Source organism: Camellia sinensis, chromosome 4, assembly GCF_055761805.1.
Source record: "Camellia sinensis isolate YWXY chromosome 4, ASM5576180v1, whole genome shotgun sequence".
NCBI lineage: Eukaryota > Viridiplantae > Streptophyta > Magnoliopsida > Ericales > Theaceae > Camellia > Camellia sinensis.
Window position 1 is genome coordinate 55,156,516 of NC_138964.1, and position 72,089 is coordinate 55,228,604.

Here is a 72,089-nt window from a genome sequence, read left to right on the forward strand (position 1 = left end):
CTCGCATTTATCGAATTGTTCTAATTCAGGCAACAAAGCCTTCACCCACAGGCATTCATGTAGTTTTTAGCAAATAAGCAACTAGCCTCATGGCAGGCATGCAAAACATGGCAACACTCACACTCATGCAAGTATGCTAAAGCGTAAAACTCACAGTGTACTCTACGCCAAAACAAAAACTAGTTAGAAATATGCATGATCCTAACTATGCTAGATGCCTAATGCAACACATGCAATAATGCAACTAATAAGCTCGACTATCTAAGATGGTATATGAATGCAACAATTTGATACATATATTCAAAGAAGTATTGAAATACAATGCAGTTTGAATGATGCACTCAGCTTGGTGCATGCAAGACAAATGAATGATGCAAACATGCAAGCATAAGGTATGCTAATCAAAACGTGTCCCTAATCTAACCATTGAAAGCGGGTAAATAAAAGGGAGAAAGATGTGGGGTTGGAAGACATGCACACATACACACGCACACTTATTACAACATTGTGCCCTCACGAAGGAGGGTCCGAATAAATAAGCTAAGCTACACTAAGCTAAGCTAATTATTACAAAAAAAAACTAATCAACTATTCTAGCTAATTAATTATTACAACACAATTGAATAACTAGCTATGCTAAGCTAATTAAGATATTACAAAACAGATTAAGCTAATTAATTACAACCCATATATTAACTAGTTACACCTAGCTAATTAAAGCGATAAAGTGGCCTCGCGGGGAAGAGAGGCATGCATGCTCGGTTACGTCCTCCCGAAAATCCGTCGCCTTAATCTCTGTTGCCTCTGTGTTATACTTGCCTTGATCTCTAAACATCATACTAATTTCCAGACTGCTTTTTCTCCAAAACAGGAACATTTCTGCACAAGAATACAAGAATGGACTGGTGGCTAGTCGGCCACAAAAAGTGGTTGTTGGCCACTTTAATTGGCCGGTCGGCTAGTCTAAGTGGCCGGTTGGCTACTTCAAGTGGCCAGTCGGCCACTGATTTTCCAAACTCCTGTTTTTGCTGCAACAAAGAACAACAGAGGCATAGCAAGGTATTTTTCAAGGAAATGTGTGTACTGCCACTCTCCTTATCATGTCTCAAGCTCAAAAGAGTATGACACTTAGCTCTCAAGCCACCAATCAAGCATTCTCATGCATGATGGCCAAAGAATCAAGTTTGTTCAAGCTTAATGAATCCACACATAAGACTCAAATGGCCATCATCCTATCATGCATGATCAAGGGTGATGATGACCAAGAAATGTGACACGTTTCATCACTTTGAGTATGAAACGTCCCACATTTCTTGTGTTTGGATTAACGTCCGATCCAAATACATGCATTGCAACAGAAATGCTTATCTTGCGCAAGTTTTACTTTGCTCAATTTTATTTACACATTTTAGCATTACTAAGCCATTCTTTAACCGGTTAAGTCCAAAGTGATTGTCCTCTAATAAGAGAGGGGTCAACCAAAGGACGGTTTAAGACATGAGAGAGATCATGCCTCTGGCTAGTAGAAGCTCTCAAAAGAGAGTTAAAGCCATTGAGCACAAGGTCTATCTCAAGCTTAAACACAATCATAAGATTAACCAACCCTCAAAACAAATAGAAAAATAAAGAAATGAGGGAGGTTGCAAATTTTCAGTACTGAAATGGCATGCTAAAGATCTTAAAATCATGCAAGCAACACATGCACAACATGTTAATAGTCAAAAGCATTAAAGCTAGAGAAGAGCACCACACTAGAGCCATACAATATCAAACACAAATGACCAAACCAGCTCTGGACAGAGCTTAAATATGCCAAAACAGAGGTTAAAACATGCTGAGATGGTAACATAAGAAGCAAGAAAAACATGCTCATATGTAGCTCACAAACAAGGCTCAAAGCACAACTCTCAAAAGCAATGAAAGAGTGAAATATGTGAGAGTGTGACAGAGATATATGCACTAAAATCATATGTAAAATGATGCTATAACATGCAATCAATACATGCAACACATGCTAGAGGCCTTGAAACACTAAGCTAGTGAATGTAATTTGCACTATAGCTATACCAAGCATGAGTCATATGACCAAGACAGCTCAAAACAAAGCCAAAACATGGCAAATCAGTAGCCAAAACATGCTGAGATCAAGTCACAAAAGAGTAGAAAACATGCTCACATGCTAGGCCATCTACACATGCAAACATGACACAAGGAGGGGAGGCCACCCCTTTCTATTTTGGACCTCAAAACCAACTTTTTACCACTGAAAAACCTTTGAGTTTTAGTGGTTAAAAGGCTAAGAAAAGGGGGTTTGAAAAGCTTTACAAAGAAGACACAATACTTAGCAAACAAGCTACAAAAGAGGGTGAACCACCACTAACCCCAAAAAGGCCTTAAACCACCATTTTTAAACCTTAAAAACAGAGGTATTTGTAGTTGAAAACTAGGCCAAAAAAACATGCAAAGATGGCCAAGTAATGGATCAAAACAAAGCTTAAAGAAGGTAAACTTATACCTTTGAAGCACAGCAGCAAAACAGACACTTTTCTGAGCCAAAAACCAACTTTAGGAGCTCCAAACAAGCCTTAAGGAACCTCAGCTCCAAGATAGGGATATTTGATCAAGGGTCTCTTTGCAAGTATGTAGAGAAAACTCACTTTCAAGCACAAAATCTAGAGAGAGAGGCAGAATTTTTGCTCACAAAATTTATGAACCCCTCAAATGGGGGAGAGGCCTCTCCTTATATAGAAAAACAAGCCAAAAGCTTGGCTTCATCCCTCCAAACACGTGTATGGTGGAGGCATTCAGTGATCAACAGCTGGCACAGTTGGCAAATAAATATCTAAAAAAGGAGAAAAATGGCCATCAACCATCATTAGTGGCCGACCGGCCACACATGTAGCCGATTGGCCACCACTGATGGCCGACAGGCACAAGCCATGGCCGATGGACATTGGGGATGGCCGACAAGCCACCCTCTCCTCCAGATTCAAAGAAACAAACTCTTGGTCCACAACCAAGCACAGAACAGACAAGTTAAAAGGCAAGGCGCTCAGCCGAGACCTTCAGGGACTCAAAACGAACACGAACATGCAAAATCATCGAGTGTTCAAACGATGATGTCCAAATCTTAAGGACGATCAAAAATGGGGTGTCTACACCTGTCGGTAAGGCAAAAAACACCAAGAGCTTAACCTATAACTCTGGTACTATGTTACAATATCTGAGAGAGAGGGAGAGAGAGAGAGAGAGAGAGAGAGAGAGAGAAAATATTTTAAATTATGTATATATTTAATATTGCGTATCTTATAATACAATGAAGAGGCCTATATATAGGCAAGGTAAGAGTGGGTAACAAGAAAATTATAGAAATATTCTAATATAATAAAACCTAATTACAACATCTAATATATAGTGAATATGAAATATATGTATATACCATGTTCACTAACATGATCTATGAGTGCATCCCAACAATTCCACTTAGAATTCTAATCTTAACAAATTTGTTTGTAATTTTTTAAGAGAATGGACACTACTTGATTAATTCTCATAAAATATAATTGGAATAGTCATCAAATCAAATTAATTATTTTTAATTCAAATTAACTTATTATTTATGTTAATTTTAATTATACTATTTTCTTATAGTGTTGTCCAATCAAGCACCGTTTTTGATTAACTTATCAAATTTTGTTTGCTGTTGTGCACAATATTATGAAGAAGATGAAAAAATTTAATGATCTTGGTACACTTTGACGGATAATGGATGAGGCTCCATTCCGTTAGTAAGAATTTAATTCGACAAAAAGGTATTTGAGTTGATTAATTTGTCAAGATCTTGACTATTAAATGTATTTAGTGTCCACGTGCCACTTTGTCATGAAAGATTGTAAGATCCTCTAATTCCCCCTAGAAAATGGAGAGGAGCTAGACTCTATTGGATGGAATTGAATAAGGAAATTATTAGTGTGGTAATATTATATTAGAAATATAAGATAAAATGTATTTGTTTATATACTAGTGTGGTGATATTAGTTAGTTATGATTAAATGTATGAAATTATCTAAAAATCTTCCTCACATATAATATAATTTTGTTAGTTTTGTAAAGTCGAGGGCAAAATGGTATTTTAGTCATCAATTTGTATGAGGGAATTAGCTATCTCAATACTCTTAGGCCATGTTTGTTTGGCTCTTTGGAGAGGGAGAATTGAATTAATAGTCTATGTGACTCATCTAAGAATGTTTAGTTAGAAACAAGAGTGAGGGAATTAACTATCTTATTAGACTAGCAGTCCTCTCATTAGTTGGGCTAACAAAGCCATGGGAGCATTGGGATTAGAAATGGAGAAATTGCACTAACATGTGTTAGTAAAAAACTATTTACAAGCAAATAAAAAATATTATAAATATATAAACTTTTTCATTAATTTGTAATTTTTTTCCTTTGACCCCGTCAAGTAGTTTCCCCATTAGAAATTGAGTGAGAAAATTAATAGTTGAAAAATTATCATATCTCTTGCCTTACATCAAATAAAAGGGTATTATTAGAATTTCATATAGGATTTTTTTTTCCCCTCTTCAAAAGTTGCATTAGTTAGTTTATTAAATAAGATGAATTAAAATATATTTAATATTATTCTTTTAAAATAATTTATTATCATAATTTTTTTTTCAAAAATACATATTTTGTGAAAAAATATATTTTAATAAATACAAAAAAATATTGTACCCTCACTTTACAAAAATATGTATAAGGGCTTTTACGTAACTTAAGGTCATGTTTGTTTGGGTTTTTGGAGAGGAAAATTGGACTAATAGTCCGTGGGACCCACCTACAGAATGTTTGATTGGAAACATGAATGAAGAGATTAACTATCTCCTTGGATTAGTAATCCCCTCCATTGGTAGGACTACCAATCTCATGGGGAGTTGGGATAAGAAATTAAGTGAGGGGATTAGTAAATTTAAATGATTTTTAAGCAAAATTAAAAAAAAATAATTATAATATAAAAAATACTAAAAATTTAAAAATATTAATTTTATATATTAATACTATCTATAATATTACTAATTTGGTGGTGTTTAAATAAACACTCTTTATTTTATATCTCTAACCTAATACCACTATACTAATAATCTTCTCATTTAGTCCCACTGTGGGCATGTTTGATTGGATAGATTAGAGCATGAGATTGAGATTATTAACCCGTTGGCTTAATTATCCTATGTTTGTTTAAACATTTTGGTTTAGGATTATTAATCCAATGGATAATTAATCCAACAAATTTGTAGGATTATTAGTAATGGGGTAGGGATGTGATTATTAATCCAATGGATAATTTATCCTATTAATCCAATTGGATAGTGAATACCACACTAATTTAATAGGATTATTAATACCTCACTATTAGTCTTATGAATCAAACATGACCTTAATCCCTTGTATTCTATGGAGCCAAACAAACGTGACCTAAAAGATCTAATCTCAATCGATTGATACTACCACACTAGTACACAAATAAACACTCTTTATCCTCCATTTCTAACCTAATACTATCATATTAATAATCTCCTTACTCAATTCTGCCGTACTCTTAATCCACTCCATTTTATAGAACCAAACAAATATAACTTCATGAGAATGCTGATCCCACCATGGGAGAGAATTCATACTCCTATGGGATTGGTAATCCCATGATATTTTGTTGCACACAAATATGGGTTGGTATGTCCTATGGGTTAGTAATCTAATCCTCCCTTCCAAACTCCCAATCAAACATTGCTTAAGGATAAGTTTGGAATGTTCCTATTTTAGTTATAAAATCAAAAAATCATTATAAAAAAATAACCATTTCTTTTATTTTTTTACACGTTTTTTTATAAAAAGTAAATAAAAACCGATTAAACTCAAAACAATCCTAAGTAATAACTAAATATATTTTTATGATTTTTTTTTTCTAAAAATTTTACATAAAAACATCAATTTATGACTCAAATTTATATACTTCGACGCACACGTCATCAATACAACTCTATCAAACAAATATATTACCCAAAAATATCTCAAAAGATTTTCTATAGAATTTATGTTTACCAAATTGTTATTAGTTTTCTCAACTAGATTTGATTCCTATCATGTCTTGATCTAAAAGATTTGTTGAAGGAAACATCAAAGAATTTTTTTTTTTTTTTTTACTTCCACTTAATTATTTTTAAGAAAAGGTAAATGTTAATAAGTGTCTCTATACATTGTTTAATGTTTAGAAGTGGGTATAAAATATCTTGAAAATATATAAAAAAAAGTTAAAAAGTGTATTGATTTCAATAAAAATGTATTAAATTTAATGAAAAATATCTTATGTTCTTTAATTTTTGTTGTCATTTACGTGTGCTGGAGAGACACTTGTTAATAAAATCCTTAAAAAAATGTTATACAAATCTATTTTTTAGATTTTTTTTAAATTTAATGACGTGTAAAAGAGATAATTAATTGATAATTAGTGAAATTATAAGAGAAAATCATCTTAAATATTCCAACAAACTACCGAATCATTTATGTTTGAAAAAAGAGTCTAACCCACCCAAACCTTAAAAAAAAGGGGGAAAATGGTAGTTTGGGCTCTATGTAAAAACAGTAGTTGGGTTGGGTGGGTTTCAGATATGGGCCCGGAATCTGGATCCCATGTTAGGGTCGGGTGGGTTTCAGAGATCCATTGATCCAAATAAATACCCCTCTGAATCAAAATTGCCCCATTATTTCTCTCTCCACACACACTGCGGTGCGGAGTTCGGAGCTCTCAAGCCAGAAGAAAGCCCTAGAACTACAGAGAGATCGCGCTCTCTCCAACGGCATTCTTTCCCTCCCTCCGGCAACCACCGCCGCCGCCACCGCCACCAACGTCCGCCGCCCGAAACTCGTCTGTAACCACCGCTGTTCCTGGTAAACCTCCAACCTCTCTCCTCCCTTGGCATCGCGAATATATATGTATATGTATATGTATGTGTATTTCACATATATATATATATATATATAGAGCATAAGGTTCATTTAATTTTCTTTTTTACTTGTTTCTTTATTTGATTTCTTATGCCTTGAATGAGTTGGTGCTGGTGATTCATTTGAAAATGGTTTGAGCGTTATCCTGCTAGCATTTCCAACTTTGAGTGGTTGCCTTCATGAAGTCATATGCTTAGATAATGCTAATCCATATCGTCCATTTTCCTAGTCTATTCCCTGTATATAGTCTTGATGGATGACAGGTTCAAACCTCACTTATGCCCCATTTGTTTGGCCGGAAAACATTTCAAAAGGAAAACATTTTCTATGTTTGGTAGTGGTGGTGGTGAAATGAAGGTGGAGGTGGAGGTGGTGGGGCGGCGGCGGCGGCAGTGATAGTGACAATGATGGTGGTAGTGGCCGTGGTGATGGTGGTGTGGCATTGGAGGTGAGAGGGGCGGTGGTAGTTTGGTGACATTGGTAAGATTTTAGTCCGGAAAATGTTTTCCGTCTTCTAAAAGTGGAAAACATTTTCTGTCCATATAGGCTTATTTTTTGTTGACCAAGAAAAATATTTTCTGTTGACTTTTGTTTTTCATTATATCAAACACTAGAAAATGCAAAAAATGTTTTCCACAAAATGTTTTCTACCAAATGGAGCGTTATATATATATATACTAGCCGTTGGCACATGCATTGCGTGTGCAATTCAAATAAGTAAAATTTGAAGCAAAATATTTATTATATATTGTGTGCTGCTTAAGTGGTAAGAATTTTTTTCATTAGACCTAAGGTCCAAGGTACAATTCCTACTCCCATCTATCTATATTTATTTTATTATTATTATTTTTGTTTTAAATAGAAAAAGGAGGGACACATGGCATAAAGAGAAGCATCTAAGGCTTGGACACCAAGTCAGTTGTTCACTTTATATAACAGTATAGATAGTATAGATATATAAAGGATTGAGTAATACCTAATCTACATTAGATGTTAAAAAGATAGTAAAAAAGCTATAGGTAATCATTTTGGAAACATCATCATTGCAAAATTTTCTGTCAAAATTTCATGATGAGAAAAACTTGACCAGATTTTGTTCAGTGAAAGGGTTCAAAAGTCACAGACAAATATGAACTTGTGAATCATATTCATATTCATTTGACATATCGAAAGGCTAATGGGGGAAATTTTAGAGTCAAGAGTGGCTTTTTATTTTTATTTCTCTTTTTTTTTATTATTATTATTTATTTTTCCCTTGATTAGAATTCAAGGACATAGTAATTGGGGAGAAGGGAAAAAATGTAAATACATTTATATTAGGTTTCGGTCCTTTTGGATGTCCAACTAAATAATGTCATGGTAGCACCGAGGGAGTAATTGAAACCCATTATTCAATAGCTTTTAGCAAGAAAATCAGAAGCACTACAAATTTTTTATCTTTTGATTGTAAGTTAACACGTTAACTTTTAGTTAGTGGTACTTTGAATAGATTTTTTTAAGTGCACTACTATCTCTTTCTTGGTGAATTACCTATATCTTGTGTCGTTTTTTGATAAATTCTTAATTGTTTGTTTCTTTGTATTGCTAGTCATTTTCTACTTTATGCTATTTTACATATGAATAAAAGTTTTATACCTTTGAAACCATACAAATCCAAGTATTTTACAATTGCCAACTGATTGAGATACATGGCTATATTTACTTTTCTAATAGAGTCTTTTTCTTTGTCTTCTTAGTCATTTTTAGAGTGATTTAACTTGATTCATTTATTGAGAAGTATGGTTCAGCAGCTAGGACTGATAGAGATGGTGTGTTATTGCAATAGAAGGAGCTAAACCAAGATGTTAGTTTGGTTCCAGATCTCCAAGCGTGGGTGGGTACCCTCTGGTAGTTCAATTCATCTCAAACACTCTTTGGAACCCTCTCGTACCAGAAAAATGAATGAGAGAGAGTTAAAATTTCTATTAGAACCCTACTTGCCTCTCCCTTCTCTTCATTTACAACCTTGCTCGTATATCTAAACTCTCCCACACATGCTGCGCACACTGCCACGCTTCCGCATACATTCATAGATGTGTGTGTGTGTGTGTCAAACCTTTTTGTTCATGAAGTTGATTTTCGATGATTTGCACTATTGTAAGTAAGGAATTGGCACATGTTCCATTGGACTGGTATCCTACGTTACACAGACTCGAGTATGGTTATCGGGTGCGGATGCATATCTAAGGGTTGGACACTTCAAAGTTAAAAATTGAGGATACGTGTATATGGATCTAAATTTGGATACGGGCACGGAGATACGTTAAATAGTTATTTTTAAAATATATTTATTATATGAAGATGAGTTAAAAAAAGTTAAGAATAACAGATTTTGTTGAAATAAATAACAAATAAAATATTTTAAAATTATTTTAGGCATAAAATAAATTATATTATATATGATAAAAAAATTATTTTTATTTTAGACATAAAAATTATATTATTTATGATATATTATATTATACAATATCTTTTTGAATAAATAATATTATATAATATGAATAATATGTAGCAACTTTTGGAGGATATAGCATCGGGAAAGGGAAAATATTATATTATTATAATATGAATAATATTATATATTGTTATATTATTGTAATTTATATTATATAATATAAATCTAATAAAAAAGAAGAGAAAGAGAATAGAGAGATGAGAAAGAGAATAGAGAGAAGTCCAGAAATAGAACAGAGAGAAGTCCACAGAGAGAGAGAGTAGAAGAAGAGGGAGATTGAGAGGAGAGGAAGAGGGAGATCGAGAGACGAGAGAAAAGACAGATTGAGAGAGAGAAGACAGAGAAGGAGATCGAGCATCGAGCGAAAGTCGAAGCTAGTGACCAAGTCAGTGACCAGATCGATGTCTTCACCCGTTCGAATGGTGACCAGGTTCTCTATTGCTCTCCCCTCTATGATTTCTTCTACAGTATCCGTTTGTAAAGAGTCATATCTCGGCCGTATCCTGTACCTGTACCCGTGTCGTGTCGTGTCGTGTCGACACGGGTACCTTCGAAAATCCAAAGAGTCCGTGTAACGTAGCTGGTGCCTCATATGCTTTGTTGGTGAATTATTGGGTTCTGTATTCAAAATGTTTTAACTTTAGAGCAACTAATTATTTCACATTAAATTTGTTGAATTTTAGATGCGTACTAAGAAAAGTTGAGTTGTGGTTGTGGTCCTAAGGGTTGGATAAGAAATGCAAGTTATGAAGTAGGGTGGTCAAGTATTATTTTGGAATGGGGATTTTGGCGACATCTATGTTTACATTGTGTAAGCATGTTGAAGTTTTCTTTTGGTCATGGTTTTGGGTCAATCTGTTATCAACAGTAAACAATATAGTATTTTGGGTCTTTCATCTGTTGCCAATTTTGTGCTAGCCTTTTCAAAATTAACTCTTGGGGATCTGGAACTTCTTTGATTGAAGTTGTGTGTTGACCTTTGTGCTCAATTCCATATTTTTCTTAGTTAAAAATCCCTGAAATGATTCAATGAACTATAGGAATTTCTTGTTGGATGGAATAAACATTTAAAAATCCATATTTTATCTTTTGTCTGCATGTCTGTTTTGTCACTTGCGTTGATATTTCTTTTTCCCATAAATTGATGTGTTTCTTTCTGTGCATATATTCCAATTTATGCATAAGAAATTCAGTGGTCTGTTTATTGCATGGATGGCATTTCAGATGAGTCTTGTGACCGATTCTCCAGTACATTCGTCAAGCAGCGATGACTTTGCTGCTTTTCTTGATGGAGAGCTAGGTTCTAATTCTGACACATCACCAAACCAAGAAGACGAGGACGAGGACGAGGTTGAGGTTGAGGTTGAGGTTGAGGTTGAGGATGATATTGAGAGGTACCAATTGTTCCAACTTCCACTTTTTAGGTCTAAAGTGAACTCACATATAAATCACGTTTCTTGAACTATATATATATATATTTCTATGTTGAAGTTTTAGGTTTGATATTTGTACCATGTAAAACTGTTTTTATTTATATCTTTGTTGGTCAATTGCTTTGTGGCTATAGTCATGTCTCAAGGTCTTGCTCTTATTCACGAGTCTTATTCATGAGTCTTATTCATTGTCATCACTTGCCTTACCATTGTTTCCATTTTCCTCTTATCTTCACCATTTGCTTCCATGATCAAAATTGTTTTGCTGGTCCTGTGATTACATTTCCTCATTTTGTATTTGCTCATTAGGCTGCTCTATATGATCTTGATCCAAAGCTAATCTGATCCAAAATGGGTTGATTTGGTTCATTCTTGATTTTAGTCAATGGGGGTTTTGGAGTGAAAAATTTTAGAATCAAGGGTGATTTTGTCTTTGTCTCTTTCCGTTTGATAACATTTTAGTTTCCTATTTTTCTGATTGTTGTTTTAAAATTTTTGATAACAGGAAATAAAACACGTTTGTTTTGTTGTTTTTGTTGCCACCGGTTGCCAAAAAACTAAAAACTTTTGAACACACAACAGTGTGTTCGCTTGTTTCGAAAACACACATAAACGCTAATGAAGAGTGGACCCTCTCTTGATATCCAGTTCAAACCTCGCCCACAACAATTTCTTCCCTCTTTATCTTCTTCAGATGGTGTCAAAAGCAACTATGAAAGATTCAAATAAGCTAAAAGTGAAACTTTCAATATTGTCTACATGGTAGTTAAAAATAATAATAATGAAAAAGCTTATTTTTGGCTTGTCAAACAAATTTTTTTTTTAATATTAGTTTTTTCATTTCTTTTCAAAACATTATTATGTACTAAACACACATTAATGTGTACTAATTGGGTGTTTTTTTTTTTTTAAATAATTTTTTTTATTGTGCACCAAACACGTTTCTTGTTTTTGTTTTTTGCAAAAATAACAAAGACATGCTACTTTCTTTTGTTGTCAAGACAATGAAAATTGACAACGGTACCAAACACATTGCTTTTTGTTTTTGTTTCCTTATCTGCTTTTTTTATTTTATAATTTTTTTGAAATGGTTTGAGCATGGGTTAATAGGTCAGGTAAATGGAACAAAAAAGTTTTCATTCTTAAATGTAATATCAGTTATTACAAATACTAAATGTGGAAGTTAGACCATCTCCCATAGACAAGGTTTTAAAAAGCGGCCGCAACCGTTATGTAACACCGTTACGTAACGGTTGTGGTAGTTACCGCCACCCGTTACGGCCGTTTTTGCAGTGTGATTGAGATTCACAGGTGTATCGGCTGTAGCGGCTGCTATAGCGGTCGTAACAGTGCTGTAACGGCCGTAACGGCCGTAACAGCCTGTTACGCACCGTTATGTAACGGTTCCGAATTGATTCTTTCGAAAAAACACAACAAAAAAAAAAGTTGAAAATGGGGGAAGAGAGATAGAGAGAGAAGAGGGAAGATGAAGAGGGAAAATAGAGGAACAAGAGATAGAGAGAGAGAGAAGAGGAAAGATGAAGAACATGTTATTGATTTGTTGAAGCCGTAAGACCTATACTATTCTATTCAGTTGCTATCACTCAACCATTTTGTTTGTGTGTGTTTATCTATATATTGTTTAATAATAATAATAATAATAATAATAATAATAATAAGTGTGGTCATTATTTATTTGGCTTGATTAATATATATATATATATATATATATATATTTAGGCTTTTATTTATTCTCTTACTTTTGTCATTGTTTATCTTATATATAATAGTTAGTGATTGATTTTTTGTATAATATATAGTCATTAATTATTAAAATAAAATGTAAAAAACTCAGTTTATAGTGATTTAAAAATATGAAATATATTGGATCAAACTTAAAAATTTATAAAAATTGATCAATATTTATTTTAAAACCTAATAAATATGATCATGAAAAAAAAATGTGCGTATCGGTAAGTTTTTTTCAAATTGTGTGAAAAATAAAAAAATTCACGGTTCCAGTTACCGCAACCGTTACGCTACGGCCTTTACACCCAGCAACCGCAACCGCGCCACCGCCACCGTTACAACGACCGCAACCGCTTTTCAGAACCTTGCCCATAGATCATGCTATTTAAATCGTGCTAATGCCATAATTTAGCACGCTTCCATATTTTGAAAGACCTGTTCCAGCAGTGTAGATGGTACTTTTAGCGCACGATTCAATTTCCACCATACGATGCAATCTTCTGTACCTACTTATTATATTGGTAGTGTCTTTAATTTAAACTTCACTTTAAGAATTTACTATCCAATAATTAATATTTTTAAAAACTTCAATTCTTTAGGTTTCTTCAAACTTATGTTATATAAATTAAATCAAATTTGATGGTTAGAATTTTCTAAAGGAAAGCCTTTAAATCGTATTTTGAATTAGAATTATTTTAATTTGATGGTTATGACGGTTAGTACTTTTCCATTTTTTTTTTTTTTTAAATTTCACCTTGTTTGGTTTCAGAAAATTGAGCCTATTTTTCGGAAAATTGAGGGTGTGTTTGGTTTGGTTTTAGGAGATAAATTTTCAAAAAAATTTTGGGGAGAGAGTTTAGAATTTTTTTCGGTTTGTTTGGTTGTATATTTTGAAAATAGTTTTGGAGTATGGGAGTTTGGAATGATTTGATATTTTGTTGTAGTTGAGTAGATGTGTTTGAGAAAAAAGTGATTGAAAAGGAGAGAAGAGAGAGAAAAAGTGATTGATTGATGTGTAGGAGAGAGACAGTGATTTTAGAAATTTTTTTCCAAAATCACTAAACCAAACAAAATTTAAAATTTTTTCTCTAAAATTACTCTCCCAAAATCAAACCAAACAAGGCCTGAGTTTTTGTTTTGTTTTGTTTTTGTTTGTTTTTAGTCAAAAATTTTAATATTTTAAGAATATTTTATAGTTTTTAGATGCACCTAACCTAAATTCACTTAAAAAATATAATATTTATAGAAAAAATCTTTAAAAAATTCATGAAATACAAAAATTCAGTACATTTTCATATTCTTGTGTATTTATTGAATTTTTAAATATTTTTTCACAAATATTTTACTTTTTAGGTGCATTTAGAAAGTAAAAAAGTTTACTTCAAATACTAAAAAAATTCGTTAAAAAAAAAACACGAAAAACAAAAAACACAATTTTCAGAAAATCAATAAAAACCAAACATGGTGATTAATTTTATTTTCATATTAATTTATTAATTAAAAAGTAAATGACGTGGCATTTTTTGGGACAATATAGTAAATTTAAAGAAGTTAATGGTCAAACATTCACTGTGCTAAAATTTGACATGATGCTTTTATCATGCCAAATATGGCACGATGGATAGCATGCATCATGCTAAATTTGGCATGATAGATGGCACACTGCTGGAGTGTGTTTTTTGTGTCGATTGTGCTAAATTTTAGCAATGAAATTATGAATAGAACACTGTGCTTATAAGGTCCTCTTTAGCTTATAAATGCTGGTATGGCAATTGTGTACAGCTGCCATGTGCTCATGGATATACATTCATCCTTTGGTTCTTGTTTGTTGTATGCTAGATTGTTGTATCAATTAAACTAGAGTATATAACTTTGGTGTTGCAAGTTCAATTCTCTGTAAAAATTATATTTATTTTCTGCTAATTGAAAATTATGGATGTTTTTTGTTTGCTATCTTGGAACAGTACTTATTTTTCGATGAATGATGCACCAAGTACCTGTACTTTGTATATAAACTTTTGAGCGTAGTTCGCATATCAAATCAATAGATACTATCATCCAAATCCTGGCACACATCTACAGTCATCAATGTACTTGGTCATGACCTAGTTTTGAACATTTTAATGTAATAAGGGAGAGAATGATAAAGTTGATACTCATATTGTTGTTTTTTGAAATTTAAATGTTGCAGGATTAAAAGGCGAAAGGTGGCTTCAAACCTGGATGCAGAACTACATTTAGGTGATGTTTTCTAAGTTTAGTTTGATATATTATTGCCTGTAACTGTCATGCATGTTTAATGAGTACTTTTGTCCTTCCTCAGCTACTACCTTGTAAACTTAAAAAGATATGAATGTATATAACTTACTTGATCTGCATAATGCCTTGAGTGTGTTGATAGAGTCCTTGTTTTGGTGGTTGACTAGGTTGTTCTTGGTTAATATTATTAGGATTATTATTTTTTTGGCGAAGAACATTAGTAGTAGTGTTATTTCAGTCACTTGAATTCTTAATGCTTTGTACCTGTATGTGCATGCCAAAGTCAACCAACATGATAGCTTACAAGTGTTATTGTGTAATATTCAAATTGGTTGATGGATTTGTCATTATTTGCACGAAACACTTCAGTTTTCGTTGTTCAACTTTTATAGTGGTTTACAGTGGAGGAAGGAACTTATTCATTATGCAACCTGTATTGTTGATTGCAAGGATCCACCACATGCACTTAACAATAAAATAAGAAAAGCCTCAATTCCAACTTAGGGCTAGGGTTGATTGTGCAGTTTTTTTGCACATTTAAGGATCAAGTTATTCCTTGGATGCTGACCTGTGCTTATGTGGTAAAGTGGTGGGTGAGTTTCGTGTTGAGAGCATTTTTAGTATGTATATCTTTTGTACAAAGGTTGCCCCCGTTGTTGGCACTTTATAATGCAGTTTACTTATCAAAAAGAAGAAAAAAGTGGAGGGTTAAGTTTTGGGTAAGGTTTTAAGCTCAAATCTTATGAAATCAAAAATAAAAATAAAGTGTTTACATCTGTAAAATATATATATATATTTTTATTTTATAGTTTTGTGTTAAATTGGTCCTAATAGCTTCAAGGGGGAAATTCTAAAGAAGAGAGAGACAAATGGCTCAATTGATTATAGCAACATGCAACCATACAACATTTTTCAGCAACATATAACAATATTTTTTTCAGCAATATGATATAAGAATGCAAAGCAATATGAGAGCAACACATCACAGCAGTAACAAAGGTTGAACAAAAATTACCCACAGAAGCAGACGCCTTCATGCAACAATCACTGAATTTCAATGGTCCTTTGAACTAGTTCTTCTGTAAATATTGAAATATAGTAAGTGCAAAGAGGGGGGAAGAAAAGCAAGGAATATAGGGGGGAAAAAAGAAATAAAAGCCAAAACCACAAATAGAAATAGCTGGGTAACGTAGGATTTGGAAAATAAAAATTGAAATTAGAAAGAACGAAAAAACAATAAAGCGAGACCCACAAAAAATAAATTTATAACACAAATAAATTAATTAAGCAAGAGGGAGAGAGAGAGAGAGAGATGAGAGAGAAGATGATATGAACAGAGAGAGGAGTTGTCTAATCAAACACAATTACTCACAATCACCGATGAGGTATTGATTGAACTTGAATAAGAGACGGAGAGTCAGAAACCGCACCTTAGAAAGAGTGAGAGATTGACTCCTGAACCTAGGAGTGTTCATGGGTCACTTTGGCTCAGTTTGATACTAAATTTATAACCAACCCAATCATGATTAGTTCCATGTTCTTGGACCTAGAACCAAACTAGTCATGCACTATAACCAACTTAATCTAATCCAACCCAATTTAGATTGGGTTGGTTTGGGTTGAAACCACAGTTTCACTATATTAAAATAAGTGAATCATCAATAATAAATAATTAAAATAAACAAGTTTTGCTCAAAACCTACAAAGAATGGACACGGATATGGATACGGATACGGACACGGACTCGAATGCAAGCACGAGACGCGGCGACTTAAAAAAAATGGAGACACGGACATGGCGGGGACACGATCCAGATTAATATTACATTTACAAATAATCAATATTAACAAAAACTAACTTTAATTCTATATTTTATTTTTTTTAAATAAATAAATTAACACTTAAAATTTGTATATTTTTTTATGGATGATCTATTAAGTATTTAAATTTAATAAAAAAAATAATAAACATTCAACTTTTATCAAAAACACTAAATAAAATGGGGGAAAAGACAAGTTGACATGTCCCAATTGTGTTCCCAATGTGTCTCTTGAAAATAAATTAATTAAATAAGAAAACATGCCATGTGGCGGGTTCCATACGTGTTCCCGCTGTGTTTGTGTATTCCCGAAGTGTCAAGACACGGATGCAACACTTGTTTTGAAGTGTCGGTGCTTCATAGCTTGAAACAGTTTCAAGTAGAAAATTGCCTTATTTTTGCTAAACCGTCAGGAAACACAGTTGAACCAGCTAACCATTCAACCCGGTGGCCGGTTCAACAAACAACTCAAGGTCATGAGCCACATGTTTGCTTTGTTATAAATGTTGGATGAAGGTTTGAAAACAGGATTTATTATATAACTGGCCAAGCATTAACCACTATGCTATAGTTCTACTTTGTTTTGTATTAGTCAACATATTATATTTATAGTATTTTTTTTTCTTTCCAAAACACAAAGTTTAATTATTATTTTCTTTAAACAATCAATATAAATGTGTTGTAAAATATAATAATAATTTAAATGAATGTAACTTAGTACTTTGCTTTTATTTATATAATTTTTAATATATTTATGAGGCAATTATGACATCATAGTTTGATTTTGTGTCAATTTTATTTGACTCTGTTAGATAGTTTGATATACATTGTTGGACTCATTTTCTAACAGTTTAGGCTTTTGGGAAAAATGGTAGCTTAACATAGTATCAGAGCTTTGGTTGAGAGAAGTCTTGAGTTCAAGTCTCTCCGTTAGCATTTAGTATTATGTACCCATTGGGTTTCTTCCTCTCTATTTGGTTGTTCGCTTCACCTTCTGTTTAGTTCTCTGTTTGTCTCTCCACGTGCAAGACAGGGTTGGACGTGAGGAAGGGTGTTGGATAGCTTGATATACAGCGTTGGCCCATTTCCTAACGGCTTAGGCTTTTAGGAAAATTGGTAACTTGACTTGTTATCAAAGCTCTGGTTGAGAGAAGAAGTCTTGCGTTCAAGTCTCAACGTTAGTATTTGGTATTATGTAACCATTTGGTTTCTTCCTCTCTATTTGGTTGTTTGCTTCTCCTTCTGTTTGGTTCATTGTTTGTCTCTCCACATATGAAACAGGGTTGCACGTGAGGTACGATGTTAGATAGCGGAATATACATTGTTGGGCCATTTCCTTTTTAGAAAATTGGTAACTTAACAGACCCAAATGTTGAATCAGTGATGCTTGATCCGGTCTCTTTTCTGGTTTGACCAATGGTTTGAGTTTTAGAACATTACTATGGAGAGTTCTAAAGAATTCGTGTGAACCTTTTGAAGTTTTTTATTGTGCATCATGCAACCTCATTCCTAATGAATTTTAGTTTTTTTTTTTTTTTTTTGGAACATCCTAGTAGCCCACAAGTAATTATGTAAATTTTCTATTCTATGGAGTTGAGTTTTAAAGAATTTGTTTGAACCTTTTGAAGTTTTGTATTATGCATCATAAAAGCTCATTCCTATTGAATTTTAGTTTTTTTTGAACATCCTAATGAATTTTAGTTGAGATTCCTAGGTTCTTCTTCTTATCTCTTCTACAGATTTACTGTTCTCAAATTACTCTTACTGTTCGTAGCCCTAGAACAATCCTCTTTTCAACCCCACCCTTTTCCCCTACCCTACCCTTTTGCAATTAATTGCACACCTAATATATCACCTTTTTTTGTCTAGAAACCCTAGAAACCACCTCCTAACTTTTAAAACCATACACTAGAAGCTTTTTTAGGCTTAAGCCCACCACAAAATTTAATTGTGTGTAGCATTTGGCCAAGTTTCCTAATCTGTCCTACACCCTTGTTCAAATTTTGTTTGTTCCCTTGCCGTGGACAATGTCCCAGTAAATGTCCCTTTTTGATTGGTATAAAGAACAAAAGTGGTCACCATTGGACATTCCTTTGAAATTTAGTGTTGCTAATCCATCAAGCTATTGTAATATATGTTTGGAGAAGTATTTGAGTTCCTTGATAAACAATCGCATGTTCTCATCTGTTTTTGTCTAGTAACTGCATAAGGGAAAAGGAATTCAAATAATTTATTCCATCCCTTATGTTATTTTTCTATTCGTTTTATGATTTCCTCCAATCTTCCATAATGAACTTTTTAATGTAGGAAATTGGTCATGTTTGGCCAGACCAATGTTAAGTTTGGATGGCAGTGGTGTTTAACATCATTATATCTTGATGTGTAACACATCTTATACGAGTACTCTAGGCTTCTATCCTAGGTACATGGTGAATATCTCGTTTCTGATTAATTATGTGGGGGTTATCTCCTTCAAGGTAGACTAGATCTTCTTTTAAGCTAACATAATGATTATGTAATGTGATGTGTTTTTGGCCTTGATAGTTTGGAGGTTAGAACTCTACTTGTGCTGGATGCTTTACTGGTTTGGAGATCTTTCACATTTTATTGCCTTCCTGACCCTAGATGCAGCAGTGTGATTTTGGATTTTTGAGTATGTTTTTGTGTCCCTGCATTGAATCAGAGACGCTAGATTTATATAATTATGGAAGAAACAATTGGTTTAGTGGATTCTATATATGTGTGTGTGGCATGCTTCTCTCTGTCTCTCTCTCATACACATACATTGGCTTCCAATTCTTGGATCTCCTTTCACTTGGTGTTTCATTCATGCTGCTGGCTGCTAAGCATCATTTGCTAGTCAATGATTACGCCCATGTCTTTTAATAACTTATCTGTTTTGAACAGTTAGATTTCTATGCTGCATTTGCATCTATCCACCATTTGGCCCCACTTTCATATAGAGTTTTAGTATTTTGTTGGACGGTCTTTGCTAACTTGTTATATTTGTGCAGAAGCATCTGTTAAGAAGGATATATGTGCACATCCTGGTTTTATTAGAGGACTGTGTATGATATGTGGGGCAAAGGTGGATGATGATACTGCTACACTCAACTATGAGAATGCTGTGCCATTGAAATATATACACAAGGTTACCCTCTTTGAATCCACTAGATATAATTATTGAAGTTATAATTTTGTATAGAAATGTATGTATATATATATATATTTTCGTTTTGACTGGATTCTTTCCCTTCAATTTGCTATGTTGAGGAATCATGTATTTGTTATCAGCTATGCTCTTGTATCTAGAAAGCATTAAAATGGTATTATAAATGAAATTTACTAGTAAACGGAGATAAGAAACATAGCTTAGACATTATGTGAATCCATCTATAAATTTACAAAGTATGTGCGAGAACTTGACCAAACTAGATATTCATAAAAATTTGTGCTTGCAGGATTTATGGCTGGGTTTTGATGAAAGTGCTCGATTACGGAACAGAGACTTGAAGAATTTGTTTCGGCATAAGAAGCTGTACTTGGTTCTTGATTTAGATCACACACTGCTCAATTCAACTCGGCTTGTAGATCTAACACCAGATGAGGAATATTTGAAGAGCCAAACAGATTCTCTACAAGGTATGATGTGTTACCAGTTTCTGTACCTTTCATGTGGTTGTCCAAGTTGGTTTCCCATTGATTTGTATTTCTTGTAGGATAGTTTTTTTTTTCTCTTTTTTACACATTATCCACTCAATATTATGCAGCTGAATGTTATGGTATCCTCACCATCTTCTATTTAGATTAAATCAAAATTTTCTTTGAATGACATAACACTAACCAACAATGGCATTGTTTCATGTGGGAAACTTTAGTCTTTGTGAATCGAAATTTCTGTGGATATTCCTAGTTTTTGTCTGTTAGTATGCTGGAGGCATGTGTTTAGTCTTGACTAGTAATATATTGTCATTAGAATCCTGTTTTGTAAGGCATGTGGCAACCATAGATTTGAGTATATTGAATTGTTGACTATTCATCTGGAAGTTTTAGCTATTAGAGAGAGGGGGAAAGCTTAATTATTTATATTTTTAACACGCCACCTCATGTGGCGATGCTCTTAACCCATGCAAATATTATAAAATTATCACGTAGGCAATGATAGTTGAACACAAAATATATTGCCTACTCTAATATCATGTTTAATTTGTCACTGGCATCTCCATTTAAAAGCTTAAGCTGCTTGGGAGAGGGATAACTTAATTATTTATAGTCCCAACCCAACAAAGTCCCTGAGTTCAGAGTGGCAAATATGGTAAGAAGGCTATGACCATTTAGTTGGGCATGTCATGTAGAACATTCATGCATCAGACATTTAGTATATTGTAAACAATGTTGGCTGCTCATAATCTCAAAATGGGATTACATTACATATGGATTGAAATACTTGTAATAATTTATTTTGAATTAATTTATTAAATCTATTGATTTATAGATAAGCTGTTAAAATTGATGTATAAAAAGAAATAGAGAATTGTATTATTGATTGATATAATGTTATTCTATTTATTACAATGATTCATGATTCCTATATATAGAAGAGGGTGAGTGTGTAGTAGGTAAGGAGTAGGTGAAGTGGAGGTGGTAGTGGTGTAGTGGGTTAGGTTTAGTGGAGTAGGTGAGGTGGTAGTGGTGTAGTGGGTTAGGTTTAGTGGAGTAGGTTTAAGTGGGTGAAGTAGGTGATAGGTTTTAACAGCCCCCCGCAAACTCAAGGGGGATAGGAACTAGCCAACTTGAGTTTGGAGAGAGTAACAAAATAGAAAATAGACGAATACATAAAAGAAAAGAGGATAGGAGACACTGTATGGTCGTGTCAGACCATTGGTGAAGACACTGTATGGTAGTGTCATAACGTTGTAGAGGACACTGTATGGTGGTGTCATAACGTGGTAGAGGACACTGTATGGTGGTGTCATAACGTTGTAGAGGACACTGTATGGGGGTGTCAGAACATTGTAGAGGACACTGTATGGTGGTGTCATAACGGTGTAGAGGACACTGGATGGCGGTGTCAGACCGATGTAGAAGACAGTTTATGGGGTCATGTCGGACCGTTGTAGCAGACAATGTTGTGACAGTTTACAGAGTCTTGCTGGACCCTTGTAGAAACTAACCGGAATCAATGTCGGGACAGTTTACAGAGTCTTGTCGGACCCATGAAGGAGCTAACCGGAATCAATGTCGGGACAGTTTACAGAGTCTTGTCGGACCCTTGAAGGAGCTAACCGGAATCAATGTCGGCACAGTTTACAGAGTCTTGTTGGACCCTTAAAAAATACACTGTATGATGGTGTATATAGGCTGCCCAAATATATATATATATATGGATATATATAGTGAGCCCTCAAAAGTCGCGCCCACTTCATCAAAAGGCGTGCCTGACAGAAAGCGTCGAGCCATCAAAAGGTGAGCCGGAGACGCGGCGAGACACGTGAGCGACAGAGTGGCGTGTCGGCCTCGGCTATTTAACCAAGGTTGAGGCTGAGGCTGAGGCAGAAGCTGAGACAGAAAAATTGAGAGAAACCTCTGAAAAATTCTTCGTGTTCTGAGAGAGATACTCTGGAAATACTCTGGATCCAACCCTTCTCTGAAAAAACTCAGCAACCCGTAACATGGCCTCGTCTTCCCGTTCAGCTACCCAGAATATGGCCTCATCTTCCCGTGGTCTGCTCACTCTCTTTCCCGACCTCAACGAGTCAACAAGAGAGATAACTGGTGCGGTGGCACTGGAACCTCAACCAAGCGCCCCGGAGTTTGCTCCGTTGAACTTTCCTATGCGGTCTATGGAGCAAAGAATGGCAGTGCAGTCGGATGTGGAGGCCAATCAGTATACATTGAAGTCATGTGTGGAAACCATGACTGCGGTTACAAATTTGTCGAACCGGCTGCAGAGTAGGACAAATGAGGTGCAGCAGTTAAACGCCCAACTGGCTCTGCTCCAACGCATGTATAAGGATGCGCGAGCAGAGATAAGTGTGCTAAAGGCGGAAAACAAGGAGCTGAAGCGGAAGGCCACCGTTATGTTCCGATTTGGAGGGCCGCCATATGCTGTAGTGGAGGAGCAGGGAGGAGTGAACTTGCTTGGTGGTCTAGGAAGCACGGAGGCAACACTGTCAAGGGCCGCTCAGGACGGAGGCAAGAAGAAGAGACTGGCGGCAGAGTAGAAAAATCCCGCCTGTGGATGTGTGTTGTTGTAATTTTTTTTTTTTTTTTTTGTAAAAATGTGATCGGGGTTGATCCCTGAGAGGAATAAAAGATGGTTTGTTGTGCAAATTGTTTTTGGTTTTTTTTTTTTTTTTTTTTAATAAAAAGATATATATATATATATATATATATATATATAAAATAAAGAAAGTTGGGAACAACATGATGTCTTCGGGGAATTGGAAAGTGAAAAAAGGAGAGAGAGAAAGGGGGGAACATGATGAGGAGGATGATAAAAAGAAGAAAACGAATAAAAAAATGGGTTTGGGGTAAGGTGGTGGCTTTATGTGAAAGAAAAAAGGTAGTGGAGGTAAATATTAAAAGAAAAAGAAAGGAAAAGAGAGGGTTTAGAGGGGGAGAGAGAGATGTCGTGCATGTGTATGCCGTGTGTGTGAATGGTGTAGCAGTGTAGTGTGGGTCTCTTGAGTGTGTGTCTCCTCTCTCTCTAAAAAAACATTATGTGTCCTTCCAATTTTGTTTTCTCCAACTTCAATCACAAACCCACATACAAAGAAGAAATCTAAGTTTACTTCACTAGGTTCTCCAAAGCCACCTTCACCCTCATCGTGATCATCATCATCACTGTCATCTTCCTCGGCATCTAATGGCTTGGAATAGGATCGGCCATGATAGTCTCCTTTGAGTCCATGGCTGACGTTCCTTAGTGATCCGAGGAAATCCTGAGTTTGACCTGAAAGCTGGTTGGTTTTGACTAGGACAGCCGAGACTAGTATAGCAGCTAAAGCTTCTCCGGCGCACGTTAGCAGGTACTGGTTAAGTGCAGTAGCGACACTAACTAAACCACAGTTAGTCTCCATTTGTACGGCGCATGACACAACCAGAGATGTAGATCTGAGATCGGATGAAGCAGATCTGGGGATTTGAGGAGCTAAAACGTGAGGAAACTGAGATCAGAGGCTGCGTTCATTGTGGACCGTTGGATCGAGATCGTAGAGACAGAACAGAGACGGAGAGTTAAGTCAACTTGGAGAATCGATTTGCAGAGCCAGCAGAGATCGATTACCGATGAATACATGGGTTCGAGCCCATCGCTCGGCGTTGTATCAGTCTCTGCAAAGGAGAGATATTGAGCTTCGATCTTGGTGGGACTTCAAAAGAGAGAAAACTCCTTCGAGACCTTCGTCTGGAAATGGCGAAAACGAGTCGACTCGGACGAGTCCGTCAACCTCTCTGATCCATGTCAGCTCCAAGCTCTTCAACTCAAAGAGAGGCAGAGAGAGAAAGAGATAATGGAGATGCATGTGTATGGCCCTTCCCTCAAAACCGTGTGTGTCATGCCCATCATTGTTGCAGACATGGTGTTCGACGAAATGTCCCAGAGGGATTTTGGGTTTGCTTCGGCGAGGTGGTGAAGAAGAGTGAAGGTATGTGTAGAAAATTCTAGCGGACTAGGTTGAGGTCCGGCGGGCGGCCAAGGTGAGGTTGCCGCCCGCCGGGGAAGCGAAAATAGTAGGTTCTAAACCTGCTCTGATACCATGTTAAAATTGATGTATAAAAAGAAATAGAGAATTGTATTATTGATTGATATAATGTTATTCTATTTATTACAATGATTCATGATTCCTATATATAGAAGAGGGTGAGTGTGTAGTAGGTAAGGAGTAGGTGAAGTGGAGGTGGTAGTGGTGTAGTGGGTTAGGTTTAGTGGAGTAGGTGAGGTGGTAGTGGTGTAGTGGGTTAGGTTTAGTGGAGTAGGTTTAAGTGGGTGAAGTAGGTGATAGGTTTTAACATAAGCCAATTCAAGTTATTTAGGAGTTGAACTGGACATATTTTGCAATTATGAATTTAATATTAGATAATCCTATGTTTTAAAAGAAATGACCAATTATAGATTTTCATTAAAAAGCAAATATTTTAGATGCTTTATTTGTTTCATTTTACTACTAAACTAGGGATGGCCCAGCCTAACCGTAGCAACTTGAGTCCAACTTGCAAAATTTTAGGGATTGGACAATATAATAAAAAGGATTAGAAGTACATTGTTTGAAAATATTATTATTGTTGGTTCTTGGTATCTTAAGAATACAAGTTCTTCAAACATTATATAGCCTTGCCATGTGTTACCCAGAAAATAGGACAAGCGGGTGTCTATTTGAGGACATCTCAGCCATTGGCTACAACCTAGTGTGCCACGGCCAACAACATTGTGGTTGTGCATTGGTCATAAACTCATCATGAAACATAAGGAGACACTTTTTGATAGTTGCTTGGAAGCCAAAAGGTTAAGGTGTGCCTTGTGTCTTTGAACCTAGGCACTGCAGGATTCCAGCCTTTTGTGGCTTGGTGGCTAAAGGCAAATTATCTGCTGAGGCACTTTCACTACTTGTGGATCTAGGTGCATTAACTAGTCTTAGAGAGAGAGAGAGAGAGAGGTTTTAGTTTCTTGGGATGCATCTGTTGATGCATGTTTCCCACTGAGGGAGCACATGGGCTCCGATGAATGTGTAGAGGCTGCTGCATGAAATTCCCTGGTATGTGCTGGACTCTAAATAGTAGTCTTTTTGTTCCTTCAAATACAGTAGAGTCCAAAATTTTGGAATACCTTGCAAACTTGGGGCTCCCTGTGTACTATCTCCTTAAGCTGCTCCCTCTCACTTCCTATCGTCTTGTCTCTCATCCAGTCCTCCCCAGAACTTTTGCAAGTATGATCACTTTGGCCAAACCACTTCAACAAACCCACAAATATAACAGAGGCTATGACGGACACATGATACTAAAAATGCTGTGAAAACATGGACTCGTTTCAAATGTGAGGTAGAAGACTCCGGTTGATTTCTTGTCAGTTAAATGCTTTAGGGCTTCTATATGTTATATGTATGCACTGCCTCTCCTGCATGTTATAAAATTTCTTTGACATCCGGTGAACTAGTGTTTAGGATACTTTTTTTTTGTCCCACAGGACTTTGGAAAGTTATTATAGGTTTTTGTCAAATTGTTTTCCTATCTATTTATTCAAAATTTTGTTTTCATGTTGTGATTCTTGATATGGGAAGGGTGTAAAGATTCTGCTTCCTCATTATACCTTGTCATATTTCTTGCTGTTACTTATAGTCATAATTGAGATCTTATACTAGGTTTTTTATGGGACTGAAAAATGGAATGTGTAGATTTCCTATTTATTTATTCAAAATTTTGTTTTCATGTTGTGATTCTTGATATGTGAAGGTGTAAAGATTCTGCTTCCTCATTATACCTTGTCATATTTCTTGCTGTTACTTATAGTCATAATTGAGATCTTATACTAGGTTTTTTATGGGACTGAAAAATGGAATGTGTAGATGTTCCAAGAGGCAGCTTATTCAGGTTGGATTCCATACACATGATGACCAAGTTGAGGCCCTTTGTTCATTCATTTTTGAAAGAAGCAAGCAACTTGTTTGAGATGTACATATACACAATGGGCGAACGCCCTTACGCATTGGAAATGGCAAATTTGCTAGACCCTGGAAAAGTGTATTTCAGTTCTAGAGTCATTGCAAAAGATGATGGCACTCAAAGACATCAAAAGGGTCTTGATGTGCTACTGGGGCAAGAAAGTGCTGTTCTGATCCTTGATGATACAGAACCAGTAAGTAAATCTACAATCTGTTAGTATTTATGGATGCTTAAATTCTTAATTGTTGGCTCCTTTCTCCTTCGCTTGTGGTTCATGTTTAGGTAGTATTAACTGTTGATGAAGAAATTTCTGCTGGGATCTGGTTTTTCACTAGTGACTGTTTTTACGTTTTATAAATGTGTTAATATTTTAAGAATTGATTGTAACTGCGATGTAGGATGTAGATTGCTCACTTTGAGAGTGATAAAGAGATACTGATCTTATGTTCATTGATTTGTCATTATTATTGTTTTTTTCTTTTGAGGTTTGGCAACTGTCGACTCTTGCTTAACTGATTTCTAATATTGTATCTTCCTGGCAACTTTTATTTTTTCAAATATGGCATTTGATTGCTCATATATCTAAGTATAATATCATGAACATTGTGTTTTTTAACCTTTTCTTTTTTTCCAGCATAAAGCTAATATGCTTGTTGCTTTTTATTATTTTAGGTGTGGGGAGTGCACAAGGAGAATCTGATACTGATGGAAAGATATCATTTCTTTGCTTCGAGCTGTCGACAATTTGGCTTTAATTGTAAATCTCTTTCTGAGCAAAGAAGTGATGAAAGTGAGCCCGATGGAGCACTTGCTTCCATTATGAAAGTCTTGAAGCAGATACATAGTATCTTCTTTGACACGGTATGCCCTCTTCTGTTGTTTTCCTTTAATTTTCCATATTATGTTGGTAAGCTCAATCATTGATTCAGCACCTTTCTTCAGGAACCCGGAACTGATCTGGCAGATAGAGATGTGAGGCAGGTAATGTTTACTTATGATAACTGAGTTTTATCTCTTGCAGACTTTTCCTGGTCTTGTCTTGTTTTGCCAGCTTTGCTCAAGTATTGTGTTATTTTGTTTTCTATTGCTGCATTTGTTCACAAGGGATTGTAGTGTGGCACCTAAATGTTTTGTTTGCTCAGACTACCCCCTATAAGGCTGATCTGATATGAGGTAGGTATGAGTTTCAGATTGCCCATTATGATGGGTTGGGATATCCTTTCGATGTGTTAGTGTGTGATCCTGCTTCATAGAATATATATATATAGCATAATGCTTTATATGCATAAATATATTTGTTCTATGTTTGCAGACTAAATGGAATGTAAGATATCTATTCTAGAAGAGTGATCCTGTAAATCGGGTCCATAAAACTACTTTGCCTTGCCCTGATTGTTAATATATCTGTATATGGTATTGGAATGTAAAAGTAAAAACTGGCCACCTGTTGGGGCCTGTAATGCAATGATTTTTTCTTCAACTGGTTTGGTAGGTGCTGTTCCTTAAACCTCCTATGCAAAGCATCCCCACCCTATCCTTTGTGGCTCCTAAATTGAGTAGCTGTCCAGACAGTTCCAGTTGGTGCAATGTTGGATCCAGTAGTCCAACTCAGCTCAACTCAACTCAACTAGCCTTTATCCCTACTACTTGGGTTGATGACATGGATTCATTTCCTCCAATTAGTTGTATGAGCTGGGGAAGGCCCAGATGAAGCATTCTTAGAATCAATGTTTGTAGACTTGTGTGACTAAGTTTTACATTTGCTGTCGACCTACAACAAACTTTCTTGTTTTTTTATTTTATTTTTTTTGTGGTTTTTTTTAAACTGCTGGAGTTGGACTTGTTGAAGTTAGTTTATAAGGGTACGGGGAGGGTTTCTTTTTTTATTGCATTTTCTGCCTTGATTGTGGCAGTTAAGAATCTTTGAAGTAAATTCTACTGCTGTTTGCAAAAATTCAACTTGATTAGCCAACTATCTTTTCCTCTTGTAAAAATCCTGGTGTACGAACTTGGGCGTAGTACTGCTTTTGATTTTTCATTACCTTTGTCTTTTGACATGCGAGATCTCCACTCATTTATTGGCTGATCTCCAAACATGAAGGTTTTCCATACTTAGATCAGACAAGTATCAAATACATTTGTCTGATCATTCTGGCAGGTTCTGAAAGCAGTTCGGAAGGAAGTTTTGAAGGGGTGTAAGGTTGTCTTCAGCCGGGTTATTCCAACAAAATTCCAGGCTGAAAATCATTATCTATGGAAGATGGCAGAACAGTTGGGGGCTGAATGCTTGACAGAAGTCGATCCATCGGTTACGCATGTGGTCTCCAATGACACTGGAACAGAGAAGTCTCGTTGGGCAGTTAAAGAGAAGAAGTTTCTGGTCCATCCACGGTGGATAGAAGCAGCCAACTATCTTTGGCAAAAGCAGCCAGAAGAGAACTTTCCCGTTGACCAAACGAAGAAACAATGATATCAATTTAGAGCTAACCTGTTCGTTGAAATAGGGCCTGTTTTATGTATAGGTTCGGCAAGCACTTGTAATTTTGCACATCAGTCCTACTAGTAGACCTACAAAATATTTCTGGATTGATGATCAGAGACACACAGAAAGAGGGAGAGGGAGAGAGATAGAGGCCCTTTAGGAAGAAAACTTCATCATGCTAGAGTGGAGCCAATTCTTGAAAATTGTCTTCCCCTACCCTTTGCCTTTTTTGTCTATCGATTTTGTTAACATGTTAAATACTAAGGTCAGCAGAATTATACTGATACAGATATGAAAATGTAAATATCAGTCTTTTTCTCCTGACTCTGTTCCTCATGTATGGTTTGGATGCTTCTCTTTCAGTTGAATCGTGGTTTATGAGAGCAGAATTTTGTATCTGTTTAAAAGATGGTCGCTAAGTTATTTTATATCTCTTTGTTAGTTGATTTTATGCTATTTTGATGTTTGCAATGCTATATGCTTATATACATATATACACATTTATGGTTTGACTCTACAATTAAGAACTTTGTGCTATGTAACTGAGGTTGTCACTAGCGTTTTTATTTACAATCCACATCAGTCTCTGGCTATACTTGTGTTTAAGATTGTTGGAAACTATACTTTTTTGGAGCATTGTCAGTTTAAGTAGCTTTTGTGATCGTCATAATTTGGGAGCTGCCAAGGTGTTTTATTGACAGTTCTGAGTGTTATGAACTTAAGCATTTGAGTTTATGACATGTAGCTGCATCTGCAGTGTTTGCCTCGTGTATATATATATATATATTACTGTATATCTCTGGCGGCTGCTGGTTTTTGCCGTGATAATTTGGTATATTTTGTCAGGGAATGTTAAAGAGCAGCCTATTTAAACCGAGAGTCGGTTTAAAACTGATTGATGCGTTCTCCACGGGTTGGTCTGGGTCTATAGCACTGAACAATCCGGCCTCGATGCTGGTTGGTTTCAAGTTAATTGTCGATTGGTATCATGTTTTTTGATAATAATTTTCTGGCATTTAATCAGAAACAAGAAAAGTTGGATTGCTGCTCAAATTTGAAAGGGAAAAATAGAAAACAACTTCGCCATTTGGGGCCGAGGGATTGATCCTAACTAGCTCCATATTTGAACCAGGCATTTCAAACCCAAAACTAGATTGGGTTGGGCTTTTGGCTGTGAAGGAAGCTGGACCAAACCAGCTTCTTGTTGTACATGGAAAATGGTCCCGTTACAATGCCTGTGATTCTATTAGCATCTAAATAATAACTCAGTACGCTTAACTAAAATTTTGAAATTTTAGTTCCTATTACATTTTAGTGTAAATTTACTAAGAATGATAATATATATTAAACTCTAAAATAAAATATACATGTATATTTTTTTTATGGTATACTTAAATCAATTATACGTTACTTTTCATCATCTTCTTCAAATTTCAATTATTTTCTTTTCATCTTTTTCTTCAATCCAAAATTCTAACTTACCTTACTAAAATTTACCATTATTATCAATATCACTGTTTCTAATTTATTATTTGCAAATACACGAAAATTTGAATAAAATTAAACATAAATACTAAGAATGTTATGTTTATAAATACTATCAGTATCGAGAATTATTTTTCTTCCATTGGTTGCTTGGTGACAGCTTATTGGGAAAAACTACAAATGGTGTATATTTGAATAATATTGTAATGGGGTATGTTGCAAACATTGCTGCCAAGCTTGAGGTCATGGAGTCATGTTGCGGTGTCGTCCTCCATGAAACAATGTTTTTTTTTCATTGGTTGCTTTGTCCGCTTCGTTCGTCCGGTGTCATCATTTTCTGTATGTGAATAAAAATAATAATTATAATGACAAATCTGTTTAAAGGTTTTTGAAAGAATTTTTGAAAGTATTGTAATTTGGAATTTTTGATTTATTTATTATTTAGGTGTACCTTGAAGAATAATTTCTCAAGAAAACATAAATGTATTGAAAATAAATTGTAACCTTAAATAATTTAATAGGTAGTTTTGGATGCAAATAGAATTCGCCATATGATATATCTCAACTCAAAACTAGTTTATTGATATCATAAACCGTGCATTCTTTTTTTTATATTTAATTGTACTCATTACCAATTAACAACTGGATGTTTTTTATTTATTATTATTTGCATATAACGGTTGGAAGTAGTTTTTGGGGGTAAGATACCCAAAAACAACTTTTGTGTCATAAAACATCGAACCTTGCTTCAGACTCCCAGTGCGGGTCCGACCCCAGTGACGTGGCAGCACGCCATTCGCTAAAAACAAAAAAATAAAAAATAAAAAAAATAGTTTTTTTTTTTTGGCCAATCCCGACTCGACAAGCACGACCCCAGCACCCCCACTGGGGATCGGAAGCTTTATTCTAAAAAATCCTACGTAAAGCAATCTTCTGATTTTGGCCTTTGAAGTTTTTTTTTTTTCAATTTACTCTTAAAATTAATTTTTATTATTAGACGTAAAATATAACATTAGCTGTCAAATGACAAAACATATATTATTATATTAGAGTTTGGATTTGTGTCAAATGTGTGAGTTTCACATAATAAAATATGGAAAATGTTTGAGGGCCATAATTTTTGTTGTCACAATGGCTTAAAACTGTCAAAACGACGTCGTTTTAGCATGTTTTGCACCCAAAACGACGTCGTTTTGGTAGTTTTGAGCTATTATGGCCACAAAAATTGTGGCCCTCTAGCATTGTTGATAAAATATTTTTACAACAATGATTCATCCCCCCTTTTCCTCCCACCCCTTTGACCCCCTCTCTCTCTCATTGGTTACATTTTCTTTTTCTTTTTCTTTTTTTTCCTGCTCCTCCAATCACCACCCGCCACGTGACAAAGGGGGGTGAGGGAGTGACCCCCAAAAGGGGGTCCCAAGTATTATTCATATTTTTATGTTAAGTGGTTGCCAATGTGTCTTTTTTTTTTTGTGTCTATTTTTGGACATATGTTAGTTTTTAAAGTAAATTAGAAAAAATTTAAAACATGATGCGTCAAAATAGAATTTTTTTTTTAAAAAAAAAAATCAAAATAAAAAAATACTAAACATAAAAAAAAATAAAGTGTAATTTACTCAAATTTCATATATCATGATAGCCCATCCATAGTCACTTCCTCAACCTTAAATCAACATATGGAGGTACGTGTACGCGCGTGTGTGTCATGATTACGCCCCATCTATAGTCACTTCCGCAACCTTAAATCAACATATAAGGTACGTGTACGCGTGTGTGTATGGTGTTTTCGCAGGATAATGAATCCTGGTCCTACAGTTAGACATCAATGGTGACATTCACTTCTGTCAATGAATCCTAGTGTGGCTTAATTATTTGAAATTCGTCTTCTATTTTCTGTGTTACTTTTTTATTTTAAATAATTTATTAATGATGATCTGGATATTGAGTAAATTTTTTTTTTATAATTATGCAAATATTCTTGGTCAATTATATAACAGGTTTTTCTGTAATTACACAAAAATTCTTGGTTAATTATGAAATAAGTTTTTTTATAATTACACAAACATTCTTGATCAATTATGAAATATAAATTTTTTATTTTTAACAAATTACAAATACACCCGTAAGGTTTGTTTAAAATATAAATCGGTTCTATAATATTAGAAATTATAAGGAAAAAATTAGTCTAGGGTCCCTCTCCCACTTTTCGTAATGGAAGAGATCCACAAAATTATTTTTTGATGTCTAAGGTCTCTAAACATATATCAGAGAAATTTGACTTTTGCCTCTCTCTTTTTTTCTCTCTCTATCTACCTCATTTTGATCACCACCACCAGACGCCCTTCTTTATTCGACTTTCTCTCTCTCTCTCTAATGGCCAATTTCAAACTCTAATCTCTCTCTTCTGTATCCCTTCGATCATGAGACTCGTTGGCCCCATCGCCATCACCTCCGCTATGGTCGCCATCGCACTCTTAGGGATCGTCATCGGTCAACTAATCTTCGGATACCTCGGTGATCGTATAGGCAGACGGCGTGTCTACGGCCTCGCAACCAGATCGGCCATGCTCGGTTCCGCCACGGACCGCCTTGTCCTCCGTCGTCTTCCTCCTCGTCTCTTCACAATCAGACTCCGACGTCACCCTCTGTGGCTCTGGCGAGCTATCATCCATACTCTGTTGATTGGTGTGAAATGGCTGGGTCTCCATGTGATAGAGAGAGAGAGTGTGTGTGTTGAATATTGAGTCCCTCCGTCTGTGTGTGCTGTGGTGTGTGTGTGCCGTGTATGTGTGTGACTGTGTGCATGGGTTGTGTATGTGCATGGGTTGAAGCTCTCTGTGTGTGCGGTGTGAAGCTCAAAAAATGAAGCTGCCGTGGTGAAGCTAATATGTGTGTGTATCAGTGTCTTGTTTTTCAGTCGAGAGGGAATTTTCTCTGGGAATGAGTAAATTTCTCTAGAGTGGAGAGGGAAATTTCTTTGGGTTGAATCTAGAGAAATTCTCTGGTGAGATTTTCTCTGTAATGTGTCCAGAGAAATTTGAAATTTTCTCTGTGATTTGTCCAGAGAAATTCTCTGGATCGAATTTTCTCTGGATTGATGTTGAGGGACCTTAGACATTATGTAAAAATTGAGTGTCCTTTATGTTATAAAATCATAATACTAGGGACCTTAAAAAAAAACTCCAAATTATAACTATCGTTTGTTATAAATTTTAATTTAACACAATATTTAGGAAAAAAATATTTTCTTATGCAATAATAAATTGTTAAAATTATTTATTGAAAAATATTTTTCATATCATTAAAACCATCAATTGCCTTAATAATTTATTTATTAACAAAATGGTTAACTGAAAAATATTTTTTTACATCATTAAAAATTATTAATTTACTTAATTATTTACTTATTAATAAAATTGGTCATTTGTTATGCAAGTATGATTTATGTATTAATAAAATTAATCATTTGTATATATATGTATTTTCTTCTTATTTTTTGTTAATTTAATGATTTTTTTTTTTTTTTTTTTTTTTTTTTTTTTTTTATGAATGTGAGAATTATCTTAGTATTTGTTTTATATTTATTTGTTAAGAAAAGTTACACAACATAATTTTTTTATTTTATTTATTTTATATATTTGGAAGGAATATATCATTAAGTGTATAATAAATTAAAAATTAATACATATCATACCATATAATTCTATCATATATTTAATAATTTATTCTATTTAATTTCATAAATAATATTTTAATTTTTAAAAAATTATCAAAATATAAAACTTAAACATATTATAATAATAACTCGTGTCTTGTATTGATATTTTAAAACTTATATATATATATATATATATATATATATATCACTCTCTCTCTCTTTCTTGCCATCAAGTAGCCATAAGAAGTTGGTTACAAAAGCCCTGTTTGGTAGAGCTGTGGAAAAGTACTTATAGTTTATGCCTAAACAACTTATAACTTATAACTTTCAGCTTAAGCTGATTTCTAACTTATTCTTAAAGCATCTCCTGTCCCACTCAAAGAATAAGCTGATTTCTGACTTCCACAAAGCTATAGGCTATAAGCTATAAGTTATAAGCTAAACCAAACACATCAAAATAGTTTAAATTAAGCTGAAAACTGAAATAAACTGTAAATAATTTTTGCCAAACAAACACAAAGACTTGTGCAATGAAACCCTCTTTAGACCAAACATTTGTTGCCTTGTCATTTGTCCACCTATATTCCAAATTTTGACATACTTGGTTATCAAGCATTTCTGACATGTGGCCTGGCGATTAAAATTGAAAATATAGCCTCGTTTATAAACAGGTTAATTTAGTAATTTTTTAATTATTTAGTTAAAATATTTTGGGATGTTTTTTTAATTTTTTATGAAAAGATGTGTAAAAAATAAAGAAAAAAAAGAATATTTGACTTTTTAATATGAAGTATTGACTTTTTTAATAACTTTTTAACTAAACCGACCTGGATTGAAATCTGTCTCTGCATGATTGGTCTGAATGGTACAACCAAAGTCTACCCCAAAGATGATTTATTTATGTATTTTCTTAGAAAAAAAATAAAATGAATTGATTGAATTGTTAGATAGCGCAACTAGTTAGCACCTCCCAACAAATTTGTGCGATAAAAAAAGAGATTTGAAATTAATACGATTTTGTTTATTCTACATTTGTATTGAGTGATTTTAACAGAAAAATAAAATAAAATTATGTACGGGGAAGAAATAATTCTCCTCGTATAATCCTGTTGACCAAGTCTACGCTCCTCCGTACGATGTTGCTTTGTCACCTGAAAACACAAACGTGAGCTAGCCAGGGGGTGTGTGCCGGAAACCTCTCCGATGCCTAAGTCAGAAAACTTGACAAATAGACAAAGCTCAATGTGTTCAGAAAGCAAAATTGTATGTAGTCTTATGTTACCTCCTTCCAAGGTAATGCTTGTGAGCTTTTATAGGTTTCGAGTGGCCCAATCCTAGTAGGACATTTATTTCTCCATGCAGAGTCCTCCTAGGATTCATACTCCTAAAGGATAATGCTTATCCTTTTACACCCCCCACTGCTTAAACCAAGTGGGATAGTTTTCACCATGGCCGAACTACCATCCGACCGAGATAAACCTGGCTATGCTGAGCCACAAAGTAAGCCGAACTATCCTTAGTTCGGCCCTTCCGCTTATATTTCCTTATCTCGGTTTGTTCAACTCATGGTGTGCTTGGACCGAACCAACGACTTCGACCGGTATAACTCCAAAACCGGTATACCTCTAAAGCCGGTATAAATTCAAGAACGATGTACCTTCAAGACCGATCTAACTTCAAGTTGCTCCCGGACCGAAGTAGCTTAACAATTCACGAGCCGAAGTAACTTCATTTCTTTTGGCCGGAGTAACTTTATCTCCCTTGGGCCTGAGTAACTTTTCGGCCCTTTTTACTCAGTCCGTCACACTTTGGGCCATAAAGTCCGTCTCATAGCTCGGCCCAATTTTCACTCAAAATCACCCTCTCAATTGCCCCTTAATTCCATCTGCACAGCATGATTGGGATTACCAAGTGTCCAGCCGAGCTAAACGTTTTCAAGCCTTTCCAGCCGATCTAAAACATCGTTTTAGCCTATCCAGCCGAGCTAATTTTACTCCGGGCTGCGTTTTGTTCGGTCAAAAACGTCTCTTCAATCACGACTGTAATGCTTCCCTTTTCCAATGACACGTGGCGGGCTCTGATGGGCTAGGGGCAGCTGTCACGCCGCCCTCGTACTGCGAAATTTTTGAACAGTCCCGCCCTTTTTTGCCTCTCTCTCTTTTCACAAAACAACCTTTCCATTCCTGAGTCATTCATTGTTGAATCACTTTCTCTTCTATTCTTCGCCTTCTCTCTCTGTGCCTCTACTTCTTCAATCCTGAGTTCGTGCTCTTCATCTGCTGTCACTGTTCACGTCTCCAGTCCTCTTTTCTTCAATCTGGTAAGCAAATCCTTTACCCTCCCCTGTTTTTGCTTTCGTATTTGGTCTATGCACTTTGTTTACTGTGTTTCCACAAAACATGTTCTTTCTTTTCTGCTTTGCTTCTTGTATTCTTATGAAAAAATTAGTAAAAACTCATGCGTATATGAACTATTCTGTAGAAAACTGGTCTTGAATCCAAAATCAAGTAGCAACCGAACTAGGACACTGTTTGTCCTATATAGGTAGATCACTTTAGATTATAACCGAGCTACAACTTGTAGAAATAGCAGCAGTTTCAGTAGGTTATCAACTCTTAAGTCACTCTAGCCGAGATAAATCCACCGAACGAAGTTTGAACTCCTTTGTTTAGGAACCTCGGTCTCAACCGAGCTAAGCCTTTGGGGCTAAGCCAGCTTTCCTAGTTTCTAAACCAAACTCAGAAAGCTGCCCCTAGAGGTTCAACCGAAATAACAAAACTCCTAGTTCAACCGACTTAGGCCTTTGGGGCTGAACCAGCTTTCTTAGTTTTTTAGACCGAACTCAGAAAGCTGCCCCTAGACGATGAACCGGTCTAAAAATTGTTTCCAATGCCAGTATGCCAAGATGTCTTCCAAGATTTGGTCAATAAGCACTTTGCTCAAACCGAGCTCCCAAACATTTTTGCTGAACCGAGGTAGAACCTGTCTTTAAAACCGAAGTAGGGCTCTTTTACCATGCTTTTAATTTGTAGCACGGTCCAGTGATCTGTGCTTAACCCTTTTGTTTTCTACTTTGCAGACTTAGGTTGCCCAGGCACTCCTGCGTGCGCTCGACCGAGCTACTGGGCACAATATTTGCACCGAAATAACTTATTCTTAATTTATACGATAGATGGGGAAGTATAGATACCTAGTAGATACTCCGGGCGGCCTAGCCGAATTCAGGAAAGACTACCAAATCCTTGATGACGTCCAACTGGTTTTGGCCGAAAAAGACGTCATTCCCTGGGATAATGAGGGCATCGTCCCCTTCACCCTTTTATCCATCATAGAAACCGGACTACGGTTTCCGGTTCAACCGTTGATTTGTGAATTTCTTAGGCAGACCAGACTATGCCCTACCCAACTCTCCACCAACTCCTACCGCATCATCATGGGAATAGCCGAACTAAACCGAAGAGCCGGACTAAATCTTGGCCTGGCCGAAATTTTCCATCAATACTCCATCGGCTCAAAAGAGGATGGATGGGTCTATTACCTTAGGATTCGCCGTCGCCGAGAGAAGATAGTTAAATATACACCGGACAAAGACCTTAATGACGACGATCTTTTCTGGGTCTCTGGGAACTTTGAGGATTTTCAAGCCCAAATTCCTGGCCGACCTATAAATTGGAAAAAAGGAGAGCCTGGTAATTTAACTTCGGTCTTCTTCCTTGCATTTTTTACTTCGGTGTTTTAATGTTTCAGCCGGACTAACAGTTGTCTTTTCTCGCAGATTTTGCCCACCTTTACTCTCTATACAGTTATCCAAACCTTGCAACTTTGCGAGCCGCACTAAGATATCCTGAACGTAGCTGGGCCAAATTGCTGCAATTCGAGCCGACCTACCGATATAGTGGTCGCCGGAAAGCCAGAGTGACCGACTTTCTTCTTGAAGACGCCCCAGAATCGGACCCCACCTTACCTGAGATCAGACTGATCCCACTGACAGCCGAAGAAGAGATGGCGAAAAAGAACAGAGTCAGGGCACTTTTAACCGAGACAACAAGGCCCGAAGTAACGCCACCCAGCCAATCGCAACCTGCTGTTGTGGCCCTCCCTTCTTAACAGCCGTCCTCTTCTCGCCGAACCAAGCGCGCCCGGACTGCTGAGACCGAACAAATTTTGGTTGATGAAGCAGAACCCGTACTTCCGCCGAGCTTGCCACCGAGCCCTCAACCGGTACCTTCTGACCGAACTACCGGCAGCTGGGCCCCAAAACTTACCTTCAACGACCGAGACATTCGAGATACAGATTCGGTTGTTGCTGAAAAAGACCACTTGTTGGCCCTCAATCTGGCCAAGGGTGTGTGCCTCCCCAAAGACATGGAGCACCACCAAAAACAACTGAATACCGAACTAAAGGCTATCCGGTCAACGACAAAATCCATGATTCTGGTAAGCAACTTCGGTCGTTTTGCTGTCTACTTTCTTTTTTCAACTTCTACTTCGGTTTAAAGGGAAATCTTTGCTTTGTCAGGCCCTTCAGAAAAACCAAATCACTCATAGGAAAGTACTGGAGCTTAGGAAAGTAACTAGGCAAGCAGCGGCAGAGGCTGAGGCAAAAGCGGCCGAGCTGGAGGAGGCCAGAAAGGAAATGGCCGAACTACGGGGTGAGGTCGGCAGACTGACCGGAATGGTTAGTTCGGCCGAAGCCGAAAAGCAGAAGGCTGCCATTGCCTTGAAAGACAAGTATCTACGCTAGCTGGTGAAGCTGGAAAGGAGGAAAGATGCCGAAATATCAGAGGCGAAGGAGAGTGCAAAAGATGCCAAAAAGAGAGGCTTCAAGAAGGCGGAAGATGTATACACCCAACAATGTGAGGCTGCCAAGGAGCTGTTCTTTAAGTGCGGCTGGAGGGGAGCCGTTGAGAAGCTCGGTCATGATCCTCAGACCGAGGTTTTCAACCCTCCAGCCTACTTCATACCGAACTCCCTGATGGAATACGCCAATGCCATGCAACAGCAGTTTCTTGAGGGCTCAGACTCTGATGAAGACTCTGCCCCTGAGGATACTCCGGTTGCGAATGTAGATCAGGTAGTTCGGTCGGAGCCCACGGTGGAAGATCTAACTATCGATCAACCAAGTGAAACCGTGGTTCCGACCGAAACCACTCTTGTGATTGAAAACGTCCTTTCGCCTGAAACCGGTCTTCAAGTTGATGCCGATGCTGCCTTTGACGCCGAAATTGAAGATCTTTTTTCTTGATTTTTTCTCTTTGTTGTTATCTTGTCTTTGTAACCGGGCTATGCCCTTCTGTAATGATTTTTCAATGAATGAAAAATTTGCTTGAACTTTTATTCCGGTTTTGATGTGTGCTTGCACTTGTAATGTCTTAATATTCCAACTGCTATTCCGGTTTTAAATGGTTTAACCTAACCATGCTTACCAGCCAACCACTCCTTAGCCGATGTAATTACTTCGGCTGAGGAGTACAAAGAGTAGATTTAATCCAGTCAACCATTCTTCAGCCATACCCATACTTCGGCTGAAGAGTAAAGAGTTGGTTTAATCCAGCCAACCACTCTTCAGCCATACCCATACTTCGGCCGAAGAGTACAAAGAGTTGGTGTAATCCAGCCAACTACTCTCCAGCCATACCCATATTTCGGCTGAAGAGTACAAAGAGTTGGTTTATTCCAGCCAACCATTCTTTAGCCATACCCATACTTCGGCTGAAGAGTAAAGAGTTGGTTTAATCCAGCCAACCACTCTTCAGCCATACCCATACTTCAGCTGAAGAGTACAAAGAGTTGGTTTAATCCAGCCAACCACTCTTCAGCCATACCCATACTTCGGCTGAAGAGTAAAGAGTTGGTTTAATCCAGCCAACCACTCTTCAGCCATACCCATACTTCGGCTGAAGAGTACAAAGAGTTGGTTTAATCCAGCCAACCACTCTTCAGCCATACCCATACTTCGGCTGAAGAGTACAAAGAGTTGGTTTAATCCAGCCAACCACTCTTCAGCCATACCCATATTTCGGCTGAAGAGTAAAGAGTTGGTTTAATCCAGCCAACCACTCTTCAGCCATACCCATACTTCGGCTGAAGAGTACAAAGAGTTGGTTTAATCCAGCCAACCACTCTTCAGCCATACCCATACTTCGGCTGAAGAGTACAAAGAGTTGGTTTATTCCAGCCAACCTCTAAGTTAGTTTTTTCCAGCTAACTTAGAACAATGTTTGGTTATTTCGACCAAACGTCCTGCAGCCTGGATCCTTATCCTGGGCTTAGGAAGGGTGTTGGTTTATTCCAGCCAACCACTCTTCAGCCATACCCATACTTCGGCTGAAGAGTATAAAGGGTTGGTTTAATCCAACCAACCTCTAAAGAACAGTGTTTACATTGTTCCTATCTTTACTAAAGCTAACTTTTACAATGAACAATTCATGCTGAAAAAGAATCGCTTGTTTTATTGAAGGAAGAAAAAATTACATATTTTTGAAAAGGAAAAGCTAAAAGTAAAATAACTTGAGATTGGATGTGTTCCATGGCCTAGGGATTGCTTTGTCGTCCTTGTCTTCTAGGTGGTATGCCCCTTTGCCTGCTAACCCAACCACTTTGTAAGGACCTTCCCAGTTTGGCCCTAACTTGCCATCTCCTGGTACCAAGGTGTTTCCCATTACCTTGCGCAGTACCCAATCGCCGATCTTGAATTGTCTTGGATGTACCTTTTTGTTGTATTTTCTGATTAACTCTCGTTGGTATGAAGCAATGTGAACCAGTGCTTTTTCTCTTCTTTCTTCCGCAAGGTCAAGTTCTAATGTTATAGCTTCTCCATTTAAATCTGGATCAAAATTTTTGCTTCGAATTGTGGGGAGGCCAACTTCCAGTGGGATTACTGCTTCTATTCCATAGGCTAAGGAGAATGGTGTTTCTCCTGTTGATCGTTGAGGTGTGGTGCGGTAAGCCCATAAAACATGAGGAAGTTCATCCGTCCACTTGCCTTTTGCCTTTTCTAGTCTTTTCTTTAGTCCATCCAAGACGACTTTATTTGATGCTTCTGCTTGGCCATTCGCTTGAGGATATGCCGGGGTAGAATTGTAGAACTCTATCTTGTATTCTTCACAAAAGCTTCTGAAGATTCTGCCGTTGAACTGAGTGCCATTGTCTGAGATTAGGGCTTTTGGTATGCCAAACCGAGTGATGATATTCCGCCAAACGAACTTCTTCACATCCTTTTCTTTGATTGATGCCAATGCTTCTGCTTCCACCCACTTTGTGAAGTAGTCTGTTGCTGCGAGAAAGAATTTTCTGTTGCTGGGTGCTGTTGGAAGCGGTCCTACTATGTCCAAGCCCCACATTGCGAAAGGCCATAGACTAGTCAATGGTAGGAGTTCTCTAGCTGGTTGATGTATTTGATGTGCGAATTTCTAACATTTTTCACACTTCTTTACATATTTTTCTGAGTCTGCTTGCATGTATGGCCACCAGTAACCTTGTGAAATGGCCCTGTAAGCTAGCGATCTTCCGCCTTGATGGCTTCCGCAAACTCCCTCGTGTATTTCAAACAAGAATGCTTCTACTTTGCTGGGATGAACACACTTTAGGTAAGGCCCTGAGAATGACTTCTTGTATAATGCTAAAGATGGAGATAGCCAAAATCGCTGCGACTTTGCTCTTATTCTGTTGGCTTCTTTTTTCTCTTCTGGTAGGATGCCGTCTTTTAGGAACAGGATGATGGGATCCATCCAGGAGGGGCCTAATTCTGCGCAACATACCTCTTCTGTTTTGGGGTCTTCTATGCTTGGTCTTGGTAAGAAGTCGATGAGTAATGGATAAGGGATGGATGTATCTGCTATTGAGGCGAGGCCTGCTAGTTCGTCCGCTTGGTTGTTTTCCTCTCTGCCAATTTGTTCTATCCTTACTACATCGAACTTCTTGATCTCTGTTCTTACCAGCTCTTGGTACTTGGCCATTCTGTCATCCTTTGCTTCGTATTCGCCAGAAATTTGGTTTACTACCAGCAGAGAGTCACTGTATACCATTAATTCGGTGGCCTTCATGTAGTATGCTGACTTGAGCCCTGCGAGAAGCGCCTCATACTCTGCTTTATTGTTGGATGCTGGGAAGCCAAGGTTGATTGCTTGCTCTACAACCAGGCCGTCTGGAGAGATGAGGACTATGCCAAGTCCTGCACCATGCCGGTTGGATGCTCCATCCACAAAGAATTTCCACATCTCTCCAACGAATAACTTCCAGCAAGTGGAGGTGTCAGATGATGTCGTGGGGTCAAGAATGGTGTTTTCTTCAAGGTCCATGCCTGTTGTCTGTTCCTCGCCATCTAGTTGGGCTGTTGGTGAGTCTTGGTTTGCTTCTTCCTTGCTGTCTTTAGTCTAGTCTGCCTTGGAGTCTGACTGAGTGCTAACTGCTAGGGGTTGCGCTATTCCGGCGTTAACTTCCATCCCTAGTTCGGTCGTGTCAGTTAGGTCGACTGGGCAGATATGATGACTACCAGGAGTGAATTCTGCGACGAAGTCTGCCAAAGACTGGGCCTTTACTGCGGTTCTGGGTTGGAACTTGATGTCGAATTGTCCCAACTCTACTGCCCACTTTAAGATTCGCCCAGAAAAGTTCGCCCTCTCAAACAAAGCTTTTAGTGGAAAAGCTATGAGGACGACTATGGTGTGGGCATGAAAGTAGTGTGCCAATTTTCTGGATGCCATCATTAATGCTAATGCTAGTTTCTCCAAGGGCAAGTACCTTGTTTCGGCTCCCAACAATGTCTTGCTGACATAAAAGATGGGCAAGTGTTGTATTCCTTCTGCACGAACCAACACTGCGCTAACTGCGTGCTAAGAGACTGCCAGGTACAAAAAGAGTTCTTCACCAGGTACTGGAGTAACAAGCAGTGGTGGGGAAGACATGTACTCTTTCAAGCTTTCCAGAGCTCGGTCGCATTCTTCATCCCACTCAAACTTGGCTTTTAAAGCTTGAAAGAATGGTCGTAATCTGTCTGATGACCTGCTTATGAACCGATTGAGCGCAGCTGCCATGCCGGTAAGATGCTGCACTTCTTTGACTGAGTTTGGTCTCTCCAACTCCTGGTTTGCTTTGATCTGGGAGGGGTTTGCTTCTATACCCCGGTTGGTCACAAGGAAGCCCAAGAATTTGCCAAATCCTACTCCGAATGCACACTTGGACGCATTGAGGCGCAACTTGTGTTTCTTCAGGATCTGGAACATCTCGCCTAGGTCCTTAAGATGGTCATTCTCATCCTTGCTTTTGACCACCATGTCGTCGATGTAAGCCTCCATTGTTTTGCCTAACAATGGTTCAAACATCTTGGTGACCATCCGTTGGAATGTCGCCCCTGCGTTCTTTAGGCCAAAGGGCATGACCTTGTAGCAGTACAATCCCCTTGGTGTTGTAAAGGATGTGACCTCCTGGTCTGGTTCATGCATGGCGATTTGGTGGTAGCCTCTGTATGCGTCCAGAAAGCTAAGTCGATTGTGCCCCGCCGTTAGGTTTACCAGTTGATCTATCCTTGGTAGAGGAAAGCTATCTTTTGGGCACGCCTTGTTGACAGTTTTGTAGTCGACGCAGACACGCCATTTACCATTCTTTTTTGGCACTACGACTGTGTTGGAGATCCATCTTGGGTAGTGCACCTCTCTAATTGCTCCTGCCTCTAGCAGGTTACCTACTTCTTCTGCCACTATTTCGGCATGGTGAAGTGCCGATCTGCGAGTGCGCTGAATGACTGGCCTGGCGGATGGGTGGACATTGAGTTGATGACAGATGAAGTTTGGATCAATGCCTGGCATGTCGTAGGGTGTCCAGGCGAACACTTCGATGTTAGAGGTTAAGAATTCCAAGACCTCTAATCTCTCAGTGCTGGACAACGATGATCCGAGCAAAAAGAACTTATCCGGGTTCTTTTCATCTATTTTTACTTCTACCAAGTCCTCCACTGCTTTCTGATCCGCCGCTTTGTCGACATCTGCGAATAGTTCATTACTTTCCGGTTCTTCCACCGAATGAACGTATCCTTTGGCAGCGCGGCTGCCATTCACCGTAGCGAAACATTGCTTTGACATGATCTGATCTCCATAGACTTCTTCAATTATACCAGTGTCGTTGTGGAACCGCATTACTTGGTGGTAAGATGACGCCACCTATCGCATGGAATGCAGCCATGTTCTGCCCAGGATGATGTTGTAAGTGGAGGGGACTTTCAACACCCAGAACTCCACTTGTTTTGTCACGCTTCCTGCTCTGACTGGAAGAATTATCTTGCCGACGGGCCATTCTGGCATGGAGTTGAATCCAATCAGGGGAGACACGGCTGGCGCCAAGTCTTTGTCTTGTAGCTTCAGCTGTTTGAATGTTTCGTAGTAGATGATCTCACATGAACTACCCTGGTCAATCAGAATCCGCTTGATGTCAAAATCCTTGACTCGGAGAGTGACGACCAAGGCATCATTGTGGGGGCAATATATTCGATCTAAGTCTTTGTCCGAAAAGGACATGACGTTTTTTGTCTCTGTCTTCCCCTTCTTAACGGCAGGTTGGGCACTTTGTACTTCTCTAAAGTGCTCTGCCTTTTTGATTGATCCCTTGAGCTCGCATACACGCTCAGGTTCAAAGATTCCATGTATTACATTGATGATGCCTTGTGGTGGGGCGTCGATCGGCATCCCATTGGGGTTATTATGATCCTGGGGGGCTGGTTGTGTCCCTCCTTCAATGTATTTGTCCAAGTGGCCTGCTGCCACCAGTTCTTCCAAGTGCTGTCTCAGTGGCGTGCAATTCTCAGTTCGGTGCCCCTTTTCTTTGTGGAAGGTGCACCGTGATCTGTCGTCATAGTCTTTCTGAGCTTCTCCTAGCTTGGCTGGCCACTTGACGAAAGGCTCGTCTCTTATTTCGCTCAGAATCCGATATATTGGTTTTTTGAACACCGTTGTTATGGCAGTGCGGATTCTTAACCATCTTTTGTCTGGGTCTTCTCCGTTATCTCGTCTGCCACGTCCGTTTTTGCTCTGTCGATCTACTGTATTGACCTTTGCTGAGGTCTTCTTTTCTGGTACTGCGGTCGCACTAGATTTTGCTTTGGCTCGTGCGCCATCCTCTTCTACCCTGATGTGCTGATGCACTCTTTCCATCAGGGCTTCCATAGTGAGGGGTGGCGTCATGGTGATTGAGTCCCTCAGTCTGTTCCTAACTGGAAGGCCTCTTTTATACTGTGCAATGGCGAGATTGGTGGGGCAGTCCCCAATCTGATTGAATGTCTCCCAGTAGCGACTGTTGTAGGATCTTAGGGTCTCTTTATCACCCATGTCGATGGAGAGTAGCTGATCGATCTCCACCGGGGTTTTAGTGTTTGTTCGGAACCTTGTCACAAAGGCTTATGCTAATTGTGCCTAAGAGGCTATGCTGCCTTCTGGGAGCTTCTCAAACCAAGTCAAGCCTAGGTCGCGAAGACTTGATGGGAAGAGTATGCACATTAAGGCCTCGTTTCGTCTGTATACAGCCATGACTTGGCGGAAGTGGCTCAAGTGTGAGTACGGGCCCGTCTTCCCTTCATATGTGGTGAATTTCGGCTGAAGGAAGCCTGATGGTAGGGGCGCGTTTTTGATCGCTGGAACAAACGGTGAAGTCTGCAGTCTTGCTAATGCCTTGTCCGTCGGTTCATAGGCAGGGCGCGGTATTGGCATTCCCACCTCGACGCTTCCATGCGTCCGAGGAGCCAACCGCTGCAGGGCTGAAACTCTATGTGGATCGCTTGCCCTCGCATCCTCCTTGCATCGTGCTTTCTCTTCGAGCACGGTTCGTAAGTCGGATGATCTGGGTAATTCCGTCTGTTTAGATCTGGTTTGGTGCGAATGTGAGGGCCAATATGTGCTTCCTTCAGTGTATGATCTTTCAGATCTCGTCCTCTCAGACCTGGAGTGACGAGTTCTGGAAGACCAGGATTGAGTGTCGCCTGTCCTGAGGCTTCTGCTCTCTCCTTGTGAGGGTGTAGTATTCTTACTACGATTTTCTGAGTGGCGAGAGGGCGTCTTGTTTTTGCGCCCCTCTCTTATCGCCACTTCTTTTTTCTTCATCTGGCGTTTCAAGGCCTCCATGTCCACCGCCATCTTTCTTATCAATTCATCTTGTTCTTTCACGCGGTCTTCCAGAGCTTGAGGGTCAATCCTCCGTCTTTGCCTGTCTGGACTTTGTGAATGAGAGCGATGGGGGCTGTTATTCCGCCTTCCCCTAGCATCCCTCCTGGAGGCATGTCGTTGGGGCTCCAAGTCCGCCATGGGAGGGACAGAAGGTAATCCTTCACGCCTTGCGCCCCCTTCTGGAGTTAGTCCGTCGACGGCGGACTGCGGCAATTCTTCAATGTGTGCCATTGAATGAGAAAAGGAGAAGCTTAGTCAAGAGGTTTCGTTCTGTCTGTTTTTCCCACAGACGGCGCCAATTGTACGGGGAAGAAATAATTCTCCTCGTATAATCCTGTTGACCAAGTCCACGCTCCTCCGTACGACGTCGCTTTGTCACCTGAAAACACAAACGTGAGCTAGCCGGCGGGTGTGTGCCGGAAACCTCTCCGATGCCTAAGTCAGAAAACTTGACAAATAGACAAAGCTCAATGTGTTCAGAAAGAAAAATTGTATGTAGTCTTATGTTACCTCCTTCCAAGGTAATGCTTGTGAGCTTTTATAGGTTTCGAGTGGCCCAATCCTAGTAGGACATTTATTTCTCCATGCAGAGTCCTCCTAGGATTCATACTCTTAAAGGATAATACTTATCCTTTTACACCCTCCCCACTGCTTAAACCAAGTGGGATAGTTTTCACCATGGCCGAACTACCATCCGACCGAGATAAACCTGGCTATGCTGAGCCACAAAGTAAGCCGAACTATCCTTAGTTCGGCCCTTCCGCTTATATTTCCTTATCTCGGTTTGTTCAACTCATGGTGTGCTTGGATCGAACCAACGACTTCGACCGGTATAACTCCAAAACCGGTATACCTCTAAAGCCGGTATAAATTCAAGAACGATGTACCTTCAAGACCGATCTAACTTCAAGTTGCTCCTGGACCGAAGTAGCTTAACAATTTACGAGCCGAAGTAACTTCATCTCTTTTGGCCGGAGTAACTTTATCTCCCTTGGGCCTGAGTAACTTTTCGGCCCTTTTTACTCAGTCCGTCACACTTTGGGCCGTAAAGTCCGTCTTATAGCTCGGCCCAATTTTCACTCAAAATCACCCTCTCAAATCATATTATATGTTAATAATAATTTAATCTTTAATTTATCTCTAAATCAAATCAATTCAAATTACGTCCACCTTTGCTTTCGTGCTTACTGTAGAGAAAGAGATGGAAATAGGGCTAAATATATTAGGATAGTGATATATAAATAAAATAATATAGTTATATTAAGACTTATTATTTTCAAATAAAATTATTTTAGAAAACATTTAATTATAAAAATTTCACCACTACATTAATTTGATAACAAATATTATATTTAAATTGTGTACAAATATAATTTTTTTTGCATAATATGATGTAACTAAGTGCTCATTTGATAACTTGATTTTTATAGTGGCAATTAAATTTTATTTTATTTTATAAGGTGAAAAGAGTTAATGGTAGTGTTTGGTAGAATTTTAGAATTATGATTTGAGAATAGAGTTGTATTTTGAGTTTGTGAATTTTAGAATTATGATTTGGGTGCGAAAAATTTGTTTGGTTATGAATTTTGAAAAAAATTTTAAATTGAGTTTGAATTGAGTAATGTGATATATGATATTTCATACAAAAACTTCAAACTCATAACTAAATACACAATTCAAAATTCTATTCAAAACTCATAAAAATTTTTAAAAAAATTTTACAAATATATTTTTTTTGTAATATAAAATTAATAGGTGTAAAAAAATAAATAAAATTAAATACTGTTCTGATGAACTGGCCAGTCAACGTATCTACGTCAAACTAGACAAAGGCCAAAAGTCAAACTAGGCCCAAACGGAATATTTGTCTTGAGGACAAATATATCCTTCTTCAAGAATATCGTAAAGAATATCCTTCTTCAAGAATATCCTAAAGAATAACAACGGTCATTAGACAGATATTTATCCAATGGATAAAAGGTAGTGGTAGCAGGCAAGCTACGGTGGAGACTGGAGCTTGCAAGCAAGAGTACCGTCCAATAGGGGTGCGTGTTGATCGATTTTATGCGGTCTGCGATTTGCGGTTTGATTTTTATCCATTTGTATATATGTGATTTGAAATAAAGTCAATTCGTAGCAGTCGGTAGTGCGGTTTAAGGTTTGTGTAGATAGAATTTGATGATGTGCGGTTGCAGGTGGTCTGCGATTTATATTTTTTTTTCTTTAAAAATTAATTTTTGAGTTTTTTTTTTCCTATTGAATTTAGGCATTAGATTTATTTTATATATTTGTGATCATTTGACAACAATTTTCTAATGAGTTTACAAATAAAAATTGAACATCAATGCATAAAATAAAAGTATCCAAAACAAAAAGACCCTACACTAGTATTTTTGCCATAAAAAAAATGTATATCAATACATTAAAAAATGTATGCATTAAAAGTTATACTCAATTAGAATTGCCAGTTCACTAATCAATAATTAAACTAGAAGCTCCATCGACCACCAGAAGAAAAATTTTATTAGGAAAAAGTGGATGAGTCACCAATGAAAATCATATAAGAAACCAAGTTTATGACTTGATAATTCTACGACATTAAGAAAGTTGAGAAATACTTAAAAATAAGGATCTTAGCGTCATAGAGAACATTAAGGTTACAAAGTTGGTATATAAAAAATAATAATAATAATAATAATTAAGGTGCGGACGGTTTTTGCGGCTAGCGAATTTAACCCGCGACCCGCCCACAACCTGTAAATTTTTCATATTTCAAATCATATCTATCCATATTATGTTTGCAAAACCATCTATTTATTAAGCAAGTTGAGCGATTTGAGCAATTCAAATAAGGCCAAGTTTGGCAATTGTAAAATAATTCATCTTTTTATCGTTTTATCTTTTTTCTATCACATTATCTTTCTATTTTTCTGCACATCTTTTTATAAAAAGATAAAAAATATACTTATTTAAATCATCTCAAACAACTCCTCGTTGCCCACCCTCGCCGTCCAATTAGATATATCTGACAGTCAATGTGCAACGAAAGTTAACCTGATATTATCTTAGATGTCCAATTCATCGAACAATAATAAAGACAATCTAGCCACTACTACAAGTGACTCTTGGCAAAAGTAGAGCCCCCGATTAAGAAAAAAAATAGACAATCACTGTACGGGAAAGAAATAAATCTTCTCGTATAATCCTGTTAACCAAGTCTGCGCTCCTTCGTACGACGTCGCTTTATCACCTGAAAATACAAACGTGAGCTAGCCGGCAGGTGTGTGCCGGAAACCTCTCCGATGCCTAAGTCAGCAAATCTTGACAAATAGACAAAGCTCTGTGAATTCAAAAAGCAAAGTTGTGTGTTACCTCCCCAAAGGTGATGTTTGTGAGCTTTTATAGATTTCGTGTGGCACAATCCTAGTAGGACTTCTATTCCTCCATGCAGAGTCCTCCTAGGATTCATATTCCTGTAGGATAATGCTTATCCTTCAACACCCCCTCACTGCTTAAATCAAGTGAGATGGTTTTTACCATGGCCGAACCACAACATGACCGAAATAAAACTGGCTATGCTGAGCCACAGAGTAGACCGAACTATCCTTAGTTCGGTTCTTCCTTTTACTCCTCCTTATCTCGGTTCTCTCATGTACAACCCATGGTATGTTTAGACCGAGCTTCCGAGTAGCAAGGTTATAACTGTTCTAACCACAATACGTTATAACCGAACTAACTCTGAGACCGGCCTAACTACAGGTTGCTTTCGGACCGAAGTAACTTTACACTTCTTCTGGGCCGGAGTAATCTTTTACCTCTCTTGGGTCGGAGTAATCTTACAGTCTTTTTACCCAGCCCTTCGTGCTTTGGGTCATAATGTCCGTCTCATAGCTCGGCCCAATTTTCACCAAAATTACCCTCTCAATTGCCCCTTAATTCCATCTGCACAGCATGATTGGGATTACCTGCCTATCAGCCGAGGTGAAGTTTTTAAGCCTTTCCAGCCGAGCTAAAAAACCCTTTCGCCTCTCCAACCGGGCTAAAAGCTATTTAGCCTTCCAGCCGAGCTTATTTCACTCCGGGCTCTACTTGTCTGGTCAAAACGTCTCTTCAATCATAGCGACTGTAACGCTTCCCATTCTAATGACACGTGGCACGCTCTGATTGACTGAGGACGGCTGTCACGCCGCCTTCGTACTTCGTGAAATTTGAACAGTCCCGCCTAAAACTTTCTCCTTTCATCCTTTTCACAAAACAACCTTCTCATTTTTGGCTCTACCACAGTTTTTCTTATTTCCCTCATTCTTTCTTTCAAGCTCCATTGCTCTCCAACTTTTGCAACTGTGAAGCTTTGTTTCGTGTGTTGCTTCCATCTCCAGGTCTTCTTCTTCAATCTGGTAAGCAAATCCATTTTTTTTGCTCTGTTTTGCTCTCATATCTGTATATTTTGTTTTGTGTGCTTTTTGCAAACACTTTTTCTGTCTTGCTTTGCTCTGTACTTCTATAGAAAAAACTTAACAGTAGAACATATGAGTATATGTAATATCCTGTAGAAAACTAGCTTTTGATCCAGAATCATGATGCAACCGAACTAGGATACTGTTTAAGCTAGGTACAACTCTAGTTAGCTTACAACCGAACTAACACTTCATATTTATGTCAGTAGCCTTGAATAAGTCAAACCACTTCTTGGTAGCCTTTAACCGAGGTAACCAACCGAACTAGGTTTGCACTTAGTATACTGAGAAACCTGAACTCCAACCGATTTAGGCCTTTGGGACTAAACCAGCTTTCTTAGTTTTTTAGACCGAACTCAGAAGGCTGCCCCTAGACGACGAACCGGTCTAACAAAAATCGTTTCCATAACCAGTATGCCGAGACGCTTGCCAAGGTTTGGCTAATAAAAACCCTGCTCAAATCGAGCTACCAATCACCTTGCAGAAACCGAGATAGGACCTGTAGTACCCACAAAGCCGAAGTAGGGATCCTATTTTTTACTTTATTTTGTAGCACGGTCCAATGATCTGTGCTTAACCCCTCTGTTTTCTACCTTGCAGACTTAGGTTGCCCAGGCACTCCTCTGCGCGCTCAACCGAGCTACTGAGCACAATTTTTGCACCGATCTAATTTATTCGTAAATTATACAATAAATGGGTAAGTATAGGTATCTAGTAAATACTCCGGGCGGCCTAGCCGAATTCAGAAAAGACTACAATATACCCGATGACGTCCACTTGATTTTAGCCGAAAAAGATGTTATTCCTTGGGGCAATGAAGGCTTTGTTCCTTTCACCCTTTTGTCCATAATCGAGACCGGACTACGATTTCCAGTCCAACCCTTGATGTGTGAGTTCCTTAGGCAAACCAGGCTATGCCCAACCCAACTATCCACTAATTCCTACCGCATCATAATGGAAATAGCCGAACTGAACCGCCAAGCCGGACTCAACCTTGGCCTGGCCGAAATTTTCCACCAATACTCCATTGGTTCAAAAGAAGATGGGTGGGTCTATTATTTAAGAATACGCCGTCACCGAGAGAAGATAATAAAAAACACACCGGATAAGGACTTGAATGACGACGATTTTTTCTGGGTGTCTGGGAATTTTGAGGATCATCAAGCCCAGATTCCTGGCCGACGTATAAACTGGAAAAAAGGAGAACCTGGTAAATTTACTTTGGTTTTCTTGCGTGCTATTTTATATTTCGGTTTGTTAATCTTTCAGCCGAGCTAACAGTTGTCTTTTTTCGCAGATTCTGCCCACCTCCATTCTTTATACAGCTACCCCAATCTAGCGACTTTACGCGCCGCACTACGGTATCCAGAACGTAGTTGGACTAAGTTGTTAAAGTTTGAGCCGACCTATAGATACAGCGGTCGCCGAAAGGCAAGAGTGACCGATTTTCTTCTTGAGGAGGCCCCAGAACCGGACCCAACCTTGCCAGAAATCAGACTAATCCCACTAACAGCTGAAGAGGAGATGGCTAAAAAGAACAGAGTAAGGGCGCTTCTAACCGAAACAAACAGGCCCGAAGTACCGCCACTAAGCCAAACGCAGCCTGCCGTTGTGGCCCTCCCTTCTCAACAGCCTTCTTCATCACGCCCCTCTAAGCGCGCCCGATTTACCCCGACCGAACAACAACTTGTGGATGAGGACGAATCCATCCCTCCACCAAGTCCTCAACCCATCCTTCAACCGGAGCAATCTGACTGAGCTGACTCCTCAAAATGGGCTCCAGTTCTCTCCTTTCAAAATCGAAATATCGAGGAAAGTGACTCGGTTGTTGTTGAGAAGGACCACTTAATGGCTTTCAACCTAGAGAAGAGTGTTTGCCTTCCAAAAGATATGGAGCACCACAACAAGCAACTCAACACCGAACTGAAGGCCATCCGGTCATCAACAAAGTCAATGATCCTGGTAAGTGGCTCTCCCTTTTCTGTCTAATTTTTCCCAACTGTCAGTCTGGCTGAAGAGAGTTACTATTCTTTTGCAGGCCATTCAGAAGAACAATATCGCACATAAGAAAGTGCTGGAGCTCAGGAAAACGACAAAGCATGCCATGGCAGACGCCGAGGCAAAGACAGCCGAACTTGAGAATGCCAAGAAGCGGATAGCCGAGCTACAGTTCGAGAACGGTCGCTTGACCGGACTTGTTAGCTCGGCTGAAGCTGAAAAACAAAAAATTGTAATAACGGTGAAAGATAAATATTTGCGCGAGTTGGCCAAACTCGAAGGCAAAAAAGACGCCGAAATAGCGGATCTGAAGAAGAAGATCAGTGACGCCAATGCCCAAGGTTTCAAAGAGGCAGAGGGCCCCTACATTCTGCAATGCGATGGGGCGAAAGACTTGTTCTTCAAGTGTGGTTGGAGGAGTGCTGTGGAACAGCTCGGCTGTGGGCCTGAAACCGAGGTCTACAATGCTCCACAGTACTTCATTCCGGCCTCTCTTGCGGAATATGCTGCTTCGGTCCAAGAACAATTTTTGCAGGATTCGGATGATTCAGACGATGAGAACGAACAAACTGTTATTCCGGTAGTCAACGCGCAAGTCAACGATCAATCAGCTCAGTTGGAGACAACGGTGGAAGACCTGACTGTTGAGCCATCGACTGATATCTTTCTGCCAGTTGCTACTGAGACGAATGTTCCATCTGCAACCGGCGTTCAAGTTGACATTGACGACGAAATTGAAGACCTTTTCTCTTGATTTTGTACTTTTTCTTTTTTTTGTTACTTCTTTACTCTTGTAACCGGGCTACGGCCCCTCCTTTGTATTTGCTTTCTGATGAATGAAAATTTTCATTAACTCTTACTTCGGTTGATGTGTATGTTTGTACTTGTAATGATTTTTCCACGTTTTTTTATCGCGGTTTTTGCTGTTCAAACTAACTATGCTTTACCAGCCAACTACTCCTTAGCCGATTGTAACAAGTCCGCGGGGGACCTCGCTACAGTTCGGACTCGATTTGTAGTCACGGTTCTAAGTCTGAACCAAAGAGTCCAAATCCGGCAAATCGTTTTGAGAAAACAGATTTTGAAAGAAGTGCCAAACATGGACTGCTTTGCCAGATACAGAGTCGCCACCTAAATGTTTTTTAATGGGAAATTTAGGAAACCCTGACTCGGTGCCAAAGGCCACGTGTCCGTCATCACCAAAGTTGCCTCGGCTCGGGAACTTGGGTACGATTGGGGAAGGTCACTTCGTGAGCACCCCCGCTCGCCCGATCAAAGATCGGCCTCTACTAACCATGATATCTATTTTTGAAAACTTTGTGTGTCCTTATTCCGGTTATTAGCCTAGGTTACTATGTGATGCACACAGCATATAAATATAGAATGGGTCGCCCGAATTGGAACAAAACATTTCATGCTTGTTTATTTGAAAGATGGTTTGCTACTCGCAAGTAGGCTTAAAATGTAGATTTTGCCACCCGCAGGTGGGCTTTAGAAAAGATGGTTTTTGTCACTATCTAGTGGGCTTTAAAATAAACAGCTGATGAATTGTTCCAATCCAAATAACCCAACCTTCACCCATAGGCATTCAGGCAGTTATATCACATAAGCATATTGCCTCATGGTAAGCATGCTATCATGGCATTCACTCACACGCATGCAAGGATGCTAAAGCATAAAACTTACCGAGTACTCCAAGCCGAAATAGAAACTACATTAGAAATCATGCATGATCCTAAGTATACAAAAATGCCTAATGCAACACATGCAAAATGCAACTATAGCAGGCTCGGCTATTCTAAACATGGCATATGAAATGCTACAGCTAACATGTATTCAATTCGGAATTGAAAGTACAATGCAGTTAGTATGATGCGCCGAGCCCGATGCATGCAAAACAGATGAATGATGCAAACGTGCTGTCATACTGTATGCTAATTTAAATATGCCCTAATCTAACCATCATAAGCGGATAAATAAAAGGGAGAAAGACGTGGGGTTGGAAGACATACAACACACACACGCACACTTATTACAGTTGTGCCCTCGCGCAGAGGGTCCGAATAAATATACAGTCCCGAATAAAAGAATATTACAGTCCAAATATTACAGTCCAAATAATATACAAATTCCTAATTAATTAATCAAATTAACTAAGAAAGCTGTAAAGCTAGCGTGCAAGCCAGGGACTGCCTTGCTCCTGATGAATGATGTATGTTTGGGCTGCCTTGCGCGAAAATCCACGACGATGCCCCAATTAGCCTCTGTTTAGCAGTTATTCTTGGAAAGCGTGCCAAACTCTGAAAAGTTGCTGATTCTTCATTTTGCCTTGAAGACCAATGCTTTTGTTGCTTCTTGGACCAACTTTGATGACTTTAAGCTGCTGGAGTTCCTCCCCTTGCTGCTGAAATGGAGTGGTGATGGTAGAGCTTGAAGATGATGAAGAAATGGAGCCCAAAACTTGAAGGAAATGGGGTGATATGTATGTATATCTTCAAAGCAACTCTTGTAACCCTTTTTCTAGAGTTGGGAGGCCAGCCATCTATGCAAGAGAGGGAGAGAAGACTCTAGGCCAAAGTGGAGGGAATTGAGGCCTCTTGTTCCCCCACAAAATATCCCCCGGATATAGATATTTTCTGGGGGAAACAGCTGTACAGCTGTAAAGTACACACAGTGAGGAAGCAGGCCGGCCAGGTATTTTTGTTGCAGGTGGCTGGCCGGCCACCACCCCTAGCCGGCCGGCTAGGGGTCAAAAAGGCCAAGTTCAATTAGTGGCCGGCCACCACAAAAAGGTGGCCTCCCAGGTCCCCTCATCACAACCCTGTGGTTCGAATTTAGAAACTCTAAAACAAGAGAGAGAACAAGCCATTTTGAGGAGGGGTTCAAAAGGTTCAAATGGAATTAATGGCCGGCCATAAACTTTTAGGGTCCTCCCATGTGTGTACACCACAAATATGTGGTTCAAAGTTCAAGAAAGTGGCCCAAGGGTGTTCAACATTGGCTCGGAAGGAGGGGTTCAAAAGGGTCAAGAAACATTAGTGGCCGACCATGAACTTTTAGGGTCCTCCCATGTGTGTACACCACAAATATGTGGTTTGGGTTTGAAGAAAATGGCTCCAAGGTGTTCAACATTGGCCCGGAAGTGCGAAAAACGGGTGTCGGAGGGCGAAAATGGAACATAACTGGTTGCCAAGATAATTGCCGGCCTCCCACCCTCCAGTGACCTCCCTGGTGATGAAACAGAGGCACCTGCCAAAAATGAACAAAAAGCAATGCAAAACGAATGCTCGGGGGCCAAAACACGCAGTTCGGGGTCCCGAAAATGGGTTGCCAAGCACCGAAAGTGGCGTTCGGCCACGAAGTGGGTTTCTCAGGCCCCAGTGTCCCTTGAAAGGGAGAAAATAAGATGTATGACAAAATTTAGAGCAAACGGAGATGGTTAAGCGGTCCCGAACCGAGGCGCACGGCCAACGGTCCCGAAAAACCGGAAACCGGGCTCCGAAATGGGAAAAATGGCCTACGGCCACAAAATGTAGCCCACGGCCACTGAGAGATGGTTTACAGGACCTCTCCCTCCCCTCAGGAAAAGAAACAGAGAAAATCGAGTCTGGTTCGCAAACCGAGGCAAGGCACAGAAGAGGGCTCGGAAGTCCGGAGGCAGGGCTCGCAGCCGCGACTCTGAGACTTCTGAACAAGCACAACATGCAATATCACCAAGTGCTCAACTGGTGACGTCTGAGTCTCAAGGTCGGTTAAAAATGGGGTGTCTACAGTTGCCCCTCTTTGACAGAACTCAGAAGTCATAAGAATGATGGGAGTGAATGTCAAAGCCCAGAGACGACTCATTTTTGACAAGGCCGAAGACTTAGACAAAGCAGACAAGATAGACAAAGATGTGCCCGCAGGCAGGGGCAAAATGCAAATGATATGCAGAAATATTTTGAAGATTGGACTTATACGCCACGCGAAGCCGGTTTTGAAAGTTGGACTTATACGCTACGCGAAGCCGGTTCGAAAATTGAGGATTCATGCAATGCACTGTAATGTAGTGGCTAAAATGCAATGGAATGGCTAAGAGGTAATGGCGATGACTTACCTCATGCTGCTAGGAATCTTTCGCTTCTTCTTGGTTGAACTGCAGGTACTACTTTTCTCCCTGACTATGGTCGCAGCTTTCCCTATTCTCCAACAGGGTGACAGACTAGGTTGGTTCAGTATCCAGAATTGAGGTGCAAACATGCTATCTCAACCTATGGGGCTTCCATACAGATTTCGAGCCGAGGACGCGCCCCTGGGTATTTAAACCAGACTTTAGTCTCGGAAATTCCGAACCTTTGCGTTCTAGGCATAAGCCATTCGAACTCTAGTTTCCACCGTCTCAGTTGGTCTCCTAGGAACTTACCGCAAACACAGGCAGGTGGCTATACCAGACCACCAGAAGTCGTTCGGGCACGACAAACACCAAAGGAATTGCACCTTTAGAGGATTTAAGGTCTCCTAGACCGGGGAGTGCACAAGATAGTGCGATGCAGAGTGAATGCACAGAACAGTGCCAAACAGATGCACAAAATAGTGCGATGCTAGAGGTGTACAAAACAGTACGAGCAAGGTGAATACACAAAATAGTGCGATACAGATAAGGTGCGCAAGACAGCGCGATACAATGCACTAATAAGTACATGTGAGATGCGCAAGATAGCGCGATGGAATGCATGCAAAAATGCAAGTAAGGTGCACAAAACAGTGCAATGCGCAAGAAAGCGCGAGTGATTTGAAATGCACAAGACAGTGCGATACGCTAAACAGTGCGATTGATTTGAAATGCACTAGACAGTGTGATACGCTAAACAGCGCGATTGATTTGAAATGCACTAGACAGTGCGATACGCTAAACAGCGCGATTAAAATGCACTAAACAGTGCGATACGCTAAATAGCGCGATTGATTTGAAATGCACTAGACAGTGCGATATGCTAAACAGCGCGATTGATTTGAAATGCACTAGACAGTGCGATACGCTAAACAGCGCGATTGATTTTGAAATGCACAAGACAGTGCGATACGCTAAACAGCGCGATTAAAATGCACTAAACAGTGCGATACGCTAAACAGCGCGATTGATTTGAAATGCACTAGACAGTGCGATACGCTAAACAGCGCGATTGATTTGAAATGCACTAGACAGTGCGATACGCTAAACAGCGCGATTAAAATGCAATGCACAAAATAGTGCGAGTGAAATACAACCACAAGATGCACAAGACAGTGCTAGTGAGACACAAAGTGTAAGTGCACAAGATAGTGCGAGTGAATGCATGTTCTATGCAAATGAGGTGCATTTTCTATGCAAGTATGGAAGAGTGCATTTTCTATGCAATATTGAAAGCAAGCATATTCTATGCATGAATCACAACGATGCGCGGCACGCATGCCACAGAAGTGTATATGAAAGTGCACATTCTATGTAGTAGAGGAGCATCAAATATGTACTCTGGTGCCTCTGATTTACCTCTTAGAAGACTTTGCAACACACTCAGCTCAAAAGGGCACACCCTGTTCATATTGGCGAGAGATAACATCTGCTGCTACTGCTTTAACGGCCATTCTGACTTGAAGCATGCTTAAGCTTGGAGTAGAGGCGTGCTCATTCTTCAGAGCACTGACAAGGCCTGAAGAGGTACATATGGAATGCAATCTCAGAATTTTCTGAAGGTGAAACACACTCAGATGCTCAAAATTTTCCCTATTTTCTTTTGCTTCGTAGTCCGGAACTTATATAGCTTCAAATAGGTCCTAGTTTTATTGTTCTGACATGACCTGGGTTGAACCCTGCGGTTTTATGAAAGAACGAATCTTGTTTTGCACAGATGTGGAGAACGGCACAACACTCTGAGCACAAAATGATTTTTTTTTTTGAAATTGAGAAATGAGTTCTTAACCAGGTATTGAGCTTACGACTGAACATAGCAAAGCGACTCAACAAGGAAATAAAAGGTACACAACCTAGACACATCGAGTAACACTCGAAACGACTCAAAACAAGAATCGAGATAAAACAAAAAGACACGACACTCAGACGTGCACAGGGAGCCTGTTTCGCCGGGTAGTGTTTCCCACCCTTTCTCATTTGTAGTTCTCACATCACTCGGCCCTCAAGCTCTGTTTTTCTGAAAAAGTCCTCTTCTCACTTTTCCTCTCATCGCACGTCTCTCTATTCTTCAATCTCTCATTTTTCATCCCTCCCCTGGGTGGTTGATGGATAAACAGCAAATTGTGGGCTCGTGCCCTTAGCATTCCGCTAGATTCTTCTTCTTGTTCACAACAGTGAGTTTCTCCCACAGAGGGGTTATGATCAGATCTGTCCAGATAAGGGAGTGGAATGTCTTGTCCCATTCCAGTTCGTGCTTCGCACTTAGCTTGATACCTCGTTGCTTGGAGGATGAGAGAGCTTTCAGCCCTTTGTTGTTAACTTCAGTTGTGCCCTCTTCTGGCAGGTAGAATGCCCTTCTTGGCAAGAATGTTGACAATGGGAAAGACAGGAAGCCTGACTCAACTGAGCCCCTAGTTCATCATTTTGACCATTTTTGTTTTAGTTTTCTCTTAAAAAAAAAATTTGACCAAAATGAGAGTTAGATTAATCATGCTTGTTCAATTTTCTGATTTAAAATCATGCAAGTCAGGCTATGAGCACTGAAAATTTTCCTCTTTTGGATCCAAGAAATGGTCCAGTTTTGAAAATGGAATACTTTTCGAGAAGATTAGTCAACTTCATTAAAAATTCTCAAAAACTATTTTTGCAAACGGCCATTGCTCAACGAGCACGGAACCCGCTCTTGAGATGCACAACTTCAGATTCGAAGGAAAATTGCCCCTTGCTTGAGGGGAACTGCATGGCAACGGAAAGTTGCCCCTTGTTTGAACGGCACCGCGGCGCATTGAATGGCAACGGAAAGTTACCCCTTGTTTGAACGGCACCGCGGCGCATTGAATGGCAACGGAAAGTTGCCCCTTGTTTGAACGGCACTGCGGCGCATTGAATGGCAACGGAAAGTTGCCCCTTGTTTGGATGACACCGCAGCGCATTGTAGGCAGTCCTCAGAGTGACGAACACAACCAAATCCTCAGATACAGAGAAGACAAAGATGACCAGAACCATCGCATGGACACAATCGAATTGTTTTACGGCTGGACTTCAGAATGAAGTTGCCTACGTATCCCAAAGATGGGAATCAAGCCTCACGTAGTTCGGGGTTAAGGTACACTCGGGTATTAACCTCTCCTTTTTAGGCTCTAACTTTTGCCAAGGCGCCCGTTACGGGTTTTCGACCTTGCGAGCTTTGTTCTTCTTTTTTCAATTTTTGTATCTTTTCATTCTTTTTCATTTCCTTTTTTTGATTTTCTTTTTTTTTTTGCTCTTTTCTTTGCATCTTTCTTTTGTTCTTTTTTTTTTTTTCTTCTTTTCATGCTCTAACTTTTGCCTGGACCGCCCTTCCGGGTTTTCGGCCTAGCGAGCCTCTCAAAGGATAAAAGTGTGACAAGTCTATGCCAAATGGTTTTAGGATCTCGAAGCCATCTGTATCCAGGAGAATGGCTGCTGTTCTAGCTTCGTAAACTTCTTCTGATGAGACCTGATCTTCTTGACCCGACTTCCTTGCCTCTTGTTCGAGGGTTGCTTTGAATCTGGCCACACAAGCCTCACATTGTAGTTGACCGTTGAACGTTCTGAATGGGCCCAAGGTTTGAAACCAAGGGCTCGAGTCTCGAGGCTGAGAGCGATCCTAAGCTGCACAATCTCAAGAGCGATTCCACACAAGTCTTCGCAGGACTGCGCAAAACATTTTGTTTTTGAAAATTTTTAAGAAAGCGACAAATCGCTCGCACTGAAGATAGTGTAGAACCAATCTGGATCAAGCCAGGATCCTTCCCAGTACTTACGCTAACAAGCATGATCTCAATCATTAAGGGCTTAGCATGCCTCTCTTTCTCTCAATTGATCAAAATTTTGCAAAACCCGAGGAATCCCTTCCTCTTCGTTTTCACCGCAGTGTTCAAGATGTTTTGAAAAACTTAGGTCAATGCAATGATTTTGGGGTGCAGAAGAGTAGGCGAAAAGTACTGCTGTTTCAATCAAACTTTCTAGCACAACTGGCACAAAGTAGAAGCAAGCACAAAGCATGAAAAACCGCTGCTGTTTCATTCAAATCTGTTGGCACAACTGGCTCCCTGGTAGAAACAGACTCAAAACAAAAAGAAAAGACAAACACAAAACAAAATGGTGATGCCCGAGGTAACACCCCCCGGAATCACCCGACTCCTATACAATAGGACTGACTCGATACAACAAGACAGACCCAAAATAAAAAGAGACTGACTCAAAGCAAAAAGACAGACTCAAAACAAAACAACAAGACCGACCCAATACCCGAGTCAGACAGTACAAAAACTAGCATTTACAAATGCTCAAAACAGTGCATGCCGTCCACCATATCTGGAGTAAACTGGGCGCTGCCCGCAGGTGGTTCATCCCTCGATCACATCACATTATCCCCTACAAGTTCACTGATCAAGTGCCGATAGATTTTGCAGGACCTGGTGCGGGGATGACTCCATTGTCAAATAGATCCTGTACTTCATGGCGAAGACGGAAGCAGGCGTTGGTAGTATGGCCAGTTTGTTGATGGTACGCACAGTACTGGGTAGTATCATGTGTAGCCGGAAGAGGATTCGGGAGAGGCCGAGGCTCAAGGGGTTTGAGATGGCCTTGTCCAACAAGGATTTGGAGAGCTTTGGATAAAGGCATATAGAGGGCATGGAAGACCCTCCGACCTCGGGGTTGGTACTTCAAGGCTTGTGGATTTTTACTGGGCGCACCAGCAAAGGGATTGGCAGGTGCTGGCCTGGTTTGCCGATCTCTTCCGAGTGGAGGATTAGAGATAACAGGATCGTCTCTGGTATGACAGCCCTTTTCCTGATGTTCCCTTTGATTCGGACTGCCCCCAACCTGAGTAGCGAAAGTGTCATCCACAGCTTTTGCAACAACTGCGAGGACTTGCTCTTTGTTCAGTCCCTCGGTTTTCAAAGCCTCAACAGCCAACAGAAGATGTTCATTGGGATCCATGTCCGCCCCTATCTTGTTCCTTCCACTCGCCTCCACTTTGCCAAGGGATTGGCCTTCCTCAAATGCAGCCCGTCCCAACATCAGGAAGCCTTTTGACATGAAGTTCCTGGTATGTGGTGTGGTCGATGATGGAGCCAATGTCACGGAGGCCAGATCCGTCACGATTTTTTGAAGATCTTTAATCATTCCAATCAACTCAGAAGTAGTGGGTTCACGGGTTTGAGATGGTTGAGGTTCAGGTGCACCCATCATGCATAAGTCCATGCTTTCTGGAATAAACACCTCAGGCTTGGGTAGATGGGCTGGGGTGATGTACATGCTGGGGTCATAGGTGGATGGCAGTATATGGATGAGATTGAGGTCGGCAGGGGATGCTTGGTCATTAGGGCTTGAAGGTGGAGCTATCGTCCGGTTGTCTATGAGATTTTGGACCTTATGACGAAGGCGGTAGCAACGGTCAGTGCCATGACCGCGTTGCTGATGGTACATACAGTACTTGGAGGGGTTATGTCTGACTGGGAGTGGGTTGGGAAGAGGTTGAGGATCGAGGGGTTTGAGATGCCCTTTTTCCATCAAGGCTTTCAGTGTGCTAGTCAGGCTCATATAGAGGGGGGTGAAAGTTCTACCCTGAGCTCGGGCTGGGTCAGCTGTTTGTAGGCTTGGTTTGGCAAAAGGGTCGGCTTTGGCGACTGTATTGATTTCGGTGGGTTTGGGAATAGCACTACTACCAGCGTTGGTACTCCCTGAAATCACCTTCCTTGTCAGTTCCCTTGTCCTGGGAATGATCCCGCTGTTGAACGCATTCTCGACTTGAACCCCCAGTTCATGCAAACTTTTGAAAGTGAATAGTGGAGCAACTATCAACTTTTGCAACATATCATGCTTGAGGTTTCGGACCATCATCTGCACTTGATCCCTCTCAGAAGGGTGACGATCTGTCATTTGTGCTGCCTTTGCTCTCCACCTTGCAACGAATTCCACAAAAGGCTCTGTTGGGTTCTGGCGGGTTGCTTCAAGCTCTTGGATGGTCATTTCAACTTGGGTATTGTAGGGATACTGATCGACAAAGGCCTCAGCCAGTTCTTCCCAGTTTTGCTTCACTGTATCCTCCAATTTGGTATACCAAGTAGCTGCTACACCCGACAGGGTTCTTCCATACAGAGAGAGTTTCTGTGGCTTAGTCAGACCCATCGGCTTCAGGACATCTAAGAAAAGTCGGATATGTACCATTGGATCTCCAGACCCGTCGAAACGGTCGATATATGGCATTTTGAATCTGTCTGGGAGCCGGATGGAAGCCTCGGTGTGCCCATCCTTAATGCCAGGAATGGAGTTAAGGCCCTGTGCCTTTTTGAATTGCTTCTCAAGGTTTGCAATTTTCATTGCAGTCAGATTGAACTCATCAACATGAAAGGGTTGAGTTCTCTCATTAGGCTGCACCAGGGGTCTGAGCACCTGAGCTTGAGCCAACCCTTCTTGAGGATTCAAACACTGCAAATCTTCAACTGGCGGAATTAGGTCAAAGTTCGGCTGGGGTCCCAAAGCTGGATGTGAGGCAGATGCCCCAGATGGGTGCTGCGTTTCAATACTGGTCTCAGCTTGCATGGCAGTTCCCCGATTTAGCACTGCTGTCATGGCCGCAAATTCTTCCGAACCTTGTGCCATCACGGTCTGCTGAGTCCGAACAAAGGTGATGTGACTGGCGACTGACGGATTAGATGAACAGATGAGCCCTGACCGGCTTTTCTTTACCTTGCCTCAGCGAAAGAACACTGGTTGCCCTTGAATTGAATTTCTGACCTATCAAAGTCTATCAGCTTTAGTCCAATGTACCCGGGGGATATCGGAACCTTCTGAAGCTATGGTTCCAAGACTACCCTAGCAAAAGAGAAAACAGACAGCACCTCAGCCTGATTTCACGATAACCCATATGAGCAAATCTGAGTGAGTGTACTCTCTACTGAAATCTGCCCCAAAATTTTGCCCCAACTCTGAGTCTGATACCCACAGGTAAAGCTAACTCCCAAATACCGATAGTAATGCCCGCAGGCCTGATGCCAAAATTCGCAAACTGGTGCCCGCAGGCCTGATGCCCAAACTCATACACTGATACATGCATTCCTGTAGAGACGCACTCTAAAGCACATAACAGATAAGTGAGATCCAAAACACCCCTATGAAGGGGTAGGGTTTCCCTGTCCTATTTTGTCAGGAGCTAGGGTTACACTACGCACGCAGCGGCTTCAAACAACTTATAAACGGGTAAGCAACCTGTCCTAGTTTGGAATGGTCACTATGGATCCGAATATGCACTAGGTCAAATGGTCAAAGAGGGTGCCACGGAAAAACCGGGGTTTGTGTTCCCATACTGGCAGAGCCTACAACCGGTCAGCCTTATGGTCATGCCTTGACAAGACAAGCCTCCGGCAAACCGTTCAGGAATAGCAGATGGCAAACACGGTGTCCTAGGCGCACCAATGCAAATGCAATGCAAAGAAACACACAAGCGTAGTCAAAAACAGATATCAAGAGTTCGAGTCAAGTTCTCTAAATCCCCAGCAGAGTCGCCAGAAACTGTAACAAGTCCGCGGGGGACCTCGCTACAGTTCGGACTCGATTTGTAGTCACGGTTCTAAGTCTGAACCAAAGAGTCCAAATCCGGTAAATCGTTTTGAGACAACAGATTTTGAAAGAAGTGCCAAACATGAACTGCTTTACCAGATACAGAGTCGCCACCTAAATGTTTTTTAATGGGAAATTTAGGAAACCCTGACGGTGCCAAAGGCCACGTGTCCGTCATCATCAAAGTTGCCTCGGCTCGGGAACTTGGGTACGATTGGGGAAGGTCACTTCGTGAGCACCCCCGCTCGCCCGATCAAAGATCGGCCTCTACTAACCATGATATCTATTTTTGAAAACTTTGTGTGTCCTTATTCCGGTTATTAGCCTAGGTTACTATGTGATGCACACAGCATATAAATATAGACTGGGTCGCCCGAATTGGAACAAAACATTTCATGCTTGTTTATTTGAAAGATGGTTTGCTACTCGCAAGTAGGCTTAAAATGTAGATTTTGCCACCCGCAGGTGGGCTTTAGAAAAGATGGTTTTTGCCACTATCTAGTGGGCTTTAAAATAAATAGCTGATGAATTGTTCCAATCCAAATAACCTAACCTTCACCCACAGGCATTCAGGCAGTTATATCACATAAGCATATTGCCTCATGGTAAGCATGCTATCATGGCATTCACTCACACGCATGCAAGGATGCTAAAGCATAAAACTTACCGAGTACTCCAAGCCGAAATAGAAACTACATTAGAAATCATGCATGATCCTAAGTATACAAAAATGCCTAATGCAACACATGCAAAATGCAACTATAGCAGGCTCGGCTATTCTAAACATGGCATATGAAATGCTACAGCTAACATGTATTCAATTCGGAATTGAAAGTACAATGCAGTTAGTATGATGCCCGAGCCCGATGCATGCAAAACAGATGAATGATGCAAACGTACTGTCATACTGTATGCTAATTTAAATATGCCCTAATCTAACCATCATAAGCAGATAAATAAAAGGGAGAAAGACATGGGGTTGGAAGACATACAACACACACACGCACACTTATTACAGTTGTGCCCTCGCGCAGAGGGTCCGAATAAATATACAGTCCCGAATAAAAGAATATTACAGTCCAAATATTACAGTCCAAATAATATACAAATTCCTAATTAATTAATCAAATTAACTAAGAAAGCTGTAAAGCTGGCGTGCAAGCCAGGGACTGCCTTGCTCCTGATGAATGATGTATGTTTGGGTTGCCTTGCGCGAAAATCCACGACGATGCCCCAATTAGCCTCTGTTTAGCAGTTATTCTTGGAAAGCGTGCCAAACTCTGAAAAGTTGCTGATTCTTCATTTTGCCTTGAAGACCAATGCTTTTGTTGCTTCTTGGACCAACTTTGATGACTTTAAGCTGCTGGAGTTCCTCCCCTTACTGCTGAAATGGAGTGGTGATGGTAGAGCTTGAAGATGATGAAGAAATGGAGCCCAAAACTTGAAGGAAATGGGGTGATATGTATGTATATCTTCAAAGCAACTCTTGTAACCCTTTTTCTAGAGTTGGGAGGCCAGCCATCTATGCAAGAGAGGGAGAGAAGACTCTAGGCCAAAGTGGAGGGAATTGAGGCCTCTTGTTCCCCCACAAAATATCCCCCGGATATAGATATTTTCTGGGGGAAACAGCTGTACAGCTGTAAAGTACACACAGTGAGGAAGCAGGCTGGCCAGGTATTTTTGTTGCAGGTGGCTGGCCGGCCACCACCCCTAGCCGGCCGGCTAGGGGTCAAAAAGGCCAAGTTCAATTAGTGGCCGGCCACTATAAAAAGGTGGCCTCCCAGGTCCCCTCATCACAACCCTGTGGTTCGAATTTAGAAACTCTAAAACAGGAGAGAGAACAAGCCATTTTGAGGAGGGGTTCAAAAGGTTCAAATGGAATTAATGGCCGACCATAAACTTTTAGGGTCCTCCCATGTGTGTACACCACAAATATGTGGTTCAAAGTTCAAGAAAGTGGCCCAAGGGTGTTCAACATTGGCTCGGAAGGAGGGGTTCAAAAGGGTCAAGAAACATTAGTGGCCGAAAATGAACTTTTAGGGTCCTCCCATGTGTGTACACCACAAATATGTGGTTTGGGTTTGAAAAAAATGGCTCCAAGGTGTTCAACATTGGCCCGGAAGTGCGAAAAACGGGTGTCGGAGGGCGAAAATGGAACATAACTGGTTGCCAAGATAATTGCCGGCCTCCCACCCTCCAGTGACCTCCCTGGTGATGAAACAGAGGCACCTGCCAAAAATGAACGAAAAGCAATGCAAAACGAATGCTCGGGGGCCAAAACACGCAGTTCGGGGTCCCGAAAATGGGCTGCCAAGCACCGAAAGTGGCGTTCAGCCACGAAGTGGGTTTCTCAGGCCCCAGTGTCCCTTGAAAGGGAGAAAATAAGATGTATGCCAAAATTTAGAGCAAACGGAGATGGTTAAGCAGTCACGAACCGAGGCGCACGGCCAACGGTCCCGAAAAACAGAAAACCGGGCTCCGAAATGGGAAAAATGGCCTACGGCCACAAAATGTAGCCCACGGCCACTGATAGATGGTTTACAGGACCTCTCCCTCCCCTCAGGAAAAGAAACAGAGAAAATCGAGTCTGGTTCGCAAACCGAGGCAAGGCACAGAAGAGGGTTCGGAAGTCCGGAAGCAGGGCTCGCAGCCCTGACTCTGAGCCTTCTGAACAAGCACAACATGCAATATCACCAAGTGCTCAACTGGTGACGTCTGAGTCTCAAGGTCGGTCAAAAATGGGGTGTCTACACCGACATAATTACTTCGGCTGAGGAGTACTCATTATTCCAGCCAACCACTCTTCAGCCATACCCTTACTTCGGCTGAAGAGTACAAAGAGTTGGTTTAATCCAGCCAACCACTTTTCAGTCATACCCTTACTTCGGCTGAAGAGTATAAAGAGTTGGTTTAATCCAGCCAACCACTTTTCAGCCATACCCTTACTTCGGCTGAAGAGTATAAAGAGTTGGTTTAATCCAGCCAACCATTCTTCAGCCATACCCTTACTTCGGCTGAAGAGTACGGGGAGTTGGTTTAATCTAGCCAACCTCTAAGTTAGTTTTCCAGCCAACTTAGAATAATGTTTGGTTATCCTGACCAAACGTCCTGCAGCCTGGGTCCTTATCCTGGGCTTAGGAAGGGTGTTGGTTTAATCCAGCCAACCACTCTTCAGCCATACCCTTACTTCGGATGAAAAGTACAAAAGAGTTGGTTTAATCCAGCCAACCTCTAAGTTAGTTTTTTCCAGCCAACTTAGCATAATGTTTGGTTATTCCGACCAAACGTCCTGCAGCCTGGATCCTTATCCTGGGCTTAGGAAGGGTGTTGGTTTAATCCAACCAACCTCTAAGTTAGTTTTTTCAGCTAACTTAGAATAAAATGTTTACAATATTCCTAACTTTACCAAAGCTTTTACAAAGAACAACTCATGCTGAAAAGAATCGAATGTTTTATTGAAGAAAAAGAAATTACACATGTTTGAAAAGAAGAAAGTTAAAAATAAAATAACTTGAGATTGGCCATGTTCCATGGCCTAGGGATTGCTTTGCCGTCCTTGTCTTCTAAGTGGTATGCCCCTTTGCCTGCTAACCCAACCACTTTGTGAGGACCTTCCCAGTTTGGCCCTAGCTTGCCATCTCCTGGTATCAAGGTGTTTCCCATCACTTTGCGTAGTACCCAATCTCCGATCTTGAATTGTCTTGGATGCACCATTTTGTTGTATTTCCTGGATAACTCTTGTTGATACGAGGCAATGTGGACTAGTGCTTTTTCTCTTCTTTCTTCGGCGAGGTCGAGCTCAAATGATATGGCCTCTCCATTTAAGTCGGGGTCAAAATTTTCGCTTTGAATTGTGGGGAGGCCAATTTCCAGTGGGATTACTGCTTCCATTCCATAGGCTAAGGAGAATGGTGTTTCTCCTGTTGATCGTTGCGGTGTGGTGCGGTAAGCCCATAATACATGAGGAAGTTCTTCCGCCCATTTGCCTTTGGCTTTTTCCAACCTTTTCTTCAACCCATCCAAGACTACTTTGTTTGAAGCTTCTGCCTGTCCATTTGCTTGGGGATATGCCGGTATAGAATTATAGAACTCTATTTTGTATTCTTCACAAAAGCCTCTGAAGATTCTGCCGTCGAACTAAGTGCCATTGTCTGAGATAAGGGATTTTGGTATGCCAAACCGAGTGATGATGTTTTGCCAGACGAATTTCTTCACATCTCTTTCCTTGATCGATGCCAATGCTTCCGCTTCCACCCACTTTGTGAAGTAGTCTGTTGCTGCGAGAAAGAACTTTCTGTTGCCGGGTGCTGTTGGAAGTGGTCCTACTATGTCCAAGCCCTACATTGCAAAAGGCCATGGGCTAGTTAATGGTAGGAGTTCTCTTGTTGGTTGATGTATTTGGTGTGCGAATTTTTGGCATTTTTCACACTTCTTCACATATTTCTCTGAGTTTGCCTGCATGTATGGCCACCAGTATCCTTGTGAAATGGCCTTGTAAGCTAGCGATCTTCCTCCTTGATGGCTTCCGCACACCCCTTCGTGTATCTCGTACAAGAATGCTTCCACTTTGCTAGGGTGGACACACTTTAGATAGGGTCCTGAGAACGACTTTTTGTATAATGCCAAAGATGGGGAGAGCCAAAATCGCTGTGACTTTGCTCTAATTTTGTTGGCTTCTTTCTTTTCTTCCGGTAGGACGCCATCTTTTAAGAATAGTATGATGGGATCCATCCATGAGGGGCCTAGTTCTGTGCAACATACCTCTTCTGCTTCAGGGTCCTCAATGCTTGGTCTTGGTAGGTAGTCGATCAGTAGTGGATGAGGGATGGAGGTGCCTGCCATTGAGGCGAAGCCTGCTAATTCGTCTGCTCTACTATTTTCCTCCCTGCCGATTTGCTCTATCCTTATTACTTCAAACTTCTTGATCTCTGTTCTGACCAATTCTTGGTACTTGGCCATTCTATCATCCTTTGCTTCATAGTCGCCAGAAATTTGGTTTACCACCAGCTGTGAGTCGCTGTAAACCATTAATTCGGTAGCCTTCATATGGTATGCTGATTTGAGTCCTGCTAGAAGTGCTTCATATTCTGCTTCGTTGTTTGATGCTGGGAATCCAAGGTTGATTGCTTGCTCTACAACCAAGCCGTCTGGTGAGATGATGACTATGCCAAGGCCTACACCATGCCGGTTGGATGCTCCATCCACAAAGAGCTTCCACATCTCACCAACGAACAACTTCCAGCAGGTGGAGGGGTCGGATGATGTCGTGGGGTCAAGAACGTTGCTGGTGTTTTCTTCAAGGTCCATGCTTGCTGTCTGGCCCTCGCTATCTGATTGAACAAAGTCTTTATTTGTTGGTGAGTCTTGGTTTGTTGAAGCTTGGTTTGTTTCTTCCTTGCTGTCTTTAGTCTGGTCTGCCTTGCAGTCTGACTGAGTACCTTCTGCTAGGGATTGCGCTATTCCGGCGTCATCTTCCATCCCTAGTTCGGTTGTGTCATTAGGTCCACTGGGCAGATATGATGACTTTCAGGAGTAAACTCTGCGATGAAGTCTGCCAAAGATTGGGCCTTTACTGCGGTCCTGGGTTGGAACTTGATGTCGTATTGTCCCAACTCTACTGCCCACTTCAAAATTTGCCCAGAAAAGTTCGCCCTCTCAAACAAAGCTTTTAGTGGGAAAGCTGTGAGGACGATTATGGTGTGGGCGTGAAAGTAGTGTGCCAATTTCCTGGAGGCCATCATCAAGGCTAATGCCAGTTTCTCCAGTGGCAAATACCTTGTTTCGGCTCCCAGCAATGTCTTGCTGACATAATAGATGGGCAGATGTTGAATTCCTTCTTCACGGACCAACACTACGCTAATTGCGTGCTGAGAGACTGCAAGGTATAGGAAGAGTTCTTCTCCTGGTATTGGGGTGACCAGTAATGGTAGGGAGGACATGTATTCTTTCAGGCTTTCTAGTGCTTGGTCGCATTCTTCGTCCCATTCGAACTTGGTTTTTAAAGCTTGAAAGAATGGTTGTAGTCTGTCTGACGATCGGCTGATGAATCGGTTGAGTGCAGCCGCCATGCCGGTGAGATGCTGTACTTCTTTTACTGAGTTTGGTCTCTCCAACTCCTGAATTGCTTTGATCTGAGAGGGGTCCGCTTCTATACCTCGGTTGGTCACAAGGAAGCCTAAGAATTTTACAGATCCTACACCGAATGCACACTTAGATGCGTTGAGGCGCAACTTGTGCTTCTTCAGGATATCAAACATTTCTCCTAGGTCCTTTAGATGGTCATTTTCATCCTTGCTTTTGACCACCATGTCGTTGATGTAAGCCTCCATCGTTCTTCCTAACAATGGTTCAAACATCTTGGTGACCATTCGTTGGAATGTTGCCCCTGCGTTTTTCAGGCCAAAGGGCATGACCTTGTAACAGTATAGTCCTCTCGGAGTTGTAAAGGATGTGACCTCCTGGTCTGGTTCATGCATGGCGATTTGGTGGTAGCCTCTGTATGCATCCAGAAAGCTAAGTCGGTTGTGCCCCGCCGTTAAGTCTACCAGTTGATCTATCCGTGGTAGAGGAAAGCTATCTTTTGGGCACGCCTTGTTGACTGTTTTGTAGTCGACACAGACACGCCATTTGCCATTCTTTTTTGGCACTACGACCGTGTTGGAGATCCATTTTGGGTAGTGCACCTCTCTAATTGCTCCTGCCTCTAGCAGGTTACCTACTTCTTCTGCCACTATTTCGGCATGGTGAAGTGCCGATCTACGAGTGCGCTAAATGACTGGTCTGGTGGATGGGTGGACATTGAGTTGGTGACAGATGAAGTTTGGATCGATGCCTGGCATGTCGTACGGTGTCCAGGCGAACACTTCGATGTTAGAGGTTAAGAATTCCAAGACCTCTAATCTCTCAGTGCTGGATAGCGACGAACCGAGCAAAAAGAACTTATCCCGGTTCTTTTCATCTATTTTTACCTCTACCAAGTCCTCCACTGCTTTCTGATCCGCCGCTTTGCCGACATCTGCAAATAGTTCATTACTCTCAGGTTTCTCCACCGAATGAACGTATCCTTTGGCAGCGCGGCTGCCATTCACCGTGACGAAGCATTGCTTTGACATGATCTGATCTCCATAGACTTCTTCAATTACACCGGTGTCGTTGGGGAACCGCATTACTTGGTGGTAAGATGATGCCACCGATCGCATGGCATGCAGCCATGTTTTGCCCAATATGATGTTGTAAGTGGAGGGGACCTTTAATACCCAGAACTCCACTTGTTTCGTCATGCTTCCTGCTCTAACTAGAAGAATTATTTTGCCAACGGGCCATTCTGGCATAGAGTTGAATCCAATTAGGGGTGATACAGCAGGCACCAAGTCTTTGTCTTGTAGTTTTAGTTGCTTAAATGTTTCGTAGTACATGATTTCACATGAACTACCCTGGTCAATCAGAATCCACTTGACGTCAAAATCCTTGACTCGGAGAGTGATGACCAGGGCATCATTGTGAGGGCAATATATCCGTTCTAAGTCTTTATCCGAAAAAGACATGACGTTTGTTGCCTCTGTCTTTCCCTTCTTGGTGGCAATTGTACGGGAAAGAAATAGGAACCAACCGACTATAAAAAGATAAAAAATGTTTGGTACCTCCATTAGTGATGTGTCAGTGGATCCCACTTATTATTACTGTGAGTGATGAAGACCCCTC

The 72,089-nt window shown here is 39.9% G+C and overlaps 1 protein-coding gene across 3 annotated transcripts; it reads left to right on the plus strand.

Annotated features, from left to right (window-relative positions):
* The first annotated feature begins 6,745 nt into the window (after positions 1-6,745).
* On the plus strand, positions 6,746-29,305 carry CPL4 (C-terminal domain phosphatase-like 4). 3 transcript variants are annotated; one of them, XM_082924959.1, is made up of 9 exons: positions 6,746-6,945; positions 10,721-10,890; positions 14,870-14,919; positions 19,771-19,907; positions 20,218-20,398; positions 26,320-26,609; positions 27,089-27,277; positions 27,359-27,397; positions 28,575-29,305. In XM_082924959.1, exons 2-9 carry the CDS (start codon positions 10,721-10,723, stop codon positions 28,884-28,886), a joined length of 1,368 nt encoding a protein of 455 aa, XP_082781085.1. In that variant the 5' UTR covers positions 6,746-6,945; the 3' UTR covers positions 28,887-29,305. The 3 variants fall into 3 exon arrangements, with proteins under 3 accessions (XP_082781085.1, XP_082781087.1, XP_082781086.1); XM_082924960.1 differs by lacking the exon at positions 6,746-6,945 and adding an exon at positions 7,370-7,482; XM_082924961.1 differs by lacking the exon at positions 10,721-10,890 and having other exon boundaries at positions 6,759-6,945.
* Positions 29,306-72,089: the final 42,784 nt, after the last annotated feature.

Coding starts and splice junctions, on each gene's coding strand:
- CPL4 (XM_082924959.1), top strand. CDS start 10,721: ATGAGTCTTGTGACCGATTCTCCAGTACATTCGTCAAGCAGCGATGAC. Junction 27,278..27,358: donor ATAGTATCTTCTTTGACACG/GTATGCCCTCTT, acceptor ACCTTTCTTCAG/GAACCCGGAACTGATCTGGC. Junction 27,398..28,574: donor CAGATAGAGATGTGAGGCAG/GTAATGTTTACT, acceptor TCATTCTGGCAG/GTTCTGAAAGCAGTTCGGAA.